The sequence below is a fragment of the Magnolia sinica genome, chromosome 6 (assembly GCF_029962835.1).
Source record: "Magnolia sinica isolate HGM2019 chromosome 6, MsV1, whole genome shotgun sequence".
Lineage (NCBI taxonomy): Eukaryota > Viridiplantae > Streptophyta > Magnoliopsida > Magnoliales > Magnoliaceae > Magnolia > Magnolia sinica.
Window position 1 is genome coordinate 104,349,170 of NC_080578.1, and position 72,089 is coordinate 104,421,258.

At 42.9% G+C, this 72,089-nt stretch overlaps 4 protein-coding genes, 1 long non-coding RNA gene and 1 other non-coding gene across 7 annotated transcripts; 5 read left to right on the forward strand and 1 right to left on the reverse strand.

Annotated features, from left to right (window-relative positions):
* The first annotated feature begins 2,499 nt into the window (after positions 1 to 2,499).
* LOC131249398 (uncharacterized) lies at positions 2,500 to 15,521 on the forward strand. The gene is made up of 3 exons (XR_009172829.1): positions 2,500 to 3,069; positions 4,961 to 5,063; positions 15,496 to 15,521. It is a non-coding gene; the product is annotated as an uncharacterized LOC131249398 (long non-coding RNA).
* A 2,033-nt stretch (positions 15,522 to 17,554) lies between these two features.
* Positions 17,555 to 20,092, forward strand: LOC131249395 (disease resistance protein At4g27190-like). 2 transcript variants are annotated; one of them, XM_058250151.1, is made up of 2 exons: positions 17,555 to 18,556; positions 19,362 to 20,092. In XM_058250151.1, exon 1 carries the CDS (start codon positions 17,560 to 17,562, stop codon positions 18,505 to 18,507), a length of 948 nt encoding a protein of 315 aa, XP_058106134.1. In that variant the 5' UTR covers positions 17,555 to 17,559; the 3' UTR covers positions 18,508 to 18,556; positions 19,362 to 20,092. The 2 variants fall into 2 exon arrangements, with proteins under 2 accessions (XP_058106134.1, XP_058106132.1); XM_058250149.1 differs by having other exon boundaries at positions 17,559 to 18,551; positions 19,358 to 20,092.
* Positions 20,093 to 31,067: 10,975 nt separating this feature from the next.
* LOC131249814 (uncharacterized) lies at positions 31,068 to 32,551 on the forward strand. The gene is made up of 3 exons (XM_058250570.1): positions 31,068 to 31,411; positions 31,505 to 31,741; positions 31,903 to 32,551. Exons 1-3 carry the CDS (start codon positions 31,068 to 31,070, stop codon positions 32,549 to 32,551), a joined length of 1,230 nt encoding a protein of 409 aa, XP_058106553.1.
* Positions 32,552 to 33,445: 894 nt separating this feature from the next.
* Positions 33,446 to 33,517, reverse strand: TRNAW-CCA (transfer RNA tryptophan (anticodon CCA)). The gene has a single exon. It is a non-coding gene; the product is annotated as a tRNA-Trp (tRNA).
* Positions 33,518 to 54,855: 21,338 nt separating this feature from the next.
* On the forward strand, positions 54,856 to 57,455 carry LOC131249396 (E3 ubiquitin-protein ligase SIRP1-like). Its single transcript, XM_058250152.1, has 2 exons — positions 54,856 to 55,129; positions 57,069 to 57,455. Exons 1-2 carry the CDS (start codon positions 54,939 to 54,941, stop codon positions 57,340 to 57,342), a joined length of 465 nt encoding a protein of 154 aa, XP_058106135.1. The 5' UTR covers positions 54,856 to 54,938; the 3' UTR covers positions 57,343 to 57,455.
* A 10,009-nt stretch (positions 57,456 to 67,464) lies between these two features.
* Positions 67,465 to 70,640, forward strand: LOC131249397 (E3 ubiquitin-protein ligase SIRP1-like). Its single transcript, XM_058250153.1, has 2 exons — positions 67,465 to 67,862; positions 70,190 to 70,640. The coding sequence occupies exons 1-2, from the start codon at positions 67,675 to 67,677 to the stop codon at positions 70,461 to 70,463; spliced, it is 462 nt and encodes a 153-aa protein (XP_058106136.1). The 5' UTR covers positions 67,465 to 67,674; the 3' UTR covers positions 70,464 to 70,640.
* The last annotated feature ends 1,449 nt before the right edge of the window (positions 70,641 to 72,089 follow it).

Here is a 72,089-nt window from a genome sequence, read left to right on the forward strand (position 1 = left end):
AGACTTATTAAGCTAAAGTAATTAAGAAATTTTAAATAAAAAGATTATTTATAATTAATCTTAAATCAAACTTACTTATCTAAGCGGTGTTTCATGGTACGCATCACATCCCTATCACTCACTGTGGTGAGGCCGAGGAAGGAAATAGGGTTTGTTCAAACGTTTCTTAGTCGAGAAATGTTTACATGTAAGAACACCTACGTGAATTTTCTGTACAATGATTTGTTTCCTTCCATCGTATCATTTTGTGTAGATCATCCAAGCCGTTCAAAATGTAGGCTGTACCATGAATGTCTTGTAGGGAAACAATTGGACCTATACGCTCCTTAGGTGGGCCACGACCATAAAATGAGAATAAGTAGACTATTTATCATGGTTTTGGTCATCCTTATGTTGAGGCCCATTTTCTTTTCTGACCTGAAATGAAGGGAAAGAAAGGGGCGCATGTGTTGCATGTATGCATTTCCATTTGATTGGAGGACAGCTAGGCAAATTTCGCAGCCTTTGCTGACTAATGCTTTTTCTTTTGCTTTTGTTCAGTTAAGGGTACCAACATTTTTGACAAGCTTAATCTCCATGTTAGCATGTTAGGGCGACTAATAGACCCCTAAAAGCCTGTTTGGGAGCGTGGATTTGGAACCCCTGTATTGAAATCCTCCTATCGTATTTGACACCCTAGATTCATAATCTCCTGTAATCCAAAAGTAGTTGTATATAATATATTTATAAGGGTTTGAATTTAATTACTATATTAACTTTAATATCTCTAAGTAGTGTATGTATGTAATTTTTGACACAATAGTTGTAATAAGCCCTTTGAAATATATACTTTGCTTTGCTTGAAAATGATGAAATTTCATGTTTTGGATGGGTTACACGCACAAGATCACATCTGAGTGACTAACCAATGATTTTTAGTTATTGATTTACATGGACAATGTTTGGAGGGTACATATCATCGTGTTAAAGCAATTATAGTGATGCAATTGATAATCTAATTGTTTTAAGATATCATTAATGGGTTATGTGCCCAATAAATTAGCAGTCCGGTGACACACGTACATATGTAACTCTTTGAAGGATTTTAGATGTAATCCAAGCTTTCACCATGGATGGGGATTTGAAACCCCAATTACTATGTGGGGCCAAATATACCATCAAACCCTCCCAAATCCATGGTGCCAAATGACCCCTAATGTTCTCAGTTTCATACAAAAATATGGCCAACACAAAACTCAGGTGAGCCATGCCACAACTATTATAATTGGGATGTGGACACCCAAGGTAAAATCCTTCCAGATTGTATGTGGGCCTACCATATTTTGTATATGTCATCTAATCCATTCAAAGGATGCATCTGATTAGGATGATTGGACACTAAAAGTCAGGCTATCTGAGGGAGATCCAAAACTTAATGGGACCACTCCATGGGAAAGAGTGTGGATGGAAATTCCCACTACCAAAAACCCTATTAGGGCCTACCATACCGTTTATATGTCATTCAAACCATTGATTAGGTCATTCTAAATATATGTGTGTGTCTGTGGCATGCTCACCTGCACATGTGTGCACCTTTGCACATGTTTAATAGGCATCTAATCCAAACGGTTCATGTGATGCGGCATCCCATGAGACCTGGGGACCAATTTTCACCCTGGTCTAAAGCTATGGAGGGCCGTAGCAAAGAGGGATGCAAATCTAGAAAGGAATTTGTTTTCTTTTTACGTAGCCGACCAAAGTTTTGGATAAAATCAAAGGTTACGCCCTAGAAGTTTCATGGGGTGCTACCTCGGTGGACCGTTCAGGTTAAGGACCGTTGTGGTTAAGGACTCACATCAAGTATTATGAGTTCTCATGAGAACTAGTCATGCTCACATGCGCACCTACTTACGTGCGCACCTTTGCACACGTGTTATAAGTGTCTAATCTAAATGATCCATGTGATGCGGAATCCCATAAAACCTCACGGGACCAATTTTCACGCTAATCTAAAGTTTTAGTAGGCCACGGCAAAGAGAAATGCATATCAAGAGAGTAAACTATTTTCATTTTTCATAGCTCACCAAAATTTGGGATCAAAATAAAAATTGGCCGTGTGTATATATATATATATACACACACACATGCGCACAAATGCTAAGCTGTGAGCTATGACTTACTGGAATTTTAGATCACGGTGAAAATTTATCCCTTGGGATTTCATGGGATTCCCCATCATATCATATGGACTGTTGGGATTAGACACCCATGATATGATATGATATGTGTGCATAGGTGCGCACATTAGCATGACTCTTTACGTATATATTCAAGACTTGCGTGGCCCCGTGAATTTAAACGTTGAGCATTTCATCTCAATAATTTCGTATAGTGGTGGCCACATGTACGTTCCAACCGCGTGAACTTGGCTACTTGCCTGCTCGCTCAGGACTTCGAATCCAAGGAGAACAGGAGGGCCGCGCATGATAGATTGATTTGACGTCACTTAAACCTTGTCATCATGGTGATTTACTTTATTTTCTTGGTAGTTTCTCTTCCTTCCTGTCCTCGCCTCTAATTTCGGGTGATTTTACTTTCTCTTTTCTCACTGGTTTCTCTTCCTTCCTCACCTCAGCTCTAATTTCAAGCGATTTCCTTCCTCTTTTTCTCAGCAGTTTCTCTTTCTTCTTCTCCTTCGCTCTAATTTCAAGTGATTTACTCTCTCTTTTCTCAGCAGCTCCTCTACGTTCCTCTCCTCAGCTTCTTAAAAGTGATTTGCTTTAATTTCAAGTGATTTACTCTCTCTTTTCTCAGCAGTTTCTCTGCCTTCCTCTCCTCAGCTTCTTAAAAGTGAAGTCACATCCATAGATTTTTCACAGCACCACTTCCATCAGTACCTTTGTTTCATTCCTCTGCAATCTAAAAAAAAAACACTATATCTGCCCATCCATCCGTCTACCACACCCTTCTCCTAAGGTTGTGTATATAGGCTTTCTTCATCTGCTCATTTGAGATAGATCTTAAAAAGAACTTTTTCCTTTCAAATACAGCATCGACCATCCAACAGTACTCAATAGCAACGATTAAAAGGTATGAGTAGATCTAAAGTTTCTATTTTAACTAATTGTAGATGCTTGATGATATCTTATGCTGATCCACAAAGCTTAATTAATTAATCTAAACCTTTAAGAAATTTTATTTTCTGCTTTGTTTTCAAAAACTTTAGCTGTGATGCACATGAGTATTGAATCAACTTGATTTTTGGGAGCCGTTGATACAAAAATCTGGATAGCCTTCCGCTCGACCTTCGTGTACCTTTTTTATTTTTATTTTTCCTGTTAGCTTTTTTGTACACCCCACTGTCAGTTAACACTTCACTGTTAGCCACCCCCACTAGGGATCGATGGCAAGACCTCAGCGTTGAAACGAAGTATCTTTCACTCAGTCTACCACTTTACCTTCGTGTACCTACACAAAGGGATGAACAAAGGAAACTCTAGCTAGTACAGGGGACCTCCGATGCCTAAGTCAAGTAGGGAATATGGGTCTAGTCGAGTAAAAAGTTTTAGGCTAGAGATTGTGCGTACCTTTTACCATTAGAGGTGCTCCTATTTATGGTTGAGGAGAGGCAATGACGTAGGGGAGAACTTATTTGGTAGGTGTGTATTGTAAAGGGATTGAGATCCTAAATGAGTTAGAGAATTTTTCGAGATCCTTGGTGAAGATCTCAGGATCTCGAGCGTGTCGCAAATACTTTCCAAGTTCTTTAGAGAAGATCCCAAGCAAATCTTTGATTGTTCGGAATCACTGAAGGTGTGCAGTAGGAGACTGATGTGGTCTTGGCCGACCCGAGCTGAGGGAACGCCAACCTGAGGCCTGACCTGATCCTTTCGACACTTGTTTGGGCTTCCTTTGGTGTTGTGTAGGTTGACCTATTTCCCAACCTACTGACGAGAAATCGAGCTTGAGCAAAGCTGCTACTTGTTCCGAAGCCGAGTGACAGATTTCCCATTTAGGTTCGTTGTTGCCCAACCTAATTAAGTGCACGAGTGTTTGACCTGACCTTGAATTATTGGCCGGCCTATTTTCCCCATAACAGGTGTAAAGGCTAAATTTGAACATGAACCCAAACCTAGCTATTTTTTTTTTTGGGAACAAAGGCCAATTTTAGACATGAAACCAAAAATCTAGCTGATTTGAATGGGAGCAAAGGTCAAATTTGGACATGAACCCAAAAATCTAGCTGATTTGAAAATCAGGTGGAACGATCAGATAGACGCCCCACTAAAAATCTTTTAAAAGGTGTGTGGTATCCATTATGGTTTGTATATGCTATCCAATTCATCCATCTAACATGCCCCACCAGATTAGAAGCAAACTCAAATTCAATCAATTAAGGCGAAATCAAACACAAATCAAAACATGCAAAGATCACATGATTTTTACGTGGAAAAACTTTCATGGAAAAAAACTACGGCACAAAGCGACAATCAATCCACTATGAAATGATATTACAAGATATAAATGCGCTTACTAATCTGAACAACCCCAAAATCTCTTCTCAAAACCCTAGCTTTGCTCTGGAACACCCTAGGAATGTCTTAACATTCACTTAGAATATCTTAATTCCGATTACACTTGATATATATTCTATCACAGTCGGAATTAGAAACAAATTACGCACTTACACAATCCTACGCGCTCCGTCAATGGGACATTTGATGGCATTGACCGCCATTAAAGACTAGTCAATGACATTGAAGCCGCCTTCCATGGCATCGAGAAGCAACTCCAAAACCATTTAACGAGCAATTGAATTTTTTAAGATTTTTTTATGGCATCGAGTGGTTAGTTAATGGAATCTACGTGCCCTTGACCTCAATTAGATTAAAGACATTTGGCAACATTTATGAGGTGTTTATATCTTTGTGCTAAATGCTAATTTCTATTATTTCTCATGTATTTTCCTTTTGTTTCCCAGTGCCAGGTCATTTTCCCTCCTATGGCCACATGCTGAGTTGTACGATTTGAACTGTCCATATTCTAACCAGGAGCAACTAACTATTGGTCCATAATCAAGCTTGGTAGAATATCCTAACCTTTTATTTTTAGAATTGAATGCTAGTCATTGGTCACTGAAATTTTATTTTCATTTGTTCTAAACTCATCTATCTACCTAAATGATAGTCACAATCATCAATTCATTGTTTTAGGCCGGATCCAATACACACGCATGTTTATACCCACAAACTCATGTGTGGGGCTTACTATGATGTTTTAATGACATCTAATCCATCCTACACATGTGGCCCCTCCTATTCTTGTTGGATTCTGAAACTCAAGTTGATCAAAAGATGATTGAACGGTCAATGTTCCATATACACCCTTATGGCAGACTTGAGTTTTGGATCCACCTCATTTTTGAGCCTACCCCTAAACTGATCTGGTTGAAATGGTGGACAGAGTAGAATTGTGGGAAACATCACAGTAGGCTCGAGTATTGCAAGGGCTGCCATTCAATCTCGACATTTTGTTGCATGCATAATGTTAACAGATATGAATTGCTACATACCAACCCTGCCATGACTCGTGGGCCAGTTGATGTATGTGGGCCCACAACTCATGTTAGGGGTAGGCTAAAAAATGAAGTAGATTTAAAAGTCAAGCAAGCCACACGACATGAGTACATAGGGCGCAAAGACTACCGGTGAAACCTACCTGGGTCCATTGAGATATTTATATGTCATCCAATGGCCACCATGATGCATGCTGAGAAGTCCACTCCATCCATCCAATTTTCCAGCATGTTTGTGGCTGGGCCCCAAAATGAGGTAGATCCGAAGCTTAAATGGGCCACATTGAAGGAAACAGTGGAGATTGCACAACCACCATTGTAATCTTTCCAGTGCCCACTTGTGTATTGGATTTGCCTCATATTCGGCCCCACCCGGTCAAATGATATGATGAAAATGATGGATAGGGTGGATTTCTAAAAAAAAAACTCATGGTTTGCCATGAATATTTCAGAAGGTGGGCTGGGTATAATTGAATAACGGGCAGTTTTAAGTGGTGTGGCCCATTGGAGTATTGTAGAAACTGCCTCATATTTGGCCCACCACTTAAAATGGACTGACAAAAATTGTTGATAGGTAGATTCCTCAAAAACATCACAGTGGACCACACAAGTTTTTGGAACTTCTATGGTCTAACATTCAATACATTGTTTGATGCGGTGTGGCCCACTTGAGTTTTGGATCTTCATCATATTTGGGCCCACTGACTAAAATGAATTGGCAAATTGCTGGGCTTGGTAGATTTCTTAAAAACACCACAATTGGATGGCAGGGTGTTGGAGCTATTTCAACAATAGGTGTTCAATACCAGCGTTGCCATTTGTGTGCCCACTTGAGTGTTGGATCTGCCTCATATTAGGGCACACCCCCTAAATTGAGCTAACAAAAATATTATATGGGGTGAATTTTTTTAGAAAGGTAAGGTGTGGTACATACCAACAACCCACTCAGACAACATAATATCCTACTAGATCTGTGTGGGGGCCCACCGTGATGTATATGTATATCTACATTGTCCATTCCTGCACTCATGTCATATTAAGGTATGGGTTAAAAAATAATGTAGATCCAACACTCAAGTGGACTACCCCAAATAGTGAGCTTGGGTTGTATTAAATGCACAAAACATTAAATGCAAGAGTCAACTCTGGCGTTGTTGTAGTTGGATATGCCTCATTTTTTAGCCCATAAATTAACATGATATGAGAAAATGGATGAACGGCATGGGATAAACAGACATATCATGGTGGGGTCCTCTCAGACAATTAATTATCCAAGCGGTGGTTGGACGGAATCAGCTTCCGAATAGGAGGGGCAGAATAGAAGGGGCAGCACATGATTGGAGGTTAATAAAACATCATTATCAGCCTAGAGCTATACATGAACTGATCAAGCTTGGTTAATTTGTTCTGACTCAACTTGATAAAGCTCAAACCAACTCGGTTTGACAGTGGGTTCAAGCTGAGTGGAGCTAATCTTTGAGCTTGAACTACGCTGAACTTTACTCGACTTAGCTCAGAACTTGACTCAAAATTGACTCGGTTCAAATCAATTTGACTCAAATCAACTTCACTTAGTATAAATATTATATATATTATTTGCATTATAGTATATATTATATATTATATATTATATATATTAAAAGCTATAAAACATAACTCGAACCTAGCTAGTAGGCTCGAACTCGAAAGATCTAGCCTAAGCTGGAGCTTGAATTGAGCTAGCCCAAGCTGAGCCGAATTGGAGCTGGGGTAGCCTGTTCACTCAGCTGAGCCGAGCCGGGGCCAAGCTCGGTTGGACTAGTGTACAGCTACTTATCGAAGCCGATTGCGTAGTGAGTAACTCCATAGTGAGTAACTCCAACGCTTAGCTTACTGAATAAACCCTGTGATGGCCACTATGATTTATGTATTTCATCCACTCTGTCCATCCATTTTAACAGATAATTTTAGGACTGGATACTAAAATTTAAGCAGAAACAGTTTTCAAATGGACCACACCACATGAAAAAGTTGAATTGAAAGTATACGTTGAAAAATTCTTGAGGGCCATAGAAGTTTGGGATAAAGCTTATATTTGAATTTTCCCTTTATCCATATCTATATGATCTTATTAACAGTTTGGATGACAAATAAACATCACTGTGGGGGCCTAGCATGGTTTCAACGGTGGAAATCATTATCCCCACTGTTTCGTGGGGTATGATCCACTTGATCTTCGTACATGCTTCAATTTTAGGCACAATCCCTTAAATTAGATGAAAAAACTATGGCGTAGATAGACTACATACATTCAAGGTGGGCCCAACTGAGTTTACTTAGTACGATAAGAGCGTACGCAATCCAATTTCCTGTTTATCAAGGTGGCCCCACAGACTGGATTTTGTGCAAGCTTATCCAGTCGATCCGGACACGGATTGTGTACTAACACCGTCAGTAGCAGCCTCGCTGTTGACAATGCTCTATCAACCATGCGTGGTAACTTTTATCCAAGCCCTTCATCCATTTTTCCATATCATTACATAGCATGAAACGAAAAAATAAGGGAGATCAATGTTAGGAATAAACAATTGGTTACACCGAAAATATCAAAAAATAATAAAATATTTCACTAGGCTGAATCACGTATAAAATACGCTGTCCTTAAAGCGTGATTCACCCCCTTATCAACTGTTGATGGGTTACAGGCGAATTGCATCTAGGATAAGACAAGTCTTATCTGAATCTAGCGTGCAGCAATCACGATAGGTCCATTGAGGAACAATTTGAACACAGCAGATTTCTTCTGGCAGACTCAAATGGTGGAGATGTTTTAAGTATTTTAGAATGGAGCCATGGATCGTATCTGATTTGAAGGAAGAGATGGTGTGTTGAGATGAAGAAATCAGACTGGAATGGTCCAGTTCATATAGGCATCAGGTAGTGGACCGTTGCTAGACTGCTATCAATGGTTCAGAACGTTTGGATTATGTTTCTGACCGTTGATCATTAACTCCAGTCGTTTCTGGTCGTCGGATCAAAGGATCTGACCGCTGGATCATTATAGACCGTCCGTTTTTAGACCATTTGGCTTTCAAGGCAGAGAGTCGTTTTCAGAAACTGCTGAACGTTTCGGATTTATGATCCGACCGTTCTCAGTCTTCTATAGAACTTAGACCATTTCAAACCCACTGCACATAGGCACGGACCAGACCTATCGCACGTGCGAAGTGCAAAGTGCGTCATCTAGCGACACTACAGTCACACTGCCTCACTGCCCACGCCCTCGCCCATGCCCGAGCGCGAGCGCGCGCGCATGCGTGCGTGCGCACTGGAACACGCAACCCAAGCATCACCTCCTCCAAAAACTCCAAGTAAGAATACTCTTCACAAGTCCACATATAAACCACAAAAGTTTTCTTCTCATTTTCGATATGGGACAAAGCACACACACCGTACTTTTTAATTCAAAAAATTCAAAAGGCGTTTTGGCGGAAAAAATTTGAAATTTTGAAAATTTTGAATTTTCATTTTTTATTATTTTAAAAACCATTGATATTCAACAATCCCCCACTGGTTTTTTAAAAAAACAATAAAAACTCTACCAGAATAATAATAGTTATTATGCATAAAGAAAAATATCTTGCGAAAAATATCTTGCGATTTGAATTTTTCCTTAATGTATTTATTTTAAAGTTATTTCAAAATTTCTGGTTGCCGCAGCATTGAACTAGTTATTTCTATATGACATAACCAAAAATACCACACACATAATAGCTCCTGCGTTAGGTGTTCCTTTATAATCTCGCTTAACACTTTTAATGGCCATGTGTTTATCCTGTTTCATGAACGATCCCGAGATAGCTCTAACCCTCATGAGAAGCTGCACCATTTCTACGTTCACATAAGTTAAATCCTTCCAGTGTTTCCGTTAAAACACTTGTCCTATTTGACTGGACTTCATTAAGAGTTTAATACTCATCCCTCTTTTAAAACGACCAGCACTATCATCCTGGATGAGGTTATTAATGTATTTAGTGCTGAAACTTTTTATTTATCAGTGAATTGTTGTTACCCATTAAACCTAATATTTAGAGATTTTCTAATTTAGGATTGGGTTTCTTGCACTGGTGAAATTTTAAGTAAAGAGTTTCAACCCCATTCCTCTAAATGTTGTCCTTACTACTTCTCTCGTTAGAGGTTTAGTAAACGGATCAGCCAAGTTATTACTTGACTTTACATATGAGATCGTAATGATTCCATTTTGAATCAACTGCCTTATATAGTCATGTCTCAAACTTATGTGTTTGGACTTCCCATTATAGGTACTGCTATAAGCTTTCACTGGAGTGGCTTCACCAACACAATAAAGTGAAACAGCCGTTATAAGCTCTCATAGAATGTGATTTCTAATAAAAGATCCCTTAACCACTCAGTCTCTTTACCTGTAGCAGCCAAAGTTATGAACTCAGATTCCATAGTTAAGTGCGTTATGCAAGTTTGTTTCTTGGACCTCCAAGATACAGTTGCACCTCTTAGGGTGAATATCCACCCTGTAGTGGACTTGTTGTCCCTTGCACTCGATATCCAACTTGTATCGGTATATCCTTCCAACACTACTGAAAATTTTGAGTAAAATAGCCCTAGTTTTTTTGTTTCTTTAAGATAACCTACAACTCTACTTATTGCTTTACAGGATTCAACACTTAGATTACTCGTAAACCTGTTTAGTTTACTCGCAACGTATGCTATATCCGGTCTTGTGCATTGCATTGCATTGCATACATAAGACTGCCTATAGCACTAGCATACTCAAGTTGTACAACTGCTCTTCCACTGTTTTCTTTTAACTTGATATTTGGATCAAACGGGTCCTTTGCCTCTTTAATTTTCAAGTAATTAAACTTGTTTATTATTTTCTCAATATAATGAGACTGACATAATGCAAAACCCCTACTATGTTTTTTAACTTTGATACCTAATATGGTATCCACTTGTCCAAGATCCTTCATTTTGAAAACTGAAGAGAGAAACTTTTTTGTTTCAGTTACACCTTTCATTTTATTACTGATTATTAACATATCATCTAGATACAAGTATATGATTACAATATAATCATTATATACTTTTGAATATATGCATTTATCAGCAATATTATGTTTAAAACCATAAGACAGAACTTTAGAATCAAATTTATCATACCACTGTTTTGGTGCTTACTTTAATCCATACAAAGACTTAACAAGTCTACACACTTTTCTTTCATTTCCTGGTAGAACAAACCCTTCTGGTTGTTCCATGTAAACCTCCTCATTGAGATCACCATTCAGGAATGTTGTCTTCACGTCTATTTGATGGATATGAAGATGATGTATATATGCTAGAGCGAATAAGATCCTAATCGATGTTATTCGAGCTACTGGTGAATAAGTGTCAAAATAATCAATTCCTTCTTTCTGTCGGAAACCCTTAGCAACTAATCTTGACTTAAAGGTTTGGATTGTACCATCTGTGTGATATTTTTTTCTTAAATACTCACTTACAACTTATTGGTTTAGAACCTGGAGGTAGATCCACCAATTCCCATGTTTGGTTAGATATAATAGAATCCATTTCATCATTAATGGCTTCTTTCCAAAAGGCGGAGTCTCTTGAAGACATAGCTTCACTAAAGGTTTTAGGTTCATCTTATATAGTTAAAACCATAAGTATTTTCCTAATCACCTTCTCTCTATCACCCTCAACTAGATGAAAAGAAAGTTGCTGAGAGTCTATTTCATCAGGATCAAGACTCTTTTCTACTCTTGCTCTTTGACTCCTACGAGGTTCACTATGAGTTTTCTCTTCTATTTGTGTTTCTTTTATAGTTTCATTAGGAGATTGAATCTCAGCATTCTTTTTCTCCGTGAATGCAGAATTCTCAAAGAACTCTACATCTCTAGACTCTATGATTACATTGGTGTCTAAGTCTAGAAGTCTATATGCTTTATTATATTGTACATATCCTACAAGGACGCACTTGATAGCTCTTGATCCTAACTTAGTTCTTTTAGGTTCTGGTGTTCTGCAGTATGCAAGACACCCCCACACTCTAAGATATCCTATGTTGGGTTTTCTTCCTTTCCATATTTCGTATGGAGAGGTCTTAGTTTTCTTATATAAAATTCGGTTTAAAACATGACATACAGTTAACAGAGTTTCTTCCCATTGGTTGAATGACAACTGTGCTTGTATTAGCATTGAGTTGATCATTTCTACTAATGTCCTATTTTTCCTCTTTGCTCCACCATTTTGCTGTGGTGTATAGGGTGTTGTGCACTGATGTATTATACCGTGTTCTTCACAATAGTTAGAAAAGTCATTAGAGAAATATTCTCCTCCTCGGTCACTACGAAGGATTTTATTATTTTTATCTAATTGATTTTCTAATTCAGATTTATAGATTTTGAATGCATTAAAGGTTTCATCTTTCGATTTTAACAGATATACATATACATATCTTCAACAATCATCTATAAACGTTATAAAGTACCTTTTACTTCCACGGGTAAGAACGTCATTTAGTTTACATATGTCAGTATGCACTAGGTCTAATATTTGAGATGATCTCTCAATGCTAGGGAGTGGTTTCTTGATTATTTTAGACCATATGCATACTTCACATTTATCTTTGTCACTATCATTATATAATATTAGGCCGTTCTTAGCCATGAGTTTAATGGTACTGTAGCCAATATGGGCTAGTCTACCATGCCATAGCGTCACAGACTCAATTATGTAAGCAGAAGAGTTCTCTTCATTTAAAGAAAGTTTGATCATCCCATTACAGGCATAACCCTTACCCACAAAGTTCCCATTCGTAGACAAGATCAGCTTGCCTGATCCAAACACAACCCTAATCTCAGGTTTGCTTAAGAGATCCCCTAAGACAAGATTCATTCTTATGTTTAGGACATGCAGTACACGTTGGTTAGAATTACCTTCTTTCCAAAGGTAAAGAGTAATTCCAAGGTTCCTTTCCTGCAACTTTCGACCGTCCTTCATTTCCTATTTGAACATCTTGACCATTGATCTCGTCTTCATAGGTTTTGAAGGCAAATCGATCGTTGCATACATGTACTGTGGCACCTGTATCATACCACCAACCAAAAATTTTCTCTTGAACTAGGTTCACTTCTGTGATCATGGCTACGATTTCATCGTCTACTACATTAATCTCTTTATTAGGATTTTTTTGGTCCCTACAGACTCGGGCGAAATGCTCAGTCTTGCTGTAGATATAGCAAATTCCCTTAGGTTCGTCGTTTTTCTTCTTTTGGGTTTTCTTGAATTTCTCTTGATCTTTGTTAGGTTTAAGGAAATCAACTTTCTCATAGGTATTATTTTGGGATGGCCGTTCTACTACGTTCACCTTGGATGAGGATGCACCATTAGCGTCATCCTTTTTATCTCGGTTACGAGATTCTTCTTCAATTCGAAGATGCTTTTTTATTTGTTCTTGGGTGAAGTCTTCGAATTTATGCAGTAGTTTCTTCCTGTAGTCTTTCCAGTTCGGAGGCAATTTTGCGATTATAGCTCCGACTTGAAAGTATTCAGGAAGATCAATTTTTATGGCTTTTATTTTGTTTACAATAAACTGCAGTTCTTGGATTTGGGCAAGCAACGGTAGATTGTCTACCATCCTTAAGTCAAAATACTTGCCAATTAGAAATTTCTGTATACCTTCTTCTTCAGCCTTTTATTTGTATTCCAGCGCGCTCCAAATTTCTTTCATTGATGTAGTCCCCGTGTACAAATCGTACAAACGATTAGAGAGAGCATTGAGGATGTGGCTAAGACACAGCAGTTCATCTTCTTGTCACTTGATTCTAGCAGCAACCTGTTCTTGAGTGTCGGTGTCCTTTGCTTCAAGTAGAGGCTGGAGATTGGGTTCATGATGTAGTAGATCTTCAGAGCGGTCAGCAGGAATTTCAGTTTATCCTGCCATCTAGTGAAATTTAAACCATCGAATCGGTCCAGTCAGATCAGATCCTGGTTCATCAGCTTGACTGATGCAACACTTTCGGTGTCCATGAATCACGCTTTAAGATTGTTGGAAATAAACGATTGGATACACCGAAAATATCAAAAAATAATAAAATATTTCACTGGGCTGAATCACGTATAAAATATGTTGTCCTTAAAGTATGATTCGCCCCCTTATCAACTGCTTATGGGTTACAGGCGAATTGCTTCCAGGATAAGACAAGCCTTATCTGGATCCAACGTGCAGCAATCACAATAGGTCCACTGAGGAACAATTTTAACGCAGCAGATTTCTTCTAATAGGCTTAGATGTTGGAGATGTTCTAAGTATTTTAGAATGGAGCTATGGATCGTATCTGATTTGATGGAAGAGATGGTGTGTTGAGACGATGAAATTGGACTGGAATAATCCAGTTTATATAGGCATCAGGTAGTAGACCGTTGCTAGACTGCTATCAATGGTTCAGAACGTTTAGATTACGTTTCTGATCGTTGATCATTAACTCTAGCCGTTCCTGGTCGTTGGATCAAAGGATCTGATGTTTTCAGAAACTGCTGAACGTTTCGGATTTATGATCCGACTGTTCTCAGTCTTCTATAAAACTTAGACTATTTCAGACCCACTGCATACAGGCACGAACCAGACCCATCGCACCGCGATCGCGTAAGGTCGCGAGGGAGCGACTACTCTGCGACACGATGTGCACGTGTGAAGTGCAAAGTGCGCCACTACAGCCTCACTACCCACGCCTGCGCCCGTGCTCGAGCATGAGTACACGCACGTGCGTACATGTGTACGCACTGGAACACGCAACCCGAGCATCACCTCCTCCAAAAATTCCAAGTAAAAATACTCTTCACAAGTCTAAATATAAATCACAAAAGTTTTCTTCTTATTTCCAATATGGGACAAAGCACACACACCACACTTTTTAATTCAAAAAATTCAAAAAGCGTTTTGACGGGAAAATCTCGAAATTTTGAAAAATTTAAATTTTCATTTTTTATTATTTAAAAAACTATTGATATTCAACAATCAAATCTCTAACAAACCACACCAAAAGAAAACATTGGACGTTTATTTATCATCCACCCTGTTGATTAGGACACCCATATCAGGTTGAAGAGGAAAATTAAATATCATATTAATCTAAAACTTTTTTAGCCAATAAGAAGTTTTTAATGGTGAGCATTCAATCATCATTCCCTCTGCACGGTGTGGTTCATGTGAGATTTAGATATATTTATTTTTTTGTCTCATACTATAAAACAGAATGAAAAAAATGGATGGATGGCATGGGCAGGAGATACGGAGATATACATCATGATGGGATTCATGAAGCACTGTCAATTGGCAAGCCGCGTCCAGTAGATCTGGAAGCGTCGTCACCAAGTTCGGTTGGCCCAATCATGATGTATGTTTTGTATCCACACCGTCTATCCATTTGGAGAGATCATATTAGGGAAAAATCCAAAGAATCATTTAGATCAAAATCTCGAGTGGACCCCACCACAGAAAATAGTGGGGAGAGTGACGTCCACCGTTAAAAAGTTCTAAGGGCCACAAAAGTTTCCGATGAAGCTGATATTTGTGTTTTCCCTTCTTTCTTTCATGTATGAGTTACGTTGGATCTCAATGAAACATCATGGTGGACCTTAGGAAGGTTTCAACGGTGGGCGTCACTCTCCCCAGTCTTTTCTGTGGTGGGTCCACTCCAACCTTCGATCCTAATCATTCTTTGGTTCATATGCTAAAATGATCTCTACAAATGTATGAACGGTGTGGATACAAAACATACATCATGGTGGGGCCCACATAACTTGGTGACGTCACTTCAGTAGCGAGTCTCGCTGCTCAACGTTTCAGTAGCTAATCAGCGTCCAAGCGATCCAACTTATTCTCTCTTTTCTTAACAGTTTCTCTTCCTTCCTCTCCTCAGCTTCTGAAAAGTGAAGACATATAAACGGAGATTTCACAGCATTACTTTCAACGGTGCCTTCATTTCATTCCTCCGCTACTTTCAAAAGCACCGTTATCTCCCATCCATCCCTTCATCCATCCATTCATCCATCCATCTATATAGCATGGACTTGTGGGAAATCATTCTCTTCTTCTGGGCTCCTATTTCTCGGCACATAGGTTATTTCAAAGACCTCAACAACAATGTAGAGACTCTGAAAACGAAAACGAAAAAGCTAAAACGCAAGCATGATGAAATTTAACCAGAAGTCGATGATGCTATACCAGTCGGAAAGAGACAGAAAGCCCTTGTGGAGAATTGGCTCACGGAAGTCAGAAATACCGAAAACCAAGTTGATTCAATAAGATTGGAGCTGGCACTAAGGAGAATATGCACCGATCACTCGTCTCGTTATACATTGGGAAAAAAGGGTCGTTGAAAAGCTCGAAGACGTCAAAAAGCTCAACAAAAAACTCAAAGTAAAAGGGGCCTTCGATAAGGTTGCTGAGAGCAGTCGACATCCAAGGGTGTTTGAAAAGCAAACATCACTACCACGAGGACAACAAAGCACGTCTGAGCTAACCTTGGAGGAGATATGGCAGTGCTTAAACGAGGAAAAGAATGGAATCATAGGTATTTGTGGGATGGGTGGAATAGGAAAAACCACTCTCATGAAAGAAATAAACAATAGGTGCACCAAAACCCGTGACTTCGATGTCGTGATTTGGATAACTGTGTCCAAGGATCTCAACTTGGGATTAATCCAAGAGGAGATTGGAAACAGATTGGGTATGAAATTCGACGGAAATGAAGATAAGGGGGATAAGCTGTTTACTCGGTTGAAGAATCTTAGATATCTACTCGTCTTAGATGATCTATGGGAATCTTTTAGCTTGTTTCAAGTTGGAATTCCCAAGCCAGAAAGCAAAACAGATGCAAGATCGCGATAACATCCCGATCCGTCGCAGTGTGTAATGCAACGGAGGCTGATAAGTCTATTAAAGTCAGAGCTCTTACGACTGAGAAAGCGTGGAATTTGTTCCGTGAAAGATGTGGTGACGTAGTTCTGTCACCAGAGATTCGACCGGTAGCAAAGAAGGTTGCAGAGGAGTGCAGCTTATTACCACTGGCAATTAAGACAGTGGGAGGGGCCATGCGTGGCAAGGATAAAAAGGAGGTATGGAAGAATGCGTTGAGGGCATTGAAAGGAGCATCACCTGAGGTTCCAGGTATGGAGCGTGAAGTGTTTCTTCTTTTGAAACTTAGTTATGATTGCCTAGAAAATGATAAGATCAGATCATGTTTCCTGTATTGTTCATTGTTTCCAGAAGATTATGATATAAAAATAGATGAATTAGTAAGATGTTGGGCCGTGGAGGAAGGATTTATAGAAAATGTGAATAACTTGGAAGAAGCATCAAACAAGGGACACGACATCCTTGAAAGAATCAAGGACGCATGCCTCTTGGAGAAAGGGTCGTACGGAAATGAATTTGTTAGGATGCATGATTTGCTCCGTGACTTGCTCCGTGACTTGGCTACATCGATCACTTCAACAACGTCGTCGTCCATTGAAGGCTCAAAATTCCTTGTGAAAGCCAGGGAGGGACTAGAGCAGCCACCAGAAGAGAAAATGTGGAGAGGGGTTGTAAGGATTTCATTATGTGCAGCAAGATAAAACATCTCCAAATTACACCTGATTGTCCTAACTTGGTCTCCTTGTTCCTCAATCAAAACAGTCAATTACGTACCATTCACAGTAATTTCTTCGAGCTCATGCCAAAACTACAGATCCTTGATCTAAGTCATACTGGCATTGAATCTCTCCCGATGTCATTATTGCAATTGGTGAATCTACGTGTGCTCATTCTAAGCTTCTGTCAAAATCTCTTGGAGGTGCCGCCATTGGGAAAGCTGAAGGAACTCCAAGAATTTGATCTCTCACATTCTAGACTCGAATACTTCCCTCAAGGCATTGCAAGCTTGGTTAAACTCAAGAGGTTGGATATATCATGGACTTCATTCACTGCAGTTCCCTTCACTATGATATACGGGCTACCTAGTCTGGAGGAAGTAAGCATGTGGCGTTTGAAGGAAAACGTGGACGGAGCTACTTTCGGTGAGGCTGTGAACATGAAACGCCTGAGATCTTTAAGTATCAGTATGTCCAATCTTAATGGCTTCATCGCACATGATATGTTCCATCGATGGTTTTCGGGCTTGACAAGTTTCCATGTTATGGTTAACAATATTACACCTTACCTGCCTTTCTCTGATAAGCAGATAAGCATTTGTGAATGTTACAAATTCCCCTGCGGGATTGAGGGGTTGACAAAACATGCAGTCTCTTTATACTTGTGTGGAAGCAAAGGTTTAACAAGTCTTTCTAAGTTCCAAGGCGATTTAAAGAGCTTAAGACATCTTCGAGACATTGATTGCAGTGGAGTGGAATGCATTATAGACTGGAGAGAGGTTGGAGATGATGCATTCCAATGTTTACAGAGTTTGGAACTCCTTGATTTACCAAACTTGGAGAAGGTATTCGATGGTGGAGCGCCTCCTCCGCTGAACACAAGCCTGCAAAACCTCAGAATAATACGGGTTTTTAATTGTGAAAAGTTAAGTAGTCTCTTCTCTTCTAGTATGGTAGAGCAACTACATCAGTTAGAGGAGCTTCCCATTAGGGAATGTTTCCAAATGAAAGAGATTATAGGAGACAAGCTGCCCCATAATACATTCCCAAAATTACACTTCCTAAGATTGGATCGCTTACCAGAATTAGAAAGCATTTGTAGCCAGCTATTTATGTTTATATCTTTGGAAGAGATGGAAGTAATTTCTTGTCCAAAGTTGAAGAAGCTCCCCCTCTTCTGCTCAAGCATCCATCAAATAAAAGGAAAAATAGAAGGCGAGAGAGAATGGTGGGAAGGATTAGAGTGGGAAGACGAGAAGGCCAAGTCCCTCTGCACCAGAATTTTCGAGGCTCGCTGATTTGCAAATGAAGAAGCTTCCTCTCTCCTTGATGTACAAAAAAGGTGATGTAGATTACTTTCGTTGTCTCAAGTTTTCTTTTACGACTAAATTTTTGTTTTTGAAAAGCTCACGATACTTTGACGGGAAATTGATAATTGGATTCTATCTTTATAATGGAAACGGATCGGCTATTCCCCCTGCCGCTGGCACGGTGGCTGGTGGTCCGTGCTTTGTGGGCTCCTTCATGATGTATGTGTTTCATCCATTCCGTTCATACATTTTTCCAGATCATTTTAGTGCTTTTTCCCAAAAAATTAGAGGGATACAAATCTCAGGTGGACCACACCATAGGAAAAAAATAACGATTGAATATCCACCATTAAAATCCTCCTAAGGCCCACTATACTGTTTATTTGACATCCAATCTGTTTATTAGGTCATAAAGGCCCAGACAAGGGAAAAACAAATATCAGATTCATCCAAAACTTTTATGACTCCCAAAAGGTTTTTAATGGTCTATGCTCATTCAACACTGTTTTGTGTAATGTGGTCCACTTGAGATTTTTACATACCTAATTTTTATGTATAATATAAAATGATCTTAGAAACTAGATAGACGGTGTGGATGAAACACATAGGTCATGTAGGTCCCACAGAGCACCGACCATCAGCCATTGGCTGGTGGCAGGGGGTGTAGTCCGTTTCCCTTTATAATAACGTGATATTTTCAAAATCTTAGAATATTTTAATTTTTTTCAGTTGTATCTTAAAATTTATTACTATAAAGAAATTTCTTTTGTGCTCATACGTTTAAAAGTTTGAAATTATTTATTATTTATTATAGAATTTTTTTTTTATTTACTTGCAGAGAGATTTGCTGGATAATATCGCGAGGAGAACATGAAGCTCCAAAGTCTCCCGAGATATTCCTATGTCGGGTATGAATTATTGCCTTTACAAGCAATCGTGGACGTGGATTGCGTAGGGTCGCAATCTCAGTGGTTTGATGACATGGCAAAGTTCTGTGAGAGTTAGCATGATATATGTATTATATCCCCACTGTCCATTTATTTTTTGAGATCCTTTTAGGGAATGAACCAAAACATCAGACAGATCCAAAGATTAAGTGAGACCGCCAATTTCTTAGGGCCAAAGAAGTTTTCTATCAAGCTGATATGTGTATTTTCCATTCATCCAGGTCTGTGTGACCTTATGAGAAGTTTTGGATGGAAAATTTATATCATGGTGGACCCTAGGAAGATTTCAACGGTAGATATCATTGTCCTACTGCTTCTGTGGTGTGATTCACTTGGGCTTTGGATCTACCTCATTTTTGTGCTCATGCCCTAAAATGATCTCTAGAAATAAATAGACGGTGTGGATGTAATACATACTTGGGTCCACATAACATTGCCACGTAACACGCCAGGGAGGTACCCATTCAATCTCCAGCAATGGTAACCTCCGAACGTGTAGAAGCATTTCTATGAGCTCACTATGTCTTCTATATATATTTTGAAGCACTTTTTGTTGTATTAATTACTGCTTTAGAAGGCTTTGTCACTCTCTGTTTCATGTTATTGCTAAGAATGGGTTTTTTTTTTTTTTTTTCCCTTTGTACTTTGACCGGAAAATAAGCATTTTTGTGCCTATTACGTTGTCCCTAACTATTTCTTTCCTTCTAGAACCGCACTCTCCTTTATTTGCTGGTTTAGGAAGGATTCGGTTTTAGCCCAACAGTTGAAGATGTTTATTTCTCATCCAGGTAGTTCATAAGGTCACGTAAACATGAATGAAAGGAAAACACAAATATAGGCTTGATCCAAAACTTGTGTATATCCCCAAGAAGTTTTCAACGCTAGGCGTTCAATTCCCACTTATTCTTACACTGTGGTTTACTTATCTTTGTATATACTCAATTTTGGGGCCATGCCGATAAAATTAGCTTGAAAAATGAATGGACAGCATAGATAAAACACATACATCACCATGGCCCAACAGACTTTACTCAAAACTCTCCTTCACGCCCATAGTAAATTAGCTCGCCATTGACTTTACTTAACCCCCAAGTGGGACCCACCATGATGTTTGTGAGAATACACAGAGATGTTTGTGAGAAATCACCCGGTCCATCCATTTTTTTAGCTCATGTTAGAACATGACCTTAAAATGAGGCAAATTCAAAACTCAGGTGGACCCCGTGATAGGAAACAATAGGACTGAATGCCCACCGTTCAAACATTCATTGGAGCCACAGAAGTTTTGGATCAGACAAATATTTTTATTTTTCCAGTTCAATTCAGTGGGAGCAACCTTATGAACGGTTTAAAAGGCATATATAAACATCAATGGACCTTAGGAGGGTTTCATATATATTAATTCCCTGTCATATGGCCCACTGGAGTCTTGGATCTGCCCCATTTTTGGGCTTATGTCGTAAAATGAGCTATTAAAAGGATGAACAGGACTATAGAAAACAATATCTAGTCATTGGTAAAGATGAAATTACAGTTGTGGATCACTCAGTAAGTGGATATAGCTGGCTATTGTATTGTCTGCACATAATAAGCCCACCAGATGAACCATTCTCAACACAGCTGGAGATTTTGGCGGCGGGGACTGTTTAAGCACACCACTACCACGACCATTTATGCACACCGCGATCTCATTGAGGTCCACTGTATTTTATGTATAAATTCATTCCGCCCATCAGCTGAGAACCATTAACCCTCAATGACCAGTTCCATAAAAGTTTTGATGGGCTACAAAAATGGAAAAATAAAATGTACATATATTTGTTTGTTTGTTCCTGAAACCTTAAGAGGTTTCCCAAACCATAGGCATGCAAAAGGGAGCCCATTTACATACCAAGCATGTGTCAAAGTGGCACTGCATGTGTGATATAAAGCCATCCATCAAGTGGGCCCAAACATGTAAATGCTCTTGTTTCACTTAGACGGTACCCAACAGATATCTGGACCTGGTTGCATGTGAGTTCGAGTATTCAAGAATGAAATCAGACCCAAAAGAACCCGACCCAGCAAGATATGAACTCAGTTAGCCCGAGCACGCATGCTGTAAGACCCGACCCAACAATCAATTTAAAGTTCTTCCCCCAGGCCCACAAGATCAGATCAGACAGCAAATATACTCGAGCAAGCACTCAACTGCAAACCATCAAGTAAAGAATTAAAGCCTGCTTCCCAGCATATATCATATCACAAAGGATCTCTCCAACTTCCTCATTGTGTGAATGCGAAGTAGCCCTCAATCCAGCCGCTGCGGTTGGATTGGATCTCAGTTTTCCAGGATTGAAATTTGGATTCCAACCCCATCTTTTCAAGAATGTAAATAATCAATCAAACCTGCAAACACATCACTGTATTCGGCATTCCGGACCGATACAAAAAGTTATGAAGTTATTATTGGTTTATCAATGGAAACATGTGGAGTTACATCTTTGAATCATATCCATGGTATAAAAAAACGGTTATGTAACAGCTGTTATTTAATGGTAACAGCCATAACCGTTACACATTATGGGGCCTTCTCACATGAGGAGCCACTTATTGAATCAAGACTCTATTCCTTATTTGGCAGAAGTTCTGCTAATCCTTTGTAAATTCAGGGGTAACCAACAAAAGATGGGTGGTGTATCTTTAATCTTAAATACACCAAGGGAAATTGGTTTTAGGCAGGGGGAATAACCAAAGTAAACTGAAAATAAGCGCTCCCCAAGCACGAGTGTAACAATCTATAAGTAACTTAATCATTCACTTTAGTACAGGGAAGTCGGAGGAATTCCACAAGGCTTATCACAGCTTTTAACTAAAGATGTGATTCAAAGCTATTGCGGTGAAGAATTGATCTAAAACAAAGCACTTCATCCATGTGCTTGTAAAGAGATTGAATATTACCCTAATCTTTCTTCTCAGATTGATCCAGTATGATAAATCGATGCAATCCTGCTAAAGTTCATCAATAGTAACTATTATGGGAAGATCCGAGCCCCTATAATTCCGAAGACAAACATCTCCTTAATCTGATCAGATGCACAAGAGTCTGTATCGAAGGATAAGTGTTACCGAAGGGGAGACACCCGACTCGATCACAATTATGCTCCCGCTCCGAGGCTGGTAATAGGCACGGAGTAATCCACGACCGGAGCAGTTGGGATAAAGACCTCAGACCCTTCCGCCACTGTCCGACCGAAAACAGATGACTACTAGCATCAGTAGCGGGAAAATCAACTCAATAGGACAGGCCCGACGCCCTCCTCGGATCTCGAAGGGAAGACCTTCAGAATGTTTGACAGACAAAAGAGGCCGAGTCCGTCATAAGTTCAGGCCGGTGTTCGGCTCAGACTCAAAACACAATCTTCATTTAACAAATCAATGATAAAGGCCCATAGATGTGCTGATCAGAACCTCTCTAGCCAAAGGAACCTAGCTGAGGCCGGGGCGGAAGAGGGAACGCTTCACCTGCTGAAATAAGAAACTGCCTTAAGCAGACGTGACTGATAACATTGCCTGCAGATACGAATGACACACCGCACGATCCCTGGATAGCGAACAATATCTCCACGATTCGAAGATCCCACTGATTGAGAGAATCGTGCCGAGATTAACAGGCCCAAACCATCCGATAATCAGGTATAAATACAATGAAACCTCATTTCTACAGGTACGCAACATCTTGAACTCTCCCTTTGCTCTTCAACTTAGACCCAAATTCCCTTGACCTGACTTAGGCATCGAAGGGTCCCCCAGCTTAGCTAGGGTCTCCTGTGCTTGTTAGTGTGCAGGTTAGAGCTAGACGTTGAAGCGGGTCGGACCTTGAGGGTTGAAGTGGAGAGCTGACCATATTTAAGCATCAACATTTTTTGGCGCCGTCTGTGGGAATCTGATACGAAAAGTCAAGTTCCTATTCTCAAATATTATGGCAAGAGGAAAGAATAAGGTAGTAGCGACGGAACCAGAGCAAAATGAATAGACCCGTTCCTCTTTGCTACTTCATGCCGAATCAGCTCTAGGACCTTCTCAGCATTCTCGCAATCAGGCAAGTAAATATCGAGCCATGCAAAACGAGATATAGGCCCTGTGGGACGATGTAACGCCCTGGAATTCGGGGGTCGCACATGCGCTCAACTCCCGAGTTCCCGAGAGTCACTTATAACCGATTTCATTAATGAGCATTTAATCCAGTTTAATTGCGCAGCCTGAAATTTCCTGGAACATGAACATAACCACACCAATCTACTGAGATGAAGGAGATCTAGCATATATACAGGTCCAAAAATATAAATGGGTCACACAAAGCGTTGCCCAACCCAAACAACAAAAGAATACTATGTCAAAAAAAAATAATACGGCTGAGCCCCTAGCCCAGCAATCCTGATCCTGCCCATCAAGCCGATGGAGAGCCGTCCATCATCTGGAAATAAGATAGCTCATCCTCCTCGTCGAGACTCGCCTCACCAAGCTCCTCCAGTCCTGAGTCACCTGCATTTATAAACGGGTCTGGTTGGTGTTTTAAAACACCGTCCCAGAGTGGGAGTGAGTGATCAACTCAGTGGGTGCTATTAATCTTAAGTTATCACAGGCATCAATGATAATATGACCTCAATGAAAAGTAGTCAAGCATAAACGTCTAATTAATTTTATTAGTGCGCATGCATGCAGGATGATATGATGCATGCCCTTGCCATAACGCTCCCTCGAGCGACACCATCTAACGATTGCAAATGACAACACTCCCTCAGTGTGACCTCAACTGCCGAGTCGCCACCCTAACTAGTGCTATGCAATGCGATCGTGTTAGCCGAGTTATTAGTTAGGTCCATTCATCCAGCCGATTGAGAAATCTGGTACACCCTACGTATCAACACCTAAACGGGTTGTGAGGCCAAGGCCTCCCAATGCGTGAGGCCGATACCTCGCGGTCCGTGATCCCGTCGGGATCCTCATCCCCAACTTCAAGCACATGAGGAGTGCCAAGAGAAAGGGATCGCTCGCGGTCACTACGGGGAGGCGCGGTACCCCAACATAGGCCAACAGCTCGAACACAGTGTCCCATTCCACCATGCCCGGCTCCTGAGACTGTGGACCAATTACAAGTGGGTAATTGATGAGGTACAACGGTTGTAGGGTGTCCAAGGTTCCATACAAGTGTGAGCAAACATGGTTAACAATCACGATTGGCCAGTGAGTAGGCTAGACCGCACGAGTCAGGCGAGCGCGCGACGGACTACATCGAGCGTAAGAGGCCCATGTAGTCGAACTACTGCCGCCCATGCACACCCGCCCAAATCCACGGGTTTAGCCTTAGTGTCACGCCCTAAACTCGAAAAACGGGCTCACAAAATTCTCGATCGCCGAATCCGGTGCCGACAGCCTCCGTAGCACCCCATTATCGGCTCCCAGCGCCCATACGCCAAATTTCGATCCTGGGATCCTACAAGGAGGATTTTCAATTTTTTTTTGTAATGGAGCATAACCAAGTCACAAAACAACAACAACACCACATATCCACTATAACAAAAACTTTAAATACAATGCGTATGAAAGGGAAATACAATATAATGAAAGTAAAAGAAACTCTAGAAGCTCGGCTGCACGCTCCAAGCTCAACGCTTCTGCAACTTAACGCCACCTGCACGCATCTATCGTGCATAAGCTTATAGAAAGCTTAGAGGGTGGTGAAAGTGTGTGTAAGGCGAGTGTCAAGTGTATAATATCAGAGTAATACGAAAATATGCGGTAAGTCCATGAATGCTAACAGCTATATCAAAGCTATGTGATGCAAGGCATGAATGTTATCGGCCATACCAAGGCCATGCGATACGAGGCCTATGTAGCCAAATGTCATATGTGAGATGCAAAGCAAGCGTGCAAGTACTCATCATATCAATATAGTTCCTCTCTGGATATCACCAGGGTCTAATATACCTCACACTGACTGCCTCCTCCCTAGCTGCACAGTCAAGCAAGTGGAAGAGACCACACTATCCGCCTGACCAGTAGTCTGCCAATACCTACCCGGCTCGTCGATAGCGGACTCATTTGCGAGCTGGTCAAACTCAGCCTAGCTTATAGCCCCTTCACTCGGGCGGATAAGGCCACACCTCCTTCCAACCGACCACGACACAGTGGGAGACGCGGCCTACTGGTATTCGGCACTCGGGCGCTCATGTATCCACTCGGTCTAGACGTTGGAGCATCTCCTAGTACCAAAAAGGTTCTGGGACTTTCACCCAAAGACATCTTAAGTGCCCACAGTGCTAGAACCAAGCATTTTCGGTATCCGATACGGCCATCCACGATGTGTCTGTGGAGCCACGGCCCTGATGTCGCTAGGGCGTGCAGTGATCACGACACACAATGCGAGATGCATGAGTCACACCGTACAATCATGCAGCAATCCTGCGCGTACCACGCGATCATGTGGGGCACTCCGTCTCATAAGGAGTCCCGTAAATGTCTCAGCCCAACGGCTTATGCTATGATCAAACATTCCTCATCTTAAGCATACATATGATGCGTATAGGCATGAATCATGGAAGTGCACTAAGCATGTTATAAAGTAATGAACTATCAACAAGTATGGGCCTATCAATGGGTCCTAAGGAGAGTCATAATGCGGACATTTAACCAACATTATTCTTACAATGTGGACGTCAAACCAACATTGTTCCCTAGTCATGGCCCGCCATAAAACATCATTTCATAAACCAAGGGGGAATCACACATTGCAATGGACCCTAAGGACATCCCGTTAGGCCTCGACCCATGGGCCTTAGATACATCAAATGGGCCGTACACATGGGCCTTACATTCATCAAATGGGCCGCATTAATGGGCCTCACCAACGGGCCTTATGTACATTGCAATGGGCCATAACCCATGGGCCTTAGAATACATCAAAATGAGCCTAATCACGTGGCTTTACGTATCTCAAATGGACTACACTAATTGGGCCCCATATGTACATCATATGGGCCTCATAACATGGGCCTTATAAATGCCAAGGTGGGCCTTAAAAATGGCCACAAATACATACATACATATATATATATATATATATATATATATATATATATATATATATATATATATAAATCATTTCTTGATAGATGTAGTAGTATTGAATAGTGGTAGGACCCACTTGAACCACATATCTGACTCATTCTTTAGCTCATGCCTTAAAATGAACTTGCAAAATGGATTGACGGTTGGGGTGCAACACAAGCATCATGGTGGGGTCCACTGTCCAGACAGCGGACAGTGTGGATGAACACAAAAATCATGGTGCGCCCCACCGTCTGCTGGACGGTGGAAATGAAACCCGTACATCACTTTGGGCTCCATCGTCCACTGGACGGTGGGAGTGAACACACATAAATCACTGTGGGTCCCACGTGGGGCCCACCATAACATTTATTTCCCATCCAGACCGTTAATAAGGTCGCATGGACCTGGATGAAGGGTAAAAACAAATTTCAGATTGATCCAAAACTTCTGTGGCCCAGAAAAAGTTTTCAAAGGCAGACGTTCAATCCCATTGTTTCCCATGATGTGGGCCACCTGAGCTTTGGGTGAGGCTGAAATTTGGAGGGCGGCCCTCTGCCCTAAGGGCCCACCATATGAACGGATTGGATGACAAATAAACATCAAGGTGGGGCCCACGGCTGGAGCCGTGGGACCCTGCTGTCCGCTCGCCCGCCTGGCGCGCTGTCAGCGCCTGACACCGGCAGCAGCAGCAATGCTGCTGTTGATATTTTTTTTGAAAACCCTTAATTTTGTGGTTTTTCAGAGGTAGGGCCCACATCTGCTGAATCCGGGTCCGCCGATGGATTCTACCATGTATAACAAATCCATCAAGTCCAATATTGGGCATTTTTGGGCATGTAGAAAAACTAAGGTGAGTTTTCAAAGGTGAAAATTACTATTTTCAAAGGTGTGGCCCACCAGAAAGTTAGATTAGTCCCATTTTTCGGCTCAACGCCTAAAATAATCTGGAAAATGAGATGGACGGCTTGGATTTGAAGCATACATCAAGATGAGGCCTATATGAGTTGGCCACCAAGAAGCTTGTGAACCAAGCTTATATTTGTGTTTTCCATGGACGTCCAGCGTCCCTGGACGCTGGACAGTCTGGGCCTATCACACGCATAAGGTGGGCCCTGTTTAGGTGGGCCACCAAATGATGAGTGTTGTGGATACAACACATATAAGGTGGGTCCCACCTATAGATGGTTTAGGATAAAATACAAGCCTTATGGTGGGGTCTATTCAGGCGGACCACACAATCACACCAACATCACATGAAAAGAAGAATAAAAGAAAGGGAGGGAGAGAGAGAGATATATACACGTGTGATGGAGGGACCCCGGCACTATGGGCCCTCCGTTTCAAGCATCCAATCATACATCAAGTGGGTCCCATTGCATATGGGCCCACCAAATTGAAAATCAACGGTGGAGATCCTTTCTCCACCAAACTAGAAGGTCTAGATGACCCTATTCATGCAAGAAAATAAACATCATGATGAGGTCCATGGAGAATGGCCCCATCATGGAATGATCTTAAGCATTAAGGTGGGCCATTAGCCACATCAAGGGTCTAAAGTGAGATCCATACCATTGATCGGTAGGCCTCACTTGGCCCATCATAAGAACATGAAAATCTAGCCTATAGAAGCACCCACCGGTTGATCTTCTCGGTCCGTTGAAATGCCGGTCTCCTTAAGCTTCACTTTGATGGTGGAAGATGAGAAGTGAAAGGCTAGGATGGAGGATTTGGGATGGGAAAGTGGGCCACACACATGCACTTTCTCACATGGAAGAGAGCTTGGACGTGAGCTCTCTTGTTGCTTGGAATTGAGTTGAGAAATGAGAGAGAGAGAGAGAGGGAGATGGGATGTAAAGAGAGAGAGTGATGGATGTGAGTGATGGGTGAGGTGATGTGTACTTGACTAGCATGGGTGTGTAAGAGAGAGGGTGAGAAAGGGTTGACTTTGGAGAGAAAAAGCATGGGTTGCTTTGTACTTGACATGAGGTGATGGATGGGATTGATTGATGGGATTGATTTGACATATTGTAGAGATTCTCTTGAGATTGCAAACGCGCGGCATTTTCTTCAAAATAAACGCCGGCTCACATCTTCCTGCCAGGGTATCGGATCGGTGCAAGAGACACGGCGTTGGAACTGCGACGACGGTGCGGTCGCAATGGTACAAGTCTCGAATTAAGCCGACTCAAATTTATAACATACGACTTAGGGTCGATCACAACGTCGATTATACGTCACAAGTTACCGAAATTCTACAGGAAGGATTGCGGGACTTGATGGAACAGTACGGACTAGGATACGGGTCTTACACTTAGGGTAGCCCTACCAATGAGGCTACCGTCTCTCCTCATAGTTCCTAACCAACCTAAGGGTTTGAGAACGGATCATTATATACCAACATCAAGATTATCCACAAGCATAACAATATCATGTTCACATATATCGCAGCATATATATGATTCAAATACTCCTATCAAGCAAGCTATAATATCATGAATGAGGTGCAAGTAAGTAGTGTGGATTAGGGAGGAAGTTAAGTACTTCCTACGCCTCGGGATCAAATACACATGAGCAATGGATCCTACACACTAGGAAGCAAACACATATGAGGGAAATTAACCAAACATGAGCATGAAATCATCCATATACCAAATCATGTAAGAGGCAATATCAATCATCAAATGAGCACCAAGCATGCAAATCCATACAATTCCAACAACATGTCATTACTAGGTTTCCTCTAGATTCTTTAATACAACATTCCAAACAAGCAAAATCATTAAACTCCTACTATAATTGGTGCTAGGCCACCTAAGAGTAATAGTCCGCACCTTCGGATTCGTTGGAGGCTTGGGAACGACCTAGGAGCGGGGATTTTGGGATCGAATTGCCGGAATCCCTAAAGCATACATTTGTATGTTAGAATCCCATGTAAGTCTCTCCTCTACACAAGGGTTTCAAGCAAAAAAGGGATGAAGGATCTTACCTAGGCGATCAACGGACGATCCTTGGGGTTGTAGTGTTGGGTTTTCCCTTTGGAAAAAGGATAGGGAGATGCAAGATCGGCTTCCTTAGCCCCCACCTCGGTCTAGGGTCCACCTTGCTCTACCTCCTTCTCTCTTTCTCCTCTTTACTCTCCTTCACTCTCTTTCTCTCTTGGTGGTTGTAGCAATTGAGAGAGAGTTATGGGAGTTAGGGTTTATTCCCTAGACTTGGGCCCTTTGGCCTTAAGTTTCCTCAAATTTCTAAAATAGCCTACTAGGACTCACTTTTGAAGTTGGAGTGGCCCTAACACTCCCTTAGCCACCAAATTTGGTGAGTAGGTGCCTTATGGCCCGATTAGGGCCCGTATAAAATTTAAGAACAAACGGATGGACGGTTGTAGGGTTTGAGTCAACGGTTCTGATCTTTAAATGGCCCTGAGGGGTCCATTCTGGTGATTAGAGTGGTTCTGGTGGCCCTCTGGCTATGAAATTTCTAGGATAGTTACTTCATGGCCAGATGAAGGGTCATGCAAAATTTGGGGACGATCGGATCTGGGGTTTGGTCATACGGGTCTGATTTGTGATCGACGGTCACCGTTCCACGATCGGGTCCCAGAATTGGTGGACGGGTGTAGAAAAATGCATTAGACCTCCACTGTAAATATGGAAGAGATCCGACGGTTGGATAGCCTGGTATCTCGGTTTCATTTGCAAGCGCCAGATTTTGGTCCTGGCATTGGTGGGGTGCATTTAGTCAGTGCAAGATCCCACTTCTGGATGTCCGCTGGGTCCGTGGTCCACGATGGTCCACAAGCCCAGTGAGATTTATGGTTCCCCTTATTTTTAGAATTTTCTGACCTTCCCGTGTCACGGTGTAGCCCATACGGGCTGTTGCTAAGGGCAGATGAGCCATCTGGCTCGACAGCCCGCACCGGGTCCTGCCATGACCCGACCGGTTTATTCTAATGGGCTAATCCTAAGTTGATTTGCTTGTGGTACCTCATCGCGCATGGTTTAAATGATCGGTCCTGTGAAAAATCTTACGTGGACGCCCCAGGACACTGTACTGGTTGAACGGGTTGTTACAGACAAGGTTAACCAGATGAAGCATTGACAGAAGCCACAACCACATCAGGCTTAGGAAAACCCTGCTCCTGAGCCGATTGGTATGGTCGTGGAAGCTCACTCCGCGCCGAGGAGTATGAGGCCCAAAGCGCCTCAACGCCCTTGGGTGCCGGTTTCGGGCCAGAATCCTCCCCCAACCCAAATCCGAGTCTCAGCTCGAAACACAGTTACTCGAGCTCCGACAAATACCTCAATTACCTTGGCCCTGGCACCTACGGATCTCTGTCATCAACTGGAATGGAGGAGGGGAAGGAGAACTCCAGAGATAGAAACCACCCAAGAGATTGTAGCTGAGAGCAAAAATCATTAGGAGAAACGGTTCGCGGAGCTCAACGACAAATTCCTGACGCTGGAAAAGAAGCAGCAGTCGTCATCAGTTCCCGCTATCGTACAAGCAATGATGGAAGAGACCGAGCCTACCTTCACCTCGACAATTATGAATGAGGTGAAGCCTCAGAGGTTCCGGATACCTCCCGTCATTCAATACTCCGGGTCTGATGACCCGTCCGAGCACGTGGAAGCTTATCGTTCGTGGATGCAAATCCAAACAGCATCAGACGCGATGATGTGCAAGAGATTCTCAATTACACTCACAGGATTCGTTCGGAGTTGGTACCGTCAACTCAAGCCTAACTCCATCGAATCCTTTGGAAAACTCAGCCGATTATTCCTTACCCAATTCATAAGCGATAAGAAGAGTCGGAAGCCAAATACTCACCTGTTCACCATCAAACAAGAGCCCAAGTAATCATTGAAAGACTACATCGCACGCTTCAATGAGGAAGCATTACAAGTGGAGGATTATGATGATAAGATGGCACTTTCTACTGTGATCAGTGGCTTGAAAGAAGGAAGATTCACCTTCTCTCTTGGGAAGAATCAGCAAAAGACATTAACTGGCCTCATTGCCAGAGCTCAGAAGTACACTAATACTGAGGAGTTCACCAACGCCCGCATGAATGTCCAAATAAAAGATCCGACCGGTAAAGGGAAGAGGCTTAGGAGCGAGGAATCCCAGCTGTCTGACAAGGGACCCGATGACCGCGCCCCTCGCGATCGTCGTCCGAGCAGAAGGCCAGAGGGAAAATTCCTTTCCTACACCCCCTTAACACATCTACCGAGTAGATTCTACTTAAAATCTGAGGAGAAAAACTTCTAAATTGGCCTGTTTGCAAGAAGGCCGACCTGAAACATCGTGACAAACGCAAATATTGTCGTTTTCATTGGGATCACAGCCACAATACAGCCGATCGTGTGGACCTCAAGGACGAGATCGAGACCCTTATTTGCAAGGGTTATCTTCGTCGTTATACGAAGGGAGAAAGAACCGCTCAAAGAGAAGAGCGAGAACAGCCGAACAACACCACGGAAGAGCCAACCGAGATCCGCATCATCTTTGGGGGCTCGTCCAGTGGAGGGGATTCAAACCGAGCTCGAAAAGCACACACTCGGAAGTCCGATCCGGAGCATTATGTCCATTTGACCAAGCGGCCTAGTAAGGAACTCCGGGTCAGCTCGTGTAGTCTGACCTTTACGAAAGATGATGCGCGCAAAATTCAACACCCATACGACGATGCCCTGGTGGTTACCCTGACTATAGCTAACCACAAGGTATGCCACATCTTGGTCAACACCGGAAGCTCAGCCAACGTGATCTACTCCGAAGACTTTGAAAAAATGGGGATTCCAAGGTCACGCCTTAAACCTGTGAAGACCGCCTTGCATGGCTTTGCCGGAGAAAGGGTAATCTCTGAAGGAGTCATTTCCCTCCCCGTGACCGCAGGAGAAGGACAGCATCAAGCCACCCTCATGGTGGACTTTCTCGTTGTCAATGTACCATCAATGCACAACATTATTTGGGTAGACCTTCTCTCAATGCGATGAGAGCAGTCGTCTCCACCTATCACCTGGTGATGAAGTTTCCCACTGAGGGCGGAATAGGATACCTCCAAGGCGATCAACGCGAAACTCGGAGATGTTATGCTATAGCAGTAAAGAATGGGTCAATTAAGCAAGCACTTACCATCAACATGCCAGACCCCAGAAGACCTGCAGAGGGTTCATCCATGAAAGACCTAGAGAAAGTACAACTCGATGAGGCGAACCTGAGCAGAACTGTTTGGCTCGAAACATCACTGAACCCTAAGCAATGGTCCGAAATGCTAGCCTTCCTACGGCAGCACAAAGACGTCTTTGCATGGTCGCATGAAGATATGCCCGGAATCTCTTCGGACGTCATGGTCCACAGGTTGAACGTGGACCCAGATCACAAACCCGTGAAGCAAAAGAGGAGACCATTCGACGCCGAGCAGTATGAAGCCATAGTCGACGAAGTCTCCATTCTACTCGATGTCGGTTTCATAGAGGAGGTACATTATCCCGAATGGATCACAAATGTGGTCCTCGTCAAGAAGGCCAACGAAAAATGGTGGGTATGCGTAGACTACTAGACTTAAACAAGGCATGTCCAAAAGATAGCTTCTTATTGTCCCGGATTGATCAGCTGGTAGACAACACATCAGGACACAAATTGCTTTCCTACTTGAACGCTTACTTTGGGTATAATCAGATCGCGATGCATCCCCTAGACAGGCAGAAAACGACCTTTGTCACTGACAAGGGACTCTACTGTTACCGGGTCATGCCGTTTGGCCTGAACAACGCTGGGGTCACGTATTAAAGGCTGGTGAATCAGATGTTCTCTATTTTTAATCATCTATTTTTAAATACAAAGGAATGGTTTATCATTTATGGGAATATGATAAACGGTTCCCTTAGTGAACCCGACATGAATCGAACACGCAACCTTCTGATCTGGAGTCAGACGCGCTACCATTGCGCCCCGGATCCTCCACGGATCCTTCATGTTACCACATCATACATTTGGACTAATAAAAACCCATGTATTGAGTAATGAGTCTTGTCATGCTTTTTATTAAGATTATCATCAGCCTCATGAGTGACTTAAGTCACATCGAGTTGGCGGAGTTTTCATGATTTCACTCGGTAAGGAGGGCATGTGGATAAGGGTGTTAATGGGCTAAGTTTGAGCCAGAAAATTAGAATTTTGAATTAAGCCGGCGTGACGGCCCAACCTGAAACAATTCCAAATCCAAGCTGAGACCTACCTTAGGCCGAGCCGTTGAAATCCTTCTATGTGGAACAATACTACAAATAGCAGTGGAGACAATGATTCTCACCGTTAAAAATTTTGTAGGGCCCACCATAATATTTATTTTCCATCCAATCTGTTCATAAGGTCACACATACTCGGATGAATAAGAAAAACATATCATATTGATCCAAAACTTATGTGACCCTCAAAATGATTTCAATGGTAGACATTCAATCCCCCACTACGTTTTGCAGTGTGGTCCACTTGATATTTAGATCTGCCTTATTTTTCGGCTCAAGCCTTACGACGAGCTCGCTCGCCAAATGGACAGATGATTTGGATAAACCAAATACTTCATGATGGGACCTACATAACTTAGTGACATCAACACACTAGCCATATTGGTGTTGTGTGGTACACCAGCCAATCTGCTTCTGTCAGTGTAACACACGCTAACGTGTTGTTTGGACACGAATTCCAAGGTGGGGTCCACCTTGATGTTCATAGGAAATCTAACTCGTCCATCCATTTTTCAAGCAGATCCAATTCTCAAGTGGACCATACCATCGAAAGTTCTGGTGATTGACCGTCAAAAACTTATCGTGGGAGATAAAAGTTTTGAATCTAGCCAATCTTTTGTATTTTTCCTTCATCCAGGTCTGTTTTACATTATCAATATGTTTGATATCAAATAAACATTACATCAAGCACTAAGTGGCCCTAGGTAGTTTTTAATGGTGGGCATTCAATCACCAGGTTTTCCTATTATAACGCTCCGGATTTCGGGAACCGAGTAAATACTCGACTCTTGATATCCCAGGTGCCACTTATGCTTTGCGGAAGCAGGATTTTATAGTTCGTTTCACCTGTCATTTGAGTAGTTTATATAATTAAAATAGACTATACGATGTACCCTTGAATAAACGTAAATTTTAATGCAAGTAAATCAGCTATCAGTAAAACATGTCCATCCAGAGTGCAGGACTACAGCTGAGCAAAATATACATTCCAAAATTTACAAATGTGTCAACTCTAAGATCTCATCGACCACCCACAGGCATCCTACATCGGCTTACTGAGCAATTGGATATACGAGGACTCCTCTGAGTCCATGGATGCCTTGTCCAACGCGTCAGACTCCGAAGTGCCTGCATTTATGATAGGGTTTGGTTGGTGTTTCAATACACCGCCTTTAAGTGGGAGTGAGTGATCATTTTAGTGGTTCCATTAACATCAAGTTACACATATTATCAATTTCACAGGCACAATTAATGAAAAGCAGCATAAACATATAGTCCCTATATACTCTTGGTAATGAACATGCATGCTATTATAATACGATGCATGCCCTTGTAATCCAATACTCTCTCATAGTGACTCCAACTCCTCATTCACAAATGGCCAATACTCCCTCATCATGCGAACTGAACTCTCGAGTCGCCACAACCTATACTAATGCAATGTGATAAGTGATCATGTTAGCCGAGTATTTAGTTAATTTTAGTCATCCAGCCAGATTGAGGAAGCTGAAACACCTCCACTAGATCAATGGCCATAACCCAATCACCAGGCCCAAGGCAACCGTAACAGGCCCATGCCCGTGATCCGTAATACATATTAGGGTTTACCACCCAGACGACAACTCTACAATCAATGTGAGGCTAACACTTGCCCAATCGATCACTTAGAACCTAAATGATACAGCCCAGACACAAAGGGTTAGGCAGCCCATTAATGGGTGGAGGGCACCCACAAATGATATAAAGGTTGTCACCCAAATACAATTATGGAATTGTCGCGGCATCATCACAGTTTGATGTATTATGCTCATAGCTTTATTGATTGCTCATTGGTTACTACGAGGAGACTCGTCACCTCAGCATAGGCCGACAACACGGACACAGTATCTCATACCACCATGCCCAGCTCCTGAGACTTGAGGATCGTATCTGTCACGCCGCAAACTCAGAAAATGGGCTCACAAAATTTTCGATCGCTGAATCCTGCGCCGACAGCCTCCATAGTGTCCCATTCTCGGATCTCGCACTCGCATGCCAGATTCTGATCCTGAGATCCTACAAGGAGGATTTTCAGTATAATTTTTTTTTGTAATAGAGCATAACCACAAGCATAACCAAGTCACAAAACAACATCACCACATATCCACTAAATCAAAAACTTTTAAGTACAATGCAGAAAAGGAAATACAAGGTGATCAAAAAGCTCCAAAATGATCAGGTGCGCGCTCCTGCCTCAACGCTGCTACTATCCAACGACACCTGCACGCAACGGTCGTGCATAAGCTTACAAAAGCTTAGAGGATGGTGTAAGTATGTGCGCAAGGCAAGCGCCAAGTGTACAATATCAGAGCAATGCGGAAGTATGCGGTAAGTCCATGAATGCTATCAGCTGTACCAAAGCTATATGATGCAAGACATGAATGCTATCGGCCATACCAAGGCCATGTGATCGAGGCCTATGTAGCCAATGTCATATGCGAGATGCAAAGCAAGTGTGCCAGTACTCATCAAGTACACATATCAGTACAGTTTCTCTCTGGATATCACCGGGGTCTAATACACCTCACACTAACTGCCTCCTTCCTAGCTGCACAGTCAAGCAAGTGGAAGAGACTACACTATCCGCCTGACCAGTAGTCTGCCAATACCTACCCGGCTCGTCGATAGTGGACTCATTTACGAGCTGGTCAAACTCGGCTTAGCTTATAGCCCCCTCACTCGGGTGGATAAGGCCACACCCCCTTCCAACCGACCACGACACAGTGGGAGATGCGGCCTACTGGTATTCGGCACTCGGGCGCTCGTGTATCCACTCGGTCTAGACGTTAGAGTATCTCCTTGTACTAAAAAGGTTCTGAAATTTTCACCCAAGGACATCCTAAGTGCCCACAATGCTAGAACCAATATTTCTGATATCCGATACAACCATCCACGATGTGCCTGTGGAGGCTACGGCCCTGATGTCGCCAGGGCGTGCAGTGAATCACGACACACAATGCAAAATGCATGAGTCAAACCGTCAGTCATGCAGCAATCTCACACATACCACGCGCTCATGTGGGGCACTCCGTCTCATAAGGAGTCCCGTAAATGTCTCAGCCCAACGGCTTATGCTATGATCAAACATTCCTCACATCAAGCATACATATGATGCGTATGGGCATGAGTTATGGAGATATACTAATCATGTTACAAAGTGGTGAATTATCCTTACAATGCAGATGAGCCTAGACGGCCTACACACAACAAGTACGGCCTATCAATGGGCCCTAGGGAGAGTTGTAATGCAGACATTTAACCAACATTATACTTGCAATGTGGACGTCAAACCAACATTGCTCCCAAGGCATAGCCTGCCACAAAATATCATTACCCAAACCATAGGGAATCACACATTTCAATGGACCTATATACATCTTATTGGGCCTCGACCCATAGGCCTTAGATGCATCAAGTGGGCTACCTCATATGGGCCTTATATAAATCAAGTGGGCCGCATCAATGAGCCTTGTGCACATTACAATGGGCCATAGCCCATGGGCCTTGAATACAGCACAATGGGCCTTATAACATGGGCCTTATATTCATATCAAGGTGGGCCTTACGTATATCAGATGGGCCACACAAATTGAGCCCCATAAGTACATCAAATGGGCTGCATTACATGGGCCTTACATTCATAACAAGGTGGGGTCCACTTGAACTATATATCTGTCTTATTTTTAGCCTCAAGCCCTAAAACAGCTTTCAAAATGGTTAGACAGATTGGATGCAACACATGTATCATGGTGGGGGTCCACATGAAGGCCCACCATGATGTATATATTATATATAATGTAATATATAATATATACAATATAATATAATATATATATACACACACAGACACACAAACACACAGCGCAGTCCATACGTGGGGTGGGTCCCACCGTCCAGGGTGGACGGTGCGGATAGAACACATAAGGCAAGGTGGGTTTCACCGTCCACGGCCAGTGGACGGTGAGAATGAAACTCATGCATCACTGTGGGTCCCACGTGGGGCCCTCCATAGCATTTACTTTACATCCAAGCCACTGATAAGGTTGTGCGGGCCCAGACGAATAGGAAAAACAAATTTCATCTTAATCCAAAACTCTTGTGGACCCAAAAACGGATTTTAAGGGCAGACGTTCAATCCCACTGTTTCTCATGATGTGGGCCACCTGAGTTTCAGATCGGGCCAATTTTTGGAGGGGGCCCACTTCAAGCAGGGGCCCACCCAATGAACGGATTGGATGAAAATATACACCATGGTGGGGCCCACGGCTGGGACCGTGGGTCCCTGCCTAAACTCCACCCCCCGCCAGCAGCAGGCGCTGCCTGCGCCTCTGACAGCAACAGCGTCTGCTGCATGTAAATTGTTTTTTTTTTGGAAACCGAGTTTTTCTGCGATTTTTCATGTATGGGACCCGCATCAACTGAATCCAGCCCATCCATTGCTCTCTATGGCTCAAGACCGTCCCAACGAGTCTAATATCTGATGTTTTTCGGCGCATAAAAATGACAGGGGGACTTTCAACGGTAGAAATCGTTGTTTTGCATGCTATGGCCCACCCGAAGATCGGATGGATTTCATTTTTCGGCTCAACGCCTAAAATGATTTGGTAAATAAGATGGATGGCATGGATTGAACTCATACATCAATGTGGAGCCTACACAAGTGGACCACCTCAAAATCGTGTGAACCAAGCTAATATTTGTGTTTTTCCCAAACCACGTCCAGAGACGCTGGACTCTTTTTCTTTTTCTTTTTCTTTTTTCTTTTTTTGGTTTGGGCATACAAATAAAGTTAAGGTGGGCCCTGCTTAGGTGGGCTACCACATGGCTACACATATAAAGTGGGCCCCCACTTATGGATCACTTGGATAAAATACATGCCTCATCGTGGGGTCCATCCGAGTGGGCCATACGGCCACATCATCATACACAAAAATAACTAAATAAAAAGAGAGGGAGAGAGAGAAATGGAGTGGGATACGTGTGATGGAGGGCTCCGCCACTATGAGCCCTCCCTTGCAAGAAATTATACATCAAGTGGGTCCCAATACATGTGGGCCCACCAAATCAAGGATTCAACGGTGGAGATCCTTTCCCCACCAAATGCAAGGTCAAGATGACCCTATCCATACATGGAAAGTAAACATCATGATGGGGTCGATGGAGAATGGCCCCATCATGGAATGATCATGAGGATCAAAGTGGTCCATCGGCCACATCAAGGATCCAAAGTGAGATCCACACCATCAATCGGTAGGCCTCACTTGGCCCATCATTAAAACATGAAAATCTATCCTAATAAGCACCCACCGTTGATCTTCTTGGTCCTTTGGAAAGTCGATCTCCTTGTGCTTCACTTTGATGGAGGGAGATGAGAAGTGGATGACTTGGATGAAGGATCTTTGGGATAGGAAGTGGGCCACCAAATCACATTTTTCTCTCCATGGGAAGGCTTGGACGTGGGATTTTCCTTACTTGAAAAAAGTGATGAGAAATGGGAGAGAGAGAGAGAGAGTTGTAAGAAGAGAGGGAGTAGCTTAGATAGGCCATGATTACTTGTAAGAGAGGGTGGCTAGCAATAAATGCTTGTAAGAAGGCTAGGGGGTAGGGTGGCTATAGCTAGGGTAGGTTGGCCATAGCTAAGGTAGGGCGGCTAAGGCTAGAGTAGGGTGGCTATAGCTAGGGTAGGGTAGCTATGGCTAGGGCAGGGTGGGTATAGCTAGGGTGATGTCATCCATCACCCTCATGATTACCTAGAGATTGGTGCCACATGGGATGAGTGGATCCCACAATATGCAGTCCACAGTCATTAAAATGCACGGTCCACACCTTATGATCTAAGCGTCGGGTTGGCACACGAGACGGGGCGTTGGAACCGCGGCGACGGTGCGATCGTAATGGTATGGGTCTCGGGTTAAGGTGGCTCAAATCTATAGGATATGACCTAGGATCGTGCGCAAACGTCGATTATAGGCCTTAGGTCACTGAAATTCGACGGGAAGGATCGCGGCAGTCGACGGAACAATACGAACTAGGATACGGGTCTTACAGCTCTCCCCACCTAATAAAAATTTCATCCTCAAAATTTTCACTACCATCGCAGCTAATCGTAACTCATAAGGAAATAGAAAACATAACATCATATATAATCAAAATACAGTACAACATACAATCAAACATCGAAAAGATGGGGATAGCGCTCGCGAATCTCTGCCTCGCGCTCGCAAGACGCCTCATCTACACTATGATGACCCCACTGCACCTTCACCAAGGGAATGACCTTGGTCCGTAGGACCTGCTCCTTTCGATCAAGAATATGAACTGGCTGCTCAACATAAGAAGCGTCCTCACAAACCTCCAACGGCTACCAATCAATAACAGGCACGATGTCTGACCCACACTTCCTCAACATAGAGACATGAAAAATGTTGTGGAAGCCAGACAACTTAGATGGCAAGGCAAGCCGATAGGCCACGGCACCAATGCGCTCGGTGATCTCGAAAGGTCCTGTAAATCTCAGGGCAAGCTTGCCCTTCACTCCAAAATGAACCACACTCTTCATGGGTGAGATCTTGAGATACACATGGTCCCCAATGGTAAACTCCAAGGGACGACGCCGACGGTCAGTAAAACTCTTCTGCGGGCTCTGAGCTGTGCGTATCCTCTGCCTGATGATGTCGATAGTCTCTGACGTCTGCAGCACAAGCTCGGGACTTAGGAGATGCCGCTCTCCAACTTCGGTCCAACAACTTGGAGATCTGCACAGTCTGCCATATAATGCCTCAAAAATAGCCATGCCAATAGTCGCCTGATAGCTGTTGTTGTACGCGAACTCAGCCAATCGCAAGTGCTTGTCCCAACTACCCGAGAAATCAATCGCACATGCCCTAAACATATCCTTAAGGATCTGGTTGACCCTTTTGGTCTGTCCATCGGTTTGCAGATGATACGCAGTGCTGAGCTGCAAATCAGTCCCCATCGCTCTCTGGAAGCTCCTCCAAAACTGAGACGTGAACCTCGGATCTCGGTCTGAAACGATCGAGACAAGAACACCATGCAGTCTCACGATCTCATCAACAAATATCTTGGCGAGCTGGTCCATATGTCAAGTCTCACGAATCACAAGAAAATGTGCCGACTTCGTCAGACGGTCCACAACAACCCAGATGGCGTCATGACCGCACTGAGTCCTCGGTAAACCTATGACAAAATCGATAGATATATGCTCCCACTTCCACATCAGGACGTTCAACGGCTACAATAGACCAGGGGGTCTCTGATGATTAGCCTTGACACGCTGGCACGTGTCACACTCGACCACAAAGCTAGCTATCTGGCACTTCATCTCTGCCCAAAAATACTGACGCCTCATATTGCGATACATCTTCGTCGAGCCAGAGTGGATAGAAAATCGCGATCGATGTGCCTCGGTCATAAGATCTCGGCGTAACTCAGGAATATCCAGGACACATAATCGACCTCTGAAGCGAAGTCCACCATCAGACCCAATCTGCCAATCTGTCTGACTCTCAGATGCTGCCTCTGCTCGGTAATCCTGTAATGACTCGTTTGTCTGCTGAGTCTCGATCACCCTTGCAACAAGAGAGGGTTAAATCGACAGGCTCGATAGCTGAACGATAGAAGACTGCAAACTAAACTCGAAGTCGTACTCTGCTATATCCTCGAGCACCCTCTACTCCTGAATCATCATATGCGCCACTAGGCCTCGTGGCTGACGGCTGAGGGCATCCGCCACCACGTTTGCCTTGCCCGGGTGGTACTGAAGATCAAAATTATAGTCCTTCAGGAGCTCCATCCAACGCCTTTGCCTCATGTTCAGCTCGGACTGAGAGAACAGATACTTCAAGCTCTTGTGGTCGGAGAAGAGCTCGAACCTCACCCCATAAAGATAGTGTCTCCACACCTTTAGTGCGAAGACCACTGCTGCGAGCTCCAAAACATGTGTAAAGTAGTTCAACTCATAGACCTTAAGCTGACGAGACGCATAAGCCACCGGCTTCCTGTGCTGCATCAGGATAGCACCCAAGCCAACTCGCGAGGCATCAGTAAATACAACAAATCCATCACTCCCAGAAGGAAGAGTGAGGACAGGAGCGGACGTGAGGTGGTCCTTTAGCTCCATAAATGCCTGCTCATAAGCGTCGCTCCAAACGAACTCGGCACCCTTTCGGGTCAACCTGGTCAACGGGGCTGCAATGCGAGAGAATCCCTCAATAAAACGTCGGTAGTAGCCTGCCAAACCAAGAAAACTACGGATCTCAGATGCATTTGTGGGCTGGCCCTATTGACGCACGGCATCAATCTTCAAGGGGTCCACGGCGACACCCTGCCTCGTCACTACATGACCGAGGAACTTCACCTCCTCCTACCAGAACTCGCACTTCTCCAGCTTCGCGCAAAGCTGGTGTGCACAAAGGGTCTACAATGTAATCTCTAGATGCCGCTCATGCTCCTCACGAGCCCTCGAGTAGATCAGAATGTCGTCGATGAACACCACAACAAACTGGTCGAGATACGGACGGAAGACCTCGTTCATCAACTGCATGAACACTGCGGGTGCATTGGTCAGTCTGAAGGACATGACCTGGAACTCAAAATGACCATAGCGAGTCCTGAAGGCTGTCTTCAGGATATCCTCATCTCAAACCCGAACCTAATGATAACCGGACAGCAAGTCTATCTTCGAAAGAACTGCGCCTCCTGCAGCTGATCAAATAAATCATCGATCCTCGGAAACGGGTACTTGTTCTTGATTGTGACCTTATTGAGCTCGCGGTAATCTACGCAAAGCCTCAATGAGCCATCCTTCTTCTTCACGAAGAGTATCAGTGCTCCCCACGGTGAACTACTCGAACGGATAAAGCCTAACTCACATAACTCGTTCAACTGCTTCTGCAGTTCCCATAGCTCTAACGGTGCCATACGATACGGGGCCTTCGAAATAAGCGCGGTACCGGGCACGAGATCAATCTGGAATTCGGTGCGCCGACAAGGTGGTAACCTTGGAATCTCCTAGAACACATCGGGAAAATCACAAACGACCGGAAGCTAGTCAATACACAAAGTAACTGACTCCTTAATGGCACACGACAACAAGCAGGAAAGCTGCTCTCCTCTGGGCTCGGTAATAAATGGAACTCTAGCACGCTGGGTATATAAAACGTGACTGTCCTCGCGAAGCAGTCCAATACGGCATGATACTCGACGAGCCAATCCATACCTAGGATAACATCAAAATCAAACATCAGCAATACGAATAGGTCGGCAGGTAAGAAGATATCCCTAATCAGAACGGGGCAAGATGCGTAAAATCGGTCTAATACTGCAGTCCTCCCTAAGGGCGTCGATACTGACAAACCCTCGCGGGCAGACTCCATCAGCAAACCGATCGATCGACAGAAATCAGCGGCCACAAAGGAATACGATGCACCAAAGTCAAACAATACACATGCAATACATGCAGAAACAAGGAGAGTACCCTCGACGACCTCTCCTGATTACTGAGGGTCCTGCTGTGCGACATAAAATCTACCCTGGGCCTGCTGAGAAGGTGCAGGTCCCCTCTGAGGTCTCTGCTGATGCTACTGCCACTATGGTGGCCTAATCTGCCACCTCTACTGCTGTGGGGGAGGCCCTGGAGGCTGGTGCTGTGGTTGTTGTTACTGCTGTGGTGGCTGTCGTGGGGGCTGATGTAACGCCCTGAAATTCAGGGGTCGAGCATAACTCAGTTCCCGAGTTCCAAAACATCACTTATGTAACATATGCAATGATGGATGTATGTTGTCTGTATGAGTGCATAAAACATGGAATAGATTAAGCCAAACTGTAACATAATTCAGGGATAAGTGAAATTCGCGAGCGGAAGACTTAAAGAAGTATAGATATCAGTATATGTCCCTGAGATATGCATACTCTGCCAGGTTATAATTACATTCATGTGTGTCTCAAAATGCAAGTATCAAATGAAATAAACCATTACAAAATAAACCCTGTATCCCCGTAGATTAGGACACGGCTCACATGAACCCGCCTGAGAACTGCATAAAAGAAAATGCATCCTCATCATCCTCATACTCCTGCTCTGCCTCAGGGGTCGCGTCATTATCTGCATCTAAGACAGAGTCGGGTTGGTGTTGAAACACCGTCCCAGAATGTGGGAGCGAGTGATCAACTCAGTGGAACTATACAGTAAAAGTTAACATGATATCAAATCAATCAAGCAGTAATGATAAGGCAATACAATCAAACATGTCCTAAGTACTCTTGTTAATGCAAGGATGTATGAAGAAATGATGCATGCCCTCGTCTGCACTCCCTCAGCGTCTTCATCTTACGATACGCATGACAACCTCCTGCAGTGCCAACGACGCCAACGCACATGCAATTCGGTGCATGAACATGATTACCAAGTTGTTATTAGTTCTTTTCATACAGCAGGATTGGGAAGATAAAGTACCTTCCTCATATCAATTCCCAAACGGTGATCCATTCTAGGATCGTCAGTCCTAGACAATCTCATACGATCATGTGATTCTAGGTCGTTGCAAAGGGCTCGTCACCAATCAATGCATGCCTATCATACCTTAGTCCTACCCTAAGGTTCGTCGCCTTAATGCAGTATCAAGGTATGCTCGAGGTCACTAAAAAGGGCTCGTCACCAATCAATGTAGGCCGACAGTGCAAATATAGTGTCACATACCACCATATTCGGCTCACGAATTTGGTGTGCTCACTGGTCACTACAGGGAGGCTCGTCACCCCAACGTAGACCGACAGCTCGACCACAGTGTCCCATACCACCATGCCCGGCTCATGAGTCTTAGCGGATCAAGGTACAATGGTTAACGGGATTGCATTGGTAAGTTTGGTACCCTAGATTTAAACAATAGCGTCCATACATGGTGTACATCCACCGGGACAATCGAGTTACTTGACGAACTCGACTAGCAAGAGCGCACGTTGAGTTAAACGACATAGAGTGCGCAAATACTCCGAGTGGCTAAACCACTGCCGACAACCCTAATACGACTCGGGTTCGTCAAACACGTCCTACGTGGCGAAAATAACCTCGGCCACGAACTCAAAGTTTGTTACTGATTCCCTGGACTATTTCATAGTCCCAAATACATTCAATTATAACAGATATTCATATTAACAATTTAGAATAGTAATGGAACAACAATTCTAATCATACAGTATGTGAGCATTTGAAGAATATCAACTTAACATGAATTTACACATAAGAAATGCTTGAATTTAACCAACAAAGAATGTAAATTGCATGTGAGAAATCATACACACCCATAGGATAGTTGAGACTCTCTCCTCAACGCCCGTAAATAGAATAATATCTGACACGCTAGATCATTCAGACATTTCTACAAACACTTAAACTACATATTTTAACATACACGATGTATGTTGGTGATAACACACATTTGGACAATTCCTTTTGCTAAGGAGTTAATACACATACAACTAACACAAATACACGACTATTAATCATGGCAAACACATGTTCGTATTTCATACATATACGATACTTTCTACATGTACATGGAATACACAAATCTCAATATATCTCATATATATCAGGAACGCAATATAAACATCGCATTTGGCATGTGAAATTACACCACAACAATAATAAACCATTAACCAACATTGAAAGCCTTGAAAACCATAACCTATACGAATATAGTCCGCACCTTAAACCAGAAAATGCGCACAGATCTGATTCAGACGATAAGTATTCGTCAACGGCGACTAGATAACCTAAGGCATGAATAGAAATAAGCTACATCAACACTTAGACTATTCTAAGCTCTAAAACAGACTAGGGTTTGATTGACTTACCCAAGAATGAACTTAGAATCGCCGGAATAACAATTCAGAAGTGATGGTTTAGGGATGCAGAGTAACAAGGAAGAATCTCAAGATGATTCACCAACATCTCTCTCACTTTCTCTCTTTTTTCCTCTCTCTCTCTCTTAGCTAGGGTTAGAAAATTCGTATGGAATTGAGAGTGAGGGTTTTAAGGTCTATATATAGGCCTAAAATGGATGAAAATAGCCCCAGGGCCAAGGTATACTTAGGTTATAACCAAATCAGGTCTATATTGGTCCAACGGAGCACTTCTGGTGGTCCTTTTTTCACATGCGGTCGGACTTAAGCTCACTGACCATGGATCTAGGTCAGGCTGAGTTTTTGTACCGATCAGATTTACAGATCAGCCGTGGCGGACCAATCTCAATTCAACGGTCACCGAAACTCGATCAGGTCCACAAGCACTACAACATGCCAGAGCCATCTTCCTTGATCCGAGGGTGAAATTGGGTCAGAATCCAACGGTCAGAAAGCTTAGAATCGGCGCGCAAGCGACACGACTCAGATTTCATAAATTCATATTTAATTTCTCAGCTTTCTCACACTCTATACTCCAGACTCAAACAAATCGACCCAAGACATCATCTGGACTTGATTTTTGAGGTGATGGTCAAGCCAACCAGGTGATCATAATTGTCTAAGATCATCGCTATCGGACTTTCGACGCGCAGTCCAGGTCCGATATGAAGTTTCCAAGTACTCCCGAGAGCAATTGGATTTAGCGTTGAATCCCAGATTTCAGGGTAATATAGCGCTAACGATTCTACAGGTTTTGAGTCCTGCAGATCAAATTTAAAGTGATTGATGCTAATTTCACAAGCAATCGAGTTTAGCGCTAAATAACCCACATTAAACTTCTAAAGAATTTAAGGTAGTACTCGGGTCTTTGCATGAAATTTTTCGGGTCATTACAACTGATGCGGTGTCCTTGGCTGTTGCCGCTGTGGATGGGGACACTCGTGCACGCGATGCCCTGTCCTACCGCACCCAAAGCAGTACCTGCGAACAGTCCCGGAGGTGGTGCTGGGGGTACTGCTGGTGCTCGAAATGCTGGGCGGGTCGTGCGTCGCTGCTGTGAACGATGTTGCTGCTGCTGGGAAGAACCAGAGGGCATCTTCCTTTTCTGATCTCCTCTCTAGTCACAGGCTCTCTGCAAACTGGCCCAATCTGACTCATAAATCTGTGCCCTCTCCACGATCTGCTCAAATATCGGAAGCAGGTGTTCGATCACACGACTCCTGAGGGCAGGACGCAAACCGTTCTCAAAACGGCGGGCCTTCCGCCCCTCATCATCAACAAGGTATGTCACGAATCTCGACAGAAACGAGCCTCATACTGGGACACAATCATGTCTCCCTGGACCAGAGTCTCAAACTCTAATGTGCGTTGCTGTCGCACATGCTGGGGAAAGAACTTCCGGTCAAACCGGTCCACAAAGTCCTCCTAGGTCCACACAAAATCGACCGCTACCGATCGGGCTACAGATGCCCACTAATGCTGAGCCTCACCCTGGAGAAGGAATACAGCTAATGGGACTCGCTGCTAGGTCGTACATCTCATGGTATCAAATATCTTCTCCACCTCGGAGCACCATATCTCTGCTGCAGTAGGGTCAGGCTCGCCCCGGAAACGCGGAGGATCGTGTTGTCGGAAGTCCTTGAGAAGGGCGCTTGCACGCTCCTGCTCGGCCTCGGCTGGTGTAACAGTGGGACGCCTACTCTGCCCCTGAAGAATAGCGGTCATCGTCTGAAGCATCTGCTGCACTTGGGTGGCACTCACAGGTACGGTCGGATCCGCACCGGTCTCAGGTAAGGGAGTGGCATCCTCGGGCTGAAAAGCAGGGATATCCAGTGGTGGAGCGAGATTCGTTCGGGTCGATCTTCTAGCCATTACGTCCTACAGGAAGGAACAAGGGCCTATTAGCCTTGAGAATTCTCGAAGACATATATGTTAAGGGTCTAAATTGCTAAGTTATTCGGACTTGGAACCTTTCCACCCTAAGTTCATAGAAGATATGTGATGTAATCCTTAGATATTCCCAAGTTATGCTCTGATACAAACTTCTGTCATGCCCCAAACTCGGAAAACGAGCTCACAAAATTCTCAATCGCCGAATCCGGCGCCGACAACCTCCATAGTGTCCCATTCTCGGATCCCGCACTCGCATGCCAGATTCCGATCCTGGGATCCTACAAAGAGGATTTTCAGTATAATTTTTTTTTGTAATAGAGTATAACCACGAGCATAACCAAGTCACAAAACAACATCACCACATATCCACTAAATCAAAAACTTTTAAGTACAATGCAGAAAAGGAAATACAAGATGATTAAAAAGCTCCAAAATGATCAGGTGTGCGCCCCTGCCTCAACGCTGCTGCTGTCCAACAACACCTGCACGCAACGGTCGTGCATAAGCTTACAAAAGCTTAGAGGGTGGTGTAAGTGTGTGCGCAAGGCAAGCGTCAAGTGTACAATATCAGAGTAATGCAGAAGTATGCGGTAAGTCCATGAATGATATCAGTTGTACCAAAGCTATATGATGCAAGACATGAATGCTATCAGCCATACCAAGGCCATGTGATGCGAGGCCCATGTAGCCAATGTCATATGCGAGATGCAAAGCAAGCGTGCTAGTACTCATCAAGTACACATATCAATACAGTTCTTCTCTAGATATCACCGAGGTCTAATACACCTCACACTGACTGCCTCCTCCCTAGCTGCACAGTCAAGCAAGTGGAAGAGACCACACTATCCGCCTGACCAGTAGTTTGCCAATACCTACCCGGCTCGTCGATAGCGGACTCATTTGCAAGCTGGTCAAACTCAGCCTATCTTGTAGCCCCCTCACTCGGGCGGATAAGGCCACACCTCCTTCCAACCGACCACGACACAGTGGGAGACGCGGTCTACTGGTATTCGGCACTCGGGCGCTCGTGTATCCACTCGGTCTAGACGTTGGAGCATCTCCTGGTACCAAAAAGGTTCTGGAATTTTCACCCAAGGACATCCTAAGTACTCACAATGCTAGAATCAATATTTTCGGTATCCGATACGACCATCCACGATGTGCCTGTGGAGGCCACGCCCTGATGTCGCTAGGGCTTGCAGTGAATCACGACACACAATGCAAAATGCATGAGTCAAACCATCAGTCATGCAGCAATCTCACACATACCACGTGCTCATGTAGGGCACTCCGTCTCATAAGGAGTCCCGTAAATGTCTCAGCCTAACGGCTTATGCTATGATCAAACATTCCTCACATCAAGCATACATATGATTCGTATGGGCATGAGTTATGGAGATATACTAATCATGTTACAAAGTGGTGAATTATCCTTACAATGCAGATGAGCCTAAACGGCCTACACACAACAAGTACGGCCTATCAATGGGCCCTAGGGAGAGTTGTAATGCGGACATTTAACAAACATTATACTTACAATGTGGACGTCAAACCAACATTGCTCCCAAGGCATAGCCTGCCACAAAATATCATTACCCAAACCATAGGGAATCACGCATTGCAATGGACCTATATACATTTTATTGGGCCTCGACCCATAGGCCTTAGATGCATCAAATGGGCCGCCTCATATGGGCCTTATATAAATCAAGTGGGCCGCATCAATGGGCCTTGTGCACATTGCAATGGGCCATAACCCATGGGCCTTGAATACAGCATAATGGGCCTTATAACATGGGCCTTATATTCATATCAAGGTGGGCCTTACGTATATCAGATGGGCCACACCAATTGAGCCCCATAAGTACATCAAATGGGCTACATTACATGGGCCTTACATTCATAATAAGGTGGGGTCCACTTGAACTATATATCTGTCTTATTTTTAGCCTCAAGCCCTAAAACAGCTTTCAAAATGGTTAGACAGATTGGATGCAACACATGTATCATGGTGGGGGTCCACATGAAGGCCCACCATGATGTGTATATTATATATAATGTAATATATAATATATACAATATAATATATACAATATAATATAATATATATACACACACACACACACAAACACACAGCGTAGTCCATACGTGGGGTGGGTCCCACCATCCAGGGTGGACGGTGCGGATAGAACACATAAGGCAAGGTGGGTTTCACCGTCCACGGCCAGTGGACGGTGAGAATGAAACTCATACATCACTGTGGGTCGCATGTGGGGCCCTCCATAGCATTTACTTTACATCCAAGCCATTGATAAGGTTGTGCGGGCCCAGACGAATAGGAAAAACAAATTTCATCTTGATCCAAAACTCCTGTGGACCCAAAAATGGATTTCAAGGGCAGACGTTCAATCCCACTGTTTCTCATGATGTGGGCCACCTGAGTTTCAGATCGGGCCAATTTTTGGAGGGGGCCCACTTCAAGCAGGGGCCCACCCAATGAACGGATTGGATGACAAATATACACCATGGTGGGGCCCACGGCTGGGACCGTGGGTCCTTACCAAATCCTGCGCCTCTGACAGCAGCAACGTCTGCTACATGTAAATCGTTTTTTTTTTTTTTGGAAACCAAGTTTTTCTGCGGTTTTTCATGTATAGGACCCGCATCAACTGAATCCAGCCCATCCATTGCTCTCTAAGGCTCAAGACCGTCCCAACGAGTCCAATATCTGATGTTTTTCGGCGCATAAAAATGACAGGGGGACTTTCAACGGTAGAAATCGTTGTTTTGCATGCTATAGCCCACCCAAAGATCGGATGGATTTCATTTTTCAGCTCAACGCCTAAAATGATTTGGTAAATAAGATGGATGGCATGGATTGAACTCATACATCAATGTGGAGCCTACACAAGTGGACCACCTCAAAATCATGTGAACCAAGCTAATATTTGTGTTTTTCCCAAACCACATCCAGAGACGCTGGACTCTTTTTCTTTTTCTTTTTCTTTTTTTTTTTGGTTTGGGCAGACAAATAAAGTTAAGGTGGGCCACCACATGGCTACACATATAAAGTGGGCCCCCACTTATGCATCACTTCGATAAAATACATGCCTCATCGTGGGGTCCATCCGGGTGGGCCATACGGCCACATCATCATACACAAAAATAACTAAATAAAAAGAGAGGGAGAGAGAGAAATGGAGTGGGACGCGTGTGATGGAGGGCTCTGCCACTATGAGCCCTCCCTTGCAAGAAATTATACATCAAGTGGGTCCCAATACATGTGGGCCCACCAAATCAAGGATTCAACGGTGGAGATCCTTTCCCCACCAAATGCAAGGTCTAGATGACCCTATCCATACATGGAAAATAAACATCATAATGGGGTCCATGGAGAATGGCCCTATCATGGAATGATCATGAGGATCAAAGTGGTCCATCGGCCACATCAAGGGTCCAAAGTGAAATCCACACCATCAATCGGTAGGCCTCACTTGGCCCATCATCAAAACATGAAAATCTATCCTAATAAGCACCCACCGTCGATCTTCTTGGTCCTTTGGAAAGTCGATCTCCTTGTGCTTCACTTTGATGGAGGAAGATGAGAAGTGGATGGCTTAGATGAAGGATCTTTGGGATAGGAAGTGGGCCACCAAATCACATTTTTCTCTCCATGAGAAGGCTTGGACGTGGGATTTTCCTTGCTTGGAAAAAGTGATGAGAAATGGGAGAGAGTGAGAGAGAGTTGTAAGGAGAGAGGGAGTAGCTTAGGTAGGCCATGATTACTTGTAAGAGAGGGTGGCTAGCAATAAATGCTCGTAAGAAGGCTAGGGGGTGGGGTGGCTATAGCTAGGGTAGGGTGGCTATAGCTAAGGTAGGGTGGCTAAGGCTAGAGTAGGGTGGCTATAGCTAGGGTAGGGTGGGTATAGCTAGGGTGATGTCATCCATCACCCTCATGATTACCTAGAGATTGGTGCCACATGGGATGAGTGGGTCCCACAATATGCGGTCCACGGCCATTAAAATGCACGGTCCACACCTTATGATCTAAGTGTCTGGTTAGCGCACAAGACGCGGCGTTGGAACCGCGGCGACGGTGCGATCGTAATGGTACGAGTCTCGGGTTAAGCTGACTCAAATTTACAGGATATGACCTAGGATCATGCGCAAACGTCGATTATAGGCCGCAGGTCACTGGAATTCGACGGAAAGGATCGCGACAGTCGACGGAACAATACGGACTAGGATATTGGTCTTACAGTATCATTAACAGTTATTAGTAGGCCTCTCCAAGGTATGGGGGTGCTCCACATTCAAGCAAACGTGATCGTGCATGGTGGACACACACGGTTGGTTGGCTATCAGTCCATAGTGTGGCCTATTCGCAAGTAGTGAAAATGACGATTCGGTTATAATCATTATAAACAATTGGTTCTTAAGTTAAAAGAATAATTGAGTCACTTTGGTTTATTAATTAAGATCCGACCTCTAGTGTCTCGACTTTGGGTAGATCTTTATTTAATTGTGGTTGCCTTGATTATTCGATAATAGATTGGCTAGACTTGGGCCATATGTGAACAAATCACGGGGTTAAACTCGATGTTTAAGTAATCGGTCGGATTCGTTGGCTTTTTACAGTTAATTAATCTTATTTGTATGGTTCTTTATCAGTATCACCCGTGTATATACTCATTTCAAGCATCAAAGGTCAGTAAATAATGGCATAGGCTAATTATTTTTAAAAAAATTTAAAGATTTTTAGCAATCCAAAATTGTGAAAATTAAAAACGTTACACCTATGATGTGGTCCACCTTAGATTTGGATATGTGCACTTTTTGGGACTACGTATTAAATGTTATGTAAAAATGGATGTACGGCGTGGTTATATAACACATTCTTCAAGGTGGGCCCACGGTGATTGTAACACGCACCCACCTGGGTAGCATCTGCTCAGCTTCCCTGCTTTCACATAAGTGCAAAACTTACTTTGCTTTGTTTATTTTCAACTGTACTTTTTTACTCATTTAAGAACATGGTTTTATGACCTGTGATTAAGAAGTTACTGACTGTGTTGGCATTCTAACCGTTGGATTTTAGCCTCTTCTCAACCGTTACTTACTGGGCTCTCCTTAGATGGAATGCCTCAGAAAACACTAGATTAAATACTTCAACCTTTTCATTACATATGGGACATGGTTTTTGTTTTTTTTAAAAAATAAAAATAAAAATTTAACACACGCACACACCACCACACACTCACACCCATGGGTGCTCGAACCCTTGACAAACTCCCAAGAGTCTACCACCGGAGCAAGAGCAAGGCCCGAACATAAGGGACATGTTTCCTTTCATGTTCAAAGAACCATCTAAAATACCCATGCACTGTAATAATATAAATGGATAGCTTTTATTAGTTGACTATCCACCGTACACAGTGAGATTCATCTTATAAACGGCTCGGATCATTGGAAAGATGATCAAGATTCAAAGGCGGGTGTATTGTAGCCCTACCATACTCATTTAGGCACACATGCCAATATAGCTTACGTGTACAAAATCCGACCGTTCCATAGGTGGGCCACGTTATTTGGATCTTCTGGCTTAAAACTTTGACCGTTTTACTCAAGGTGGGCCACAAAACATAAAGAAGGCCGAAGGAATTTCTTCTGGCCATCTATTTCTTTGGACAATTATAGTCCACCTGAGGAATGCTGCTTGATTATTAAGCTAGAAGATCTACACATTGTGGCCCACCTAATGGAATACCCTAATGTTGCACGTGTGAGGGTTGGTGAACAAGACTCCACATGCGTATGGGCATAGCGAAATCTAGGGAGGTAAGTCGAATCGAGTGTACGACAAGTGTAGCACGTGTCACGCTTTGGGCTGCCGGTTTGGGTACCACCCCACTAGGACTTCGCTGGATACGGAAGGTCCTGTTAAGAGATCTGTGGGGCCACCGTGATACATGTGTTATATCTAATCCGTACATCCACTTTGAAAGATTATTTTATAACATTAGCCCTAAAAATAAGCAGATCGAATAATTAATTGAACCACAACAAAGGAAACAGTGGGGATTCAATGCCTACCGTTGAAAATCTCTCAGGGACCACCAAAGTTTCAGATCAAGCTTATACTTATATTTTCCCTTCATCCAAGTCTACGTGCCATTATGAACAGATTGGAAGGAAACTAAAAACAACGGTGGTCCCTAGGAAGGTTTCAACGGTGGACGTCTTTGTCACCGCTGCTTCCTACGGTGTAGCCAACTCAAACATACGATTTCCCTAATTTTCGAATTCATTCACTAAAATGATCTTTCAAAATGGATGGACGGCTTGGATAAAACGCATATATCACGGTTGGCCCATAGAGCCCCTGACAGGGCATTCCACCGTACAACTGGTGGGGTTAGTAAACAACCATGCAACGCACCTTCCACCATCCAATTTTAAAAAAATATATAAAAATTCATACCAATCGGATATACATCCATTTTAATACCATGAAATTGACGGTGAAAAAATGGTGAACGTTTTTTGTGGGTTGTCCAATTTTGAAAGAAAATCATACCAATCGGATATTATATATAAATCGATTTTAATGCAATGAAATTGACGGTGAAAAAATGGTGAACGTTTTCAGCACTCCAGGATGTGACAGATAAGATGTTCAGACAGTGTAGTCTTCAAATTGTGCGTTATCGAAAGTGGGGGCGACAAGATGGACGGCACCGTTCGATCATCTCCCCTACCACAGCCACTGACAGAGGTAGGTTGTACGCAGTTTAGATGCAGACCGTTTCACTGAATCATTTCCCGTACAAGCTCACTCTCATAGTACAAATCTCGTTCATCACAATTTCTGGGGATATTTTCAGATTTTTACTTTTTACTCGCAATAATATCGGGGAATTCCTGCTTAAAATAAAATATCAAAATATTTATTATAAATTGATAAATGATTTTGAAATTTAAAATATTGGGTACAAAGTGAATTTAGTTAAATTTCTGGACATTAGCGTTTGTTGGCAGTAAGAAAATGGCATTTTCGTTATATTCTCAACATTCAGGGTTAAATCCGCTACTAGGGCGCCTTATTAGGTGAGAGAGAGAAGCTCATTACACAAAGAAACGTTGATAGTGAAAAAACGCGTTGTTGCTGATCAGCCGCGCCACCTGCGTACGTTAGAAGAGAACCCTACTGTAAACGAAAGAAAAATCAGCTCTCGGATTTGCTTTTCTATCAGAGAATTAGGGTGCGCAAGTTAGCAAAACGATGGCAGGAATGCTACCCGGAGTGGAGGTGGCCCGAAAGAGAAGGATCCACCATCACCATCTCGACGACAACACGCGCGAGCCTTGTTTTCTGCGTTCACGTATCGCACCGTCGACAACGACGGCCATGGACGAAACTGCCCTCAAAGCCCGTACAAGGCTGGAAGAAAAGCTCCGAGGCGTTGGTTACAGGTCCATCCTCTCTGTCCCATCTCTTAATCGTAGCCTTTTATATTGATTATGATCCGACGGTTCCGATCATTCGAGGCTGACCGATATCCGAAGGAACGGTGCATGCGCTATGCAGCCGGTAAGGCACTCGGAAGGTGGTGGGTGCACACACCAGTTCTTTGGGCAGTGATTGGTGCTCTGTGGGCCCCACCATGATGTATGTGTTTCATCCAAGCCGTCCATCCATGCAATGAGTCCAAAATGAATGGACAGTGTGGATAAAACATATACATCAAGGTGGGGCCATAGAGCACCGAACACTAGCCATTGGCGGGTGGTAGGGTCACTAGCCAATCCGTGTGCCACGTGGAGACGATAAGGAAGATTTCTCCACAGAACACGACACGTGGCGCGGTGATGTATTGATCCGTTCCAACTCTGTAACTCTCGTGCGAGTTGCTTGTAACCCTGTTACTTTAGATCTGTGGGGCCCACCGTAATATCCGTATGAAATCTAGTTCGTTCATCAGTTTTGTAGGGTGATATCAGGACGTGATCTCAAAAATGAGTTGAATCCAAAACTTAAATCAGCCACGCCATGGGAAACAGTGGGGATGGAAATACTGACCGTTGAAATATTCCTAAGCCCCACCTTGACCTATATATGCCATCCAATCCGTTCATAAGGGGATTTCCACCAAGATGTATGGAATAAACAAATATCATTCCGATCCGAAACCTCTATACGTCCAGTAAGGATTTGATGGTGATCGTTCAATCCCCACATTAGTTTTGGATCTGCTTCGTTTTTCCTCTTCCATGGAGAAACTGATGGACGGTATGGATTTAACACAAACATCTCAGTGGGGCCTACAGAGCTTTGGGGTACATGCTCTCCTCGTAGCCGGGCTTACACGCAACTCGCTTCCCTTGCATGCCTTTGTTTTTTTTCGCCTACGGAAAAAGATTGTTGGACAAAATTGGTTTGTCCGTACAAGGAGAGCACGTAAACGAGCGACAGCTGTTGAGATTAGTTTGGACGGAAGCGGAATCGGTACTAGCTCAGTACGTTGCAGCACATTGAGTAAACTCTGTGGGGCCCACTGCGGATGCATGTCGTATCCATGCCGTCCATCCGTTTTCTCAGATCATTTTTGGATTTGAGCCCGAAATTGAAGTATAACACCTCGATTGAAACACATCATCAGAAAGTGAGTGAGGATAATGACGTCTTCACCGTTGAAATTTTCCTAGGGCCCATAGTGATATCTATATGTCATCCAACCTGCTCATTAGGTCACAAACGCGTGAATGATGGGAAAAAAACAAATATCAACTTCATATAAAACTTGTGGACCCTAAGAAGTTTTCAACCGTAGGTATTCAATTCCCACTATTTCCTGTGGTGTGGTCCACTTGAGCTTTGAATATGTTTCAATTTTGGGCCCATTTCCTAAAATGAGCCGGTAAAACAGATGGACGGCATGGATAAAATATCCACTCCGTTTATCCATTTTTCCAGCTCATTTAGGATTACGGATAGTCGAAGAGGTGTTCAAATCAAGTGTGTTTGTTGCAACCGCTTCTCTTTCTTCAGGAAAGCTGTCGTCTCCCTTCTCTCAAAAAATTATATGAAGGTTGGAATTGACTATCTATCACACATGTTCATATGTTCCATGTTTTTTAAAATCCAAACCGTTTATCAAATTCATCATTACAGAAATCCCGTTCCACTGAAAGTTCAAGCGAATTGGATACCTGAATGGGCCACATTCTTACCAAGCGGGCAATAACCATAAGCTTAAATCCAGCCGTTGGTATACTTCTGACCAGGAGAAAATCCATTATCAATGACACCCAAACACGCCCTTAGCTTACAACTTGCATTTCGTATTACACTTATCATGTATGTCAGCTCTACTACTAGCATACTGACCTTGCATTGCTATCTTAATGGCAGATGCAGTAAAAACCAGCCTAGCAGAGATGGAGAGTCGGACCATGCAGCCGATGCAAGCAAAGCTGGTGTGGGCGTGGTGAGAATGGAAATGGCGTTTCATGTGGACAGAGAGAATTCAGAGAAAGTGATGTGTGCTGTTTGCCTGGATGAGATCCGGGCCAGACAGATGGTGATAAGCCTACCATGTTCCCACACCTACCACTCTCATTGCCTTCTACCATGGCTCAATGTTCATTCACATTGCCCTTACTGTAGGACCAATGTTCAATCTTGATATTTCCTTAATGTGCTGGTCCATTTCTTTTGATGGGTTGATTTTATTAGTCGACCATTGAGGTTTCATGGCACCCTCTTTGACTGTACCCTTATTCTATTATATTTTCAATACATATCTTTTTTTTGTACCTATAATTTTATTAATTATAAAGTAGTTTATTTTTTCTAAACAAACAAGCTAAAATATAGGGCAACTACTTTATAAGTCATGTTGTGTAGTACCAATCTATTTGGGAGAGAGAAATCTGGTGTATCTTATTAGCTTGAGCAACTGGAAATGACATGGACTAATGAAACCCAACGGCATTGGAATTTCTTGTGCCTTCATCACAAACGACCTACACTCAATTATAATTTATAAGGAACTTATATATCAATTAGGTTCGGGTTAGGTCGGCAACCCTTAGACCTCAACTGGAGACCGACCCAAGTTTTATTGAGTTAGTATTTGTATAGCCCAATCTTGACACCAAACCCAATACATCCTGCCACCCAAGTCAAGTTCAACGCTAGTGCCACCAAGCTTTAGAACTATGATTGACTAGCCTTATTTTTACGTAATCCCAAATGGTAGTGGATTCAGTCGGACAGAGAACACGGAGCCCCCGTTAATGTATTTGTTGCACATCAAAGTCGTGGATCCATTTTACCATATCGTAAGTAGATCCAAATCTCAAGTGGATCACACCACAGGAAACAATGTTGATTGACCATTAAAAACTTCTTGTGAGCCACAAAAGTTTTTAACCAAGATTATAAAAAAAAAAATTCATTCATCTAGGTTTGTATGACCATACCAACAGATTGGATTGAAACATAAGCCTTATGATGGCCCTACAAAGTTTTTAATGGTGGACGTTTAGTCACCACTGTTTTCAGTAGTGTGGCCGATTGAGATTTGAGTCTACCTATTTCTCAAAATCATGACACAAAATGATCTCGAATAATGGATGGACGGCGTGGATATACAAAAAATTACGTCAAGGTGGGCCCCACAATGGCTACCTGACCGAACATAGCCTTAACCATGACCTGACCAAATCCGCTCCCGCGTAGAAAAGGACACGGATTAGCTATTGACAGGTTGAGTGGCCACACTTGTTACTAAAGTGACATCATCACCAAGTTTTGTGGGTCGAACCATGTTGTATGTCTTGTATCCACACCGTCTATTTATTTGTAGGCATGAGGCAAAAAATGAGTCAGATCTAAAGCTCGAATGAACCGACCACATAAAACAATGGATAGAATGAGTCAAATCCAACACAGAAATTTGTGTTTTTCCTTAGGTCCTGTTTGATTTTTCATATAAGAGATAATTACCTAGTAAATGGGCAATAATTACTTACCCAGGTAAGGCGTGGACAGCCAAACTTTTCAGCGCTAGAACAAAAGATGACTGCCAAATGAATGTAGGGCCCACTGTGATGTACATGCCGTATCCACACCGTTCATCATATATGTCAGCCTCATTTAGGGTGTGAACCCAAAAATGAGGCAGATCCAAAGCTCCTGTGGACCACACCACAAGAAATAGTGGAATTTGGATGCCTACCATATAAAAATTTGTGTGGCCCTCAAAAGTTTTTGATGAAGCTTATATTTGTGTTTACCCCTAATCAATGTTTTTATGACTTCATGAACAAATTAGATGACAAATAAACATTAACGTGGGCTGGATGAACAAAATAACTTTTAATGGTGGACGTTAAAAGCCATTGTTTCCTATGGTATGGGCCACTTGTGCATTGCATCTGTCTCAATTTTGAACTTATGCCCTAAAATCTACAGATAAAAATAGATGGACGATGTGGATATGTCATGCACATCACAGTGGGGTCCACAAATTTAAGTCAACTTTTTTGGACTAATTTTCGATTGAAAAATACACTTGAAATTTCAAACAAAGTAAAAAGGTAATAATGATCTTTTTCCTGATATTTCCATCGTCCACGAAAAACCAAGCATCCCCTTATGTCATAACCGTGTGAACTTATGAATAGGTTATATCTCAAATAAACATCATACCGGGCTCTTATGAATGTTTCGAGGTGGGTGTCACTCTCTCTATCTTTTTTGGTGGGTCCACTCCAGCTTTGGATCTAGTTCATTCTTTGGTTCATGTCCTAAAATGATATCTACAAGGGCATGTTTGGCCGGTCGGATTAAGAGGGATTAGGATGGATTTTAAGGTAATGATGGTGGTGTCAGTGGATTGGTTTAAGATCCATGGATTGCTATATCCTGGGAGAAGTTCACCGAGTTTCTTTGGCACGCCCGGCATATCCCGGAATTTTACCTTCCAATCCGTCCAACCAAATACACCCCAGGCACGATTGAATAAGATTATAAGGGATCAATTTTAAGGTAATGATGGTTGGTTTAAGATTCAGGGGTTTGCTATATCCAGGACAAGTTCATCGGGTCTGATTGGCTCATTTGGTATATCCCAGGATTTTACCATCCCGTCCCTCCTAATCCATGGGATCCGTCCGGCCTAACACGCCCAAGATGGATGTACTGTGTGGATGCAACACACACATAAGGCTAAGTCCCACACAACTTGGTGACGTCACTTCAATAGCCTGCCTCGATATTCAGGACGAGGAATCCTACTACCGTCCGGGCAAGTCTCTGTAGGGCCCACCGTGATGTAAGTATTCTATCCACACCGTTCGCCGCTTGTCTCAGGTCATATTAAGATGAGTCAGGTACATATCTCCAGTAGACCACATCAAAGGAAGTTACACTGATAATGACACCCACCGTTGAAACTTTTCTAATGGCCAACGTGATGTTTTTTTACCATCCAACCTTCTAATAAGGTCGTGTAGACAACCTATTAATAAGATCGTGTAGACGCGGATTAAGTGAAAATACAAATATCAGCTGGATATAAAACTTCTCCGGCTTTCAAGAAGTTTTTAATGGTGGACGTTAAATCCCCACTTCGTAGTCCTCCTAAGTCCTGTACCTAACTCATTTTTCATTCTTATCTTACAATGATATGATAAAAGCGTTGAACGGAGGGGATAAAGCACTTAAATCATGGTGGGCCCACAGAGTCCGCGTCCCGATATTCAACCCCTAACTAGCTAATCCACGTCAGCAAAACTGAACGCGGATTCCGTACGCGTTCGAACCGCGTTCGAAAATTCCACTCATCCGTCATATTCAAAGAGAAATAGTCTGATACTCCAGCGTAGTGTACTATATGATACACAGGCACTTAGAAATTACCGAGGAAATGCATACTTAGCGCACAATTAATTTAATCTAAACCGTACAAATTATAAGTAAAATTTTAGATAAATGGTGAAGTGAAAGTTAATTTTATCATTAAATTCTGATCATTTATTGGACGGTTAAAATGAAAAATATCCAATGGTATTTATTTCAAAAAACAAGTGTCCACGGATCAGATGATTGTGATTTCTCACCAATTTTTGTACCGAAATTTTATTTATAAAAATCTGTCCCACAATTAAGTCGGTTTAATTTGAGGTGATATATGCCACGTGTACTACTTTTAAGTCCCTGCGTATCAAGCGTTATACTCGGTCAGAATATAAAATAACTACCATTTGCGTCCTAAAATTAAACAAAGTGGTGATTGGCTGAATATGGTATGGGATTTGCGCGAGTAAGATTTCAAAGAGACCATCGGCGACACTATCTACGTGCTAGATCAGACAGAGATCCAGACCATTCTGCAGGTGGTCCACTTCAAACGCTCTGAATGGAACATTAAACTGGTGGACGTATCATGGTCATATCCGATGACAAGTGGAACTTAAAGATACGGGAGGAATATCTACACTGGAGCCATACGAATGAGTGGACCGGATCTCTCATATTTATGAACTTAATACCCTGTGCTGCGAAGGGTGACATTGATCTATACTCACGCGAATCGCTTGAAAGTTTATCGTTACCTCGTGCCCTCGCAGGTCGCAAGCACCAGGAAGTTACTCACATGATGGTAGGTCGGGTAAAGGAAGCTTCCAACGGTGTTCGCGTTTTTCAGTTACGAAATAACCTCTGCTTTCTGAATTAACTACGAAACTACCACTGAATCGGCTTTTCTCTTCAACGGCTTTTCGGGAACAACACAGGGCGTGGATATTCTGCCAAGCCTTTCGCAGTGAGTTCCTCCGCAAGGATTCTGGGTGGGCCCACTGAGATGTTCGTGAGAAATACAACTCGTTCATCCCTTTATTTATTTTTATTTTTTTTAGCTCATTTTAGTACATGTGATAAAAAAGTAAGGTGGATCAAAAATTCAATTGGACCACATGAGAGGAAATAGTGGGAATTCAATGACCACTGTTGAAATATTTATATAGCCACAAAAGTTTTATATTGGCCTAAGTTTCTGGTATTTTCATTTCATCCCAATGAAAATGACCTTATAAACAATTTGGATGGCATATAAACATCAAGGTAGAGCCTAGGAAAGTTTCAACATTAGGAATTCCTTTCCGCACTGTTTCATCTTGTACAGAACAGTTTAGCTTTAGATACTCATTTTTTGTTTCATGTCATAAGATCGAGCTCGAGAAATGGATGAACAGTTTAGATTTCTTATGAACAGTACAGTAGATCCCACCTTGCATCCCAATGCAGGAATCGGCGTCCGAACAAAGCGTGTGTTACCCCAACGGAAGCGGATTGGGTGGTGTACCACAAACCACCGATACGGCTGATGTGTTGACATCACCAAGTCATGTAGGTCCCATCATGAGATATGTGTTATATCCAAACCTTCCATCCATTTGAAGAGCTTGTTGCAAGGCATGGGCCAAAAAATAAAGCATATTCAAATATCAAGTGGACCACACCGCAAAACATAGTGGGGGTTGAATGTATACCATAGAAATCATTTTGAGGGTTATAGAAGTTTTGGATCAATATAATATTTGTTTTACCTCTTCATCTAGGTATGTGTGACCTTATGAATAGATTAGATGAGAAATAAACATTATTGTGGGCCCTACAAATGTTTTAACAGTGAGAATCATTGTTCCCACTACTATTTGTAGTGTGGTCCACTTGAGGTTTGGATATGACCCATTTTTGGGCTCATGATCTAAAATGATTACGCCAAATGGATGAACGGGGTTGATATAATAAATACATCATTGTGTGGCCCATGTAACTTTGATCTCCTTTGAACCGTTCGTACAACTCAGATCTCGAGGAGTTTCAATGCTCGTCTTTGTACGACACATACCCACACTAGCTATTGGTGGTGTGTGGTACACCAGCCAATCCGCTTCCTACCCTAACTATATGGGGGCCCACCTTGATGAATGAGTTGTGCATCTATGTCGTCCATCTATTTTTCAAGTATATCCAATTCTCAAGTGGACCATACCACCGAAAGTTCTGGTGATTGACCATTAAAAATTTATCATGGGAAATAAAAGTTTTGTATCGTGGGAGGCTCGTCACCCTAGTATAGGTTGACAGCACAGATATAATGTCCTATACCACCATGTCCGATTCTTGAAACTTAGGAATCGTATCATTAATGATTATCAGTAAACCTTTCCAGCGTATGGGGGTGCTCCAGATTCAAGCAAACATGATCATGCATAGTGGACACACACAGTTGATCGGCTATTAGTCTAGTTCGGTTGACTCGGGAGAACCTCACCGAAACCGACATTGGATGCAAGCATCCCGTGTAGTCCGACTACTGTCGATTGCCCGCGTTCAGCCTGGGTCAATCGGATTAGTCCGGGACGGCCGACTCAATTATGCCTGCCCTCGTAAATTTATGGTTTGTTGGCAAATCCAATTAACCAAATAGCCGCAATTAATCAATATACTAATAAATTAATTATCACAATTACATAAAATTGTATAAACAACAAATCAAAAAAAATTTATTTTGTTTGGGCATTTATTGATGTAGAGCGGGTCGCGGACAATTACATGGCCAAGATGGATCAGAAAAGGCCCGGTCGACGACAGAAGTGATCCAGACCATCGAACCTTAAATCGGGCGTATCTTGCAATCCGGAATGAGTTATCTGACGTAAAATATATGATTTTGGGGTAGAACGAGCTACTGAAGCCAACCAACCCCGCTATGCCGGGTTGCGCAGCCCGAAATTACGAAAAACCCCTGGATTGACGGTCGTTTCCCTGTTTTAATTTCATTTTTACTATAAATAGTAAGTTTTAGTTTGATTATAACTCTTCATCCGTCGGGCTTTAGGAGTTGCGCCCAACGTGAAAAGAGCTTAGAATAATTAGGAGAACGGTTTGGTGAAGCCAAATAGGACACTTACTATTTTTGGCCGAAAACCTTGCGCACTAGTAGACATCACGACCGTCTATAAATAGTAAGTTTACTACTTATAGTAAGTCGCGGATTCTAAGAGTTTGAGTTGTAGTTTGATTCTAATTTCTTTCTCATTGCTTAGTACCCCTATTTAAAGGGTTGTGAACTCGTTTTTATTCATCAATTAATCAATTTCGAATTTATTAGAATTTATTTCTATTTTCTGCTTTCTTTCCTCGTGGATTCGAGAAGTCTCTGTGAGGAGTCCAGAGAAGCTCCGTGGATTCGGAGTAGTTATCCTCATCACGTTCATCCCTGCGTCAATTATCGAACATGCAAGTGAATAATAAGAAGCATGAGCAATAAATCTACCAATTTCAACTTATTATAGCATCCAATCGAACATATAAGCTTCATTACACATTGATAGAAATTCATGGAAAGTAAACGGGATATACGAGTATATACAGGTTAGCATGCATTCATTCATTCATATCATAAATCATTAATCATGACATGAGGTTTGTTGAATTCCTAGTACTGCTTCTAGGATTTGAGTTCATAAATCAACTTGTCAGTACCCTGCACTAGCTTGGTTAGCTCGTAATGGCAAATGCAATCGACCATCAAGGCCCAACTCAAAAAATTACTTGTTAGTTCCCTTTGATTGTCACCGGGGCAATTTCAACGATGCGGCGTGGCCACGGCTACACCACGAGCTACCGAGGATGGGGCAAATGCTCCAATCTACCCCTTTCTATACTTTCTCCCATCTCTTTATCTCTATCTCCCCTCTTTTTGCAAGTGAAAATTCATATGGGAGTGAGAAAGAGAGAGAGAGAGATAAATTTTTAGGTCTTTATAGTCTCAGATTTTGTGTCCAAATGGCCTTTTTTCCATTATACTTTCTCATAGTGGGTTGGTTTTGGCCCACAAGCCCCTTCGGGGGCCCGCTGATTCATTTACGTTAAGGGCAGGTACCCCACTATGGGATCTATGTTTCATCACAATCGGGCGGCAATTGGATGCTTCGATTGGACGTAGGGGCCCTATTTTCGATTAACAATCATTGATAATCGATCATGGCCGTAGCTATACAGATATGAGTAGGAAAATATCCTTGACTCGTACTTCAAGTTTAGTCTAATCCAATGGTCGAAAAGTCACAACTTCATGAAAAGAGTAGGGCCTATTTCACTTATGTTTCAAATTCATACTTAGGAGAGAATTGCGTGTTTCAAGCACTCGGCCTGTGGCCTAAGTTGAGCAATTTTGAGCAATTTCTTGATTCGTCATTTGCGATGGATGTCAAGCTCATTGAGACGAACGTCTTTCTATGACCTCGAATTTAGTGGCCCACTAATGAGCGGTGAATATAGCGTGTTCGAATAATCGGTGCATTTCTAAAAAATTAAGGACGTTACACCTATGGTGTGATTTGCCTAAGATTTGGATCCGTGCAATTTTTGACATGTAAAAATTGATAGACGGGGTGGATATATAACACATTCACCAAGGTAGGCAACATCTTCTCAGCTACCCTGCTTTCATATAACTGCAAAACTTAAATCGAGTCATCCCAAAGCACATATTTATTTTGTTCTTTGTTTCTTTTCCCAATGAGACCTTATGATTATGTCTTGGTATGCATTTAGTACCAAGCCAGCCCATTAAAACCAAAAACAACCTGACACTGTGCTTTGTTTGTTTTTAACTTTGCTTTTTTACTCATTTAATATCGGGGTTTTATGACTCATGGGATTATGACTTGTAATAAGATGCATAGGCATTCTAACCGTTGGATTTTAGTCTTTTCTCAACGGTTACGCACTGGGCTCTCCTTAGAAGGAATGCCTCATAAATATTTCAACCCTTTCACAACAGATCAAGGGATATGTTTCCATTCATGTTCAAATAACTATCAAAATTACCAATGCATTGTAATAATATAAATGGTTAGATTTCATTAGTTGACTATCCACAGTACACAGTGAAATTCATCTTATAAACGGCTTGGATCATTGGAAAGATAATCAAGATTCAAAAGCGGGTGTTTTGGAGTATCCATAGGTGGTGGAATCCCACTACGGCGTGAGTCTGTGGGGCGTGTGTACGCGTGTGAAAAAAAAAAGAAGAAGATAAAAAGACGGGTGTATTGGAGTCCTACCATCCTCAAGCAGGCACACATGCCAATATAGCTCACATCTGCAGAATCCGACGGTTCCACAGGTGGGCCACGTTATTTGAATCTTCTGGCCTAAAACTTTGACCGTTTTACTCAAGGTGGGCTACAAAACATGAAGAAGGCCGAAAGAATTTCTTCTAGCCATCCATTTGTTTGGACAATTATGGTCCACCTGAGGAGTACTGCTTGATTATTAAGCTCGAAGATCTACACATTGTGGCCCACCTAATGGAATACCCTGATGTTGCACGTGTGAGGGTCGGTGAACAACATTCCACATGCGCGTGGGCATAGGGAAATCTACGGAGGTGAGTCGAATCGAGCGTACGACAAACGTGGCATGTGTCACCGCTTTTGGCTGCCGGTTTAGGTACTACCCACCGGGACCTCGCTAGAGATGGATGGTGCTGTTAGGGGATCTGTGGGGCCACTGCGATATATGTGTTATATCTAATCCGTCCATCCACTTCGAAAGATTATTTTATATTATGAGCCCAAAAAATAGCAGATTGAAATATTGATTGAACCACAAAAAACGGAAACAGTGGGTATTCAACGCCTACCGCTGAAAACCTATTAGAGACCACTTAAGTTTCTTGCTGAACAGATTGGATGGAAAATAAAAACAATAGTGGTCCTAGGAAGGTTTCAAGGGTGGACGTCATTGTTACTGTTGCTTCCTACGGTGTAGCCAACTCAAACATTGGATCTCCCTATTTTTTGAATTCATGCCCTAAAATAACCTTTCAAAACGGATGGACGGCTTGGATAAAATGTTGGGCCCACAGAACCCCTTACAGGACCTTCCGTCTCTAACTAGGTCCGGTTGGGTTAGTACGGGATCCGCGCCTCACGCTTCGCGCCGGCTGAATATTCTGAACAGAAACGATCCAGTGCAGCCAACTCCACTGAACTTCCATGCAACGCACCTTCCACCGTGCAACTGATTGAGAAGATAACAAATCAGAACGCTTGTCTGGTGATATTTCTGTGGGTGGTCCAATTTTGAAAGAAAATCATACCAATCGGATATACATCCATTTCAAGGATGTGAAATTGACGCTGAAAGAATGGTGAAAGCTTCTGCACTCCAGGTAGTGACAGGTAAGTTTCTTCAACAGTGTAGTCTTCAAATGTTCGGGCATACACGGTGGGGGACAGTAGATGGACGGCACAGATTGATCATATCCCCTACTACAGCCACTGACGAAGGTAGGTTGTACGTGTTTTAGATGCAGACCGTTTCACTGAATCATTTCCCGTCCAAGCGGACTCCCATGGTAGAATTCTCGTTCATCGCAATTTCTCGGTATATTTTCAGATTTTTACTTTTTACTCGCGATAATATCAGGAAATTCCTTCTTAAAACAAAATATCAAATTATTTATTATAAAATAATAAATGATTTTGAAATTTGAAAATTTGGGTAAAAAGTGAATTTAATTAAAATTTTAGGCATTTATCTTGAAAATATCGCGAGAAAATAAAAACATCGAACATTGAAAATATCAAGATATTATCGCTATAAATATCGGTTAAACATCCAGGGGTAGACAAGGACTGCGGGCCTTTAACCTTTTTGTTTCTAGTAAGAAAATGACATTTTTTTAATATTTTCAACATCTAGGGTTAAATCCGCTACCAGCGAACCTTATTAGGTGAGAGAGAGAAGCTCATTTCACGAAGAAACATTGATAGTGTAAAAACGCGTTGTTGCTGATCAGCCGCGCCACCTGCGTACGTTAGAAGAGAACCCTACTGTAAACCGAAGAAAAGCCAGTTCTCGGATCTTCTTTTCTATCTTTAATTGATTCCTGCGAGAATAGAATCAGGGTGCACACGTTAGAAAAACGATGGCGGATATGCTACCTGGAGTGGAGGTGGTCCGAAAGAGAAGGATCCATCATCACCATCTCGATAACACGCGCGAGCCTTGTTTTCTGCGTTCACGTATCGCACCGTCGACAACGACGGCCATGGACGAAACTGCCCTCAAAGCCCGTACAAGGCTCGAAGAAAAGCTTCGAGGCATTGGTTACAGGTCCATCCTCTCTCTCATCTCTTAATTGTAGCCTTTTATTTTGATTACGATCCGACGGTTCCGATTATTTGGGTCTGTTTGGCCGGGCAGATTGGATGGGATTGGACGGTATTAAAGTGGATTGCACGGATTTCAAGGTAATGATAGCGGTGGATTGGTGCAAGATCTATGGGATTGCTATATCCCGGGATTGCCATATCGGGTCTGTTTGGCACGCCCGGCTAATCCCGGGATTAAACCTTCCAATCCCTCGAACCAAACACGTCCCAGGCAATTTTGAAGGGATTAGGGTGGGTTGGATTGGATTTAAAGGTAATGATGGTGATATCAGTGGATTGTCTTAAGATCCCTGGGATTGCTATATCCCGGGATCAGGATCCGTGTCTGTTTGGCACGCCTGGCCAATCCCGGATCTATCTTCCAATCCCTTTCAATCCAATCCAATCTGCCCGGCCAAACCGGCCCTGAAGGATTGGTGCATGCGCTGTGCAGCTTGTAAGGCCCTCGGAAGATGGTGAGTGCATACACCAGTTGTTTGGCTGGTGGTCGGTGCTATGCGGGCCCCACCATGATGTTTATGTTTTATCTACACCGTCTATCCATTTTGGCCTCATTCTATGAAATGACCTTGGAAAATTGGATGGACGGCGTGGATGAAACACATACATCATGGTGGGGCCAACAGACACCAAAAACTAGCCATTGGCTGGTGGTGGGGTCACTAGACAATCCGCGTGCCACGTGCAGACGATAAGGAAGATTTCTCCACAGGACACGAAACGTGGCACGGTGATTTAGTGATCCGTTCGAACTCTGTAACTCTCGCGCGAGTTGCTTGTAACCCTTGTTACTTTAGATATGTGGGGCCTACCGTGATATCCGAATTGCATCTAATCCGTTCACCAGTTTTGTGGGGTGATATCAGGATGTAATCTCAAAAATGTGGTGGATCCAATGGTTAAATCAGCCACGCCACATAAACAGTGGGGATGGAAATACTGACCGTTTAAACTTTCATAAGGCCCACCTTGATCTATATATGCCATCCAATCCATTGATAAGGGGATTCCCACCAGGATGTACGGAATAGACAAATATCATTCTGATCCGAAACCTATATGGGTAGAAGTAAGGTTTTGATGGTGAGCGTTCAATCCCCACTGTTTCCTGTGGTGGAGCTGACATTATTTTTGGATCTAACTCATTTTTTTTTCGGCCATGGCGAAACTGATGGACGGTATGGATTTCACACAGACAACTAGGTGGGGCCCACAGAGCTTTGGATTACATGCTCTCCTCGTAGCCGGGCTTACACGCAACTCACGCCCTCGTTTAGCGCAGCGTACGTAAACAAGCGACGGGTGGTGGGATCAGTTTGGACGGAAGCGGAATCTGTACTAAACTCAGTACGTTGCAGCGTACTGAGTAAACTCTGTGGGACCCACCGTTGATGCTTGTCTTATCGATGCCGACCATCCGTTTTTTTCAGATCATTATTGGATATGAGCCCCAAATTGAAGCCTAACACCTGGATTGAAACACATCACCAGAAAGAGAGTGAGGATAATGACGTCTCCACCGTTGAAATCTTCCCAGGGCCCACAGTGATATTTATATGTCATCCAACCTGCTCACCAGGTCATAAACGCGTGGATGATGGGAAAAAACAATTATCAGCTACATCTAAAACTTCTGTGGCCCACGAAGTTTTCAACAGTAGGTGTTCAATTCACACTGTTTCCTGTGGTGTCGTCCACTTAGATTACTTCAGTTTTGGGCCCATATCCTAAAATGAACTTGTAAAACGGATGGACAACATGGATAAAACATCCACGCCGTCTATCCATTTTGCCAGCCCATTTTGGGATTGCATATAGGCGAAGGGGTTGGGTAGAAGACTTTATCAGATCAAGTGTGTTTGTAGCAACCACTTCTCATTCTTCAGAAAAGAGCTGTTCTATCCTTTTTCTCAAAAAATGAGTTTATACGGAGGTTGGAATTGACCATCGATCACACACATGTTCATATGTTCCATTTTTTTGAAAATCCAAACTGCTTATCAAATTCATCATCACAGAAATCCCATCCACTGAAATTTCAAGCGAATTGGACCCTTGAGTGGGCCACAATCTTACCAAGCTGGCAATGATCATAAACTCAAATCCAGCCGTTGGTATGCTTCTGATCCGGAGAAAATGTGTTTTTAACCCATTATCAATGACACTCAAACACGCCCTTAGCTTACAACTTGCATTTCGTATTACACTTATCATGTATGCCAGCTCTACTACTAGCATACTGGCCTTGCATTGCTATCTTAATGGCAGATTCAGTAAAAACCAGCCTAGCAGAGATGGAGAGTCGGACCATGCAGCCGGTGCAAGCAAAGCTGGTGTGGGCGTGGTGAGAATGGAAATGGCGTTTCATGTGGACAGAAGGAATTCAGAGAAAGTGATGTGTGCTGTTTGCCTGGATGAGATCCGGGCTAGACAGATGGTGATAAACCTCCCATGTTCCCACACCTACCACTCTCATTGCCTTCTACCATGGCTCAATGTTCATTCACATTGCCCTTACTGTAGGACCAATGTTCAATCTTGATATTTCCTTAATGTGCTGGTCCATTTCTTTTGATGGGTTGATTTTATTAGTCGACCGTAGAGGTTTCATGGCACCCTCTTTGATTGCACCCTTAGTTTATTATATTTTCAATACATGTCTTATTTTGCATACCTTTGATTTTATTAATTATATATGTAGTTATTTCCAGTAAAGAAATTCATTTTTTCTAAACAAACAAGCTAAAATACAGCACACCTGCTCCTTTAAAAGTCACGTTGTATAGGACATAATCTATTTGGGAGAGAGAAATTCTACGTATCTTATTAGCTTGAGCCACCAGAAATGATGTGGACCAATGAAACCCGATGGCATTGGAATTTATTGTGACTTCAACATAGACAATCCATACTCAACTATAATTTATAAGGAACTTATATATCAATCAAGTTCGGGTTGGGGTGGGTTAGGCAACCCGGGACCCTAACCCAACCCAAGTTTTATTGGGTTGGTATTTGTATAGCCCAAGCTTGTGACCGAACCCAATACATCCTGCCCAAGCCCACCTGTCCAACTGACGAAGGGATGAACATGATGACATCGATCATGGTCTTCGTCGAGGATAACTACTCCGAATCCATTAAGCTTCTTTGAACTCCTCATAATGACTTCTCGAATCCACGAGGAAAAGAAATTAATAGAAATAATTTTAAAATATATGAAAGAAATTTGTTGATTGATAGCTAGTTCAAATAAATGAGTTTACAACCCTTTAAATAAGGATACTAATACTAGGAAGAAGTTTAGTAATTAAACTATAACTTATAGTGTCCCATGTGGCTTAACCACGTTATTCTCCTAATTTTTCTAAACAGTTTTCATATTGGTGCAACTCCTAAAGCGGCATGGATGAAAAGTAATACTCAAACTAAAACTTACTATTTATAGTAAAAACGTAGTTAAACATGAAATTCGGTGGCAAGGGCAACCCGGCATATCTAGATTGGTTGGTTAAAGTAGCCCGTCCTACCCCCAAAATCATATATGGTACATCGAGTAACTCATTCTAGTTTGCGAGATATGCCTGTTTTAAGGTTCTGATGGTCTTGATGACTTCTATCTCTGATCAGGCCTTCTCTGATCCATCTTGGACATGAAAGTGTCCGTGACCCGCTGTACATCACTAACTTTCAACCCTTGTGCTACCAAGTTTTAGAACTATGATTGGATTGCCCTTATTTTTACACCAAATCATCTTTACGGCGTGACCTGTCTAATGTATATCCACTTGGGTTGAGAATCCCCAACCTGAGGTTGGGTTGGGTTAGGGTTGAGCACCAACTCAACCCAGCCCACCCGACTTTCAGCCCTAAGTGGCATGCCTTGAAACTTGGCTGAGTCAACTTGACCCGACAGGATTGTGAGTTGAGTCTACTTGAAACTCAAAACTCGATGGTGAGTGTGACTTTATTAGGGATGGCCAACGGTCAACTCGGCCTGTGGGTCAATTAATCTGACCTGTTTTTGAGGTGGGGTTGAGCCAAGCTTAATGGGTAGTGGGGTCAGGTTCAATATGGAAATTTGACCTCTTTAAGTAAATGGGTTGGGCTTGAGTTGAACCCTACCCCACACGAGCCACCTTTCCATGCGTTGGGCTTGGGCATGGAA

Excerpts from the sequence above, each read along its gene's own strand:
- LOC131249395 (XM_058250151.1), top strand. The coding sequence starts at position 17,560 with ATGATATACGGGCTACCTAGTCTGGAGGAAGTAAGCATGTGGCGTTTG.
- LOC131249814 (XM_058250570.1), top strand. The coding sequence starts at position 31,068 with ATGGAAGAGACCGAGCCTACCTTCACCTCGACAATTATGAATGAGGTG. Across the intron at positions 31,412-31,504 it reads ACCATCAAACAAGAGCCCAA|TGGCTTGAAAGAAGGAAGAT; the intron begins GTAATCATTGAA and ends TACTGTGATCAG. Across the intron at positions 31,742-31,902 it reads GATCGTCGTCCGAGCAGAAG|CCACAATACAGCCGATCGTG; the intron begins GCCAGAGGGAAA and ends TTGGGATCACAG.
- LOC131249396 (XM_058250152.1), top strand. The coding sequence starts at position 54,939 with ATGGCAGGAATGCTACCCGGAGTGGAGGTGGCCCGAAAGAGAAGGATC. Across the intron at positions 55,130-57,068 it reads CTCCGAGGCGTTGGTTACAG|ATGCAGTAAAAACCAGCCTA; the intron begins GTCCATCCTCTC and ends TCTTAATGGCAG.
- LOC131249397 (XM_058250153.1), top strand. The coding sequence starts at position 67,675 with ATGGCGGATATGCTACCTGGAGTGGAGGTGGTCCGAAAGAGAAGGATC. Across the intron at positions 67,863-70,189 it reads CTTCGAGGCATTGGTTACAG|ATTCAGTAAAAACCAGCCTA; the intron begins GTCCATCCTCTC and ends TCTTAATGGCAG.